At 34.2% G+C, this 72,089-nt stretch overlaps 3 long non-coding RNA genes across 3 annotated transcripts; 2 read left to right on the top strand and 1 right to left on the bottom strand.

Moving 5' to 3' along the window:
• Positions 1–26,532: 26,532 nt before the first annotated feature.
• Positions 26,533–27,251, bottom strand: LOC109120335 (uncharacterized). Its single transcript, XR_002027797.2, has 2 exons — positions 27,132–27,251; positions 26,533–27,051 (listed from the first exon to the last, which is right to left on the bottom strand). It is a non-coding gene; the product is annotated as an uncharacterized lncRNA (long non-coding RNA).
• Positions 27,252–44,388: 17,137 nt separating this feature from the next.
• LOC138348580 (uncharacterized) lies at positions 44,389–47,059 on the top strand. Its single transcript, XR_011221322.1, has 2 exons — positions 44,389–45,389; positions 45,471–47,059. It is a non-coding gene; the product is annotated as an uncharacterized lncRNA (long non-coding RNA).
• Positions 47,060–54,223: 7,164 nt separating this feature from the next.
• LOC138348421 (uncharacterized) lies at positions 54,224–63,684 on the top strand. The gene is made up of 3 exons (XR_011221026.1): positions 54,224–54,340; positions 62,438–62,501; positions 63,151–63,684. It is a non-coding gene; the product is annotated as an uncharacterized lncRNA (long non-coding RNA).
• Positions 63,685–72,089: the final 8,405 nt, after the last annotated feature.

Here is a 72,089-nt window from a genome sequence, read left to right as displayed (position 1 = left end):
CTGAACTTATTTTATTAATAATTTTCTGCCTCTTTTCGGCCTACGTGACACTATATTGTGGGTCCAACGCTTGTTGACTTTTTCAAGCTAGTGCCACGTATCCCTAAATGTAGTATAAAATTACTTATAAAATAAGTTCAGAGGGATAATAGAACCTTAGTCTAATATAAGTGTGTCTCTGGGATTTCGGGCATATGTTGAGGGGGTACTTGTGCATTTTCTCCAAAAAATATTTTTGAGAACAAATAAATTTACCACAAATGTTTAAGTATTTAGGGACAATTTTTCTTTTTATAGTTAAAATAATAATTTTAGCGACGAAGAACTAAATCGTCTTTGTATACTTTTAGAGAAACATTTAGTGACGACTGAGAGACGAATTAATTTGTCTCACAAAATTTTTTGTGACGAAATATGATTTATAAATAACGAAATAATTTTTCCCTGTCCTTTATAGTGATTTGTTTGTACCTATGTATGTCTCTTTTTATTTTTCTTTAATTCGTTTATGACGTATTTTAGGAGAATGGATAATACTTCTTAAATGGAGGGATCGTGAAGTATATACAATTCAAGAACGTTATTATGAGATTGAAAAAGAAAATTTAGTAGTTGGAAGAAACATTTACATGTTTCTTCTATTTTTAATCCTAACCAAGAATATGAAAGATGGAATATGTAGGTTTGTGCAACAAAAAAATTGTCATAGTTGTTCTACTACATCTTTAGTTTGACTTTTGTTTTTGCTGATTTTTGTCGTCGAATGTTGTCAAAAATAATTATGATTTTAACAAGTAGTCAGTATATTGATTTTTTATAAAATTATTGAAGTAACTATTGAGAAAATTGAAAAATATGTTCAACTACAAATAGATGAGAAGAAAATATACCGAAAGCAACAAAAATTTGTCAAAATGAGGACTTAATCAAACATAATCATTTAATGTTCAACTTATAATTTTTTATTAAATTCAATAAATTTTATTTATTCGTTTCTACAAAACAGATAGTTTCTAAAGGTATAGATTCGATGAATCGAAAACTCACTTTAAAACTTCTAAATTAATGCATGAAAATAAATGCATAAAGGATTTCAATAAAAATTTCAGCAACTAGGTTCATGTGAAAAATAAGCATGAACAAAATCTTAAGAATATCCATGCCAATAATACTGCAATTTCATAAGAATTTAGAATTCAGAAAAAAAAAACATAACGCATATCAAGAATTTAGAAAATTGAGGGTAGAACCCTAGGTTCAACTTGCTACTCACTATTGAGATGGAGGGCGTGAGGACGAACTAGTCCAACATAATGAATGACCTTACATACATTATAGTGTCAAGACCCGCGCCTAATCTTAGACGTGGCCGACACACCTCACCCATTTCTGATCCTTAAGCGAACCCTCATCATAGTTAACTACAACTGGAAGATTAACTTGAGCATCAAATTGAATAAAACATTTAAGAATAGTTTTCTCAATTTCAAAACTTTGTTGAATATACTAAGTATGAAACATAAGTTATTTAAAAAAAACATCTAAAAACTGAAACACGCTCCAAAATTGTCTATCTATGAAGCCTTTACTATATAAATATGAGTGTCGGGACAAGATCAAAGACTCCTCAAAAGAACTACAACTAACAATTCATAAAGTTAGAGTCCTCTAAAATCAATGAGGTCTTACTCAAAAGCTAGCAAGCAGACGAAGTGGTCTTAGTAAACTCTTATTGAGGATCATAAGAACCTTTATCTACATAATTAAAATATGCAGATCGAATGACATAAGTACATTAAATGTGCGAGTATATAATATAACTGATTGAAAATAACTAAAAGAAAGGACTAGAATAGATAAAAATGCAGTCAAGTTGAATGTAAAGAAATAAATGAGTTAAATCATTTAAAGTTTTACAAAATATTTTCTCATATCTGAGCTCAACATAATATGTAATATATTAAAATACACTTTAAATTTATTGGGAGTTTTTCTAAACGACAACCATCACTCTGAGCAATGAGATGATACAGTGTCTCGCTCATGCTCTCAGGACTGTCTTATAACTTTCCGAGGTATAGAACACCTCAATTAATTGTATTCACTAAGCTTTTCTTAAAAAGTAATAAGGAATCATCTAAAAAGTATGAACCATTACCCATGTTGGCGTATATGGTTTATGAAAACATTGAGTTGTCTGAACTCGTCTCCATATCGGATCTCAAAACTATTCCCAATAATATATACCCAACTTCATATGTTTAAATCATAACTCTTCCTCTGGTTTGAGATGATTCCTCAAACTACCCTCTTAAAAGGGGTAACTGCTCTTGATATATCTTTTGAGTACATAACTCATTTAGAAATATCCGTTTCTATTTTATCAACACAAAAGTTTATATCTATGGAAATACATAGTCCCCTTATACTCTTACTCAATTTATACTTGAAAACTCTTTCTTAGAAATATATCAAAATCATATTTTAATATGAATATTAGTGACTCCAGAAGTCATATTTAATAAATATTGATGGTATATATAGATATCATACTCATACATTAATGGCATACTCAATTGTCATAATAATCATGTCTTATAAACTTTTTTCTCAAAACTCATCTTTATTCAATCTCGAAATTTTATTCAAAATTAATGAATTTGACGCTAATGTAAAGATAAGTTTCAATTAATTTAAAATATATTTTCTATTATAAGACAGATTAATATAATTCAATTAATGGGAGATAATACTAATAAAAGAACAACGCATCAATATATCACAAGGAATAAAATATTTATCAAACTAAATGATAGGAGAGTTACAAATAAATATATTAAATACTCAACTCTTATTTAGTTAGAAACTGAAAATAATTTTTTCTAACATAAGGTATATCTGCTTTCTTTGAAATAATATGTTATTTCTACAAAAAAAAAAAGGGTTTAAATAGTACTAAGTGGGTGCGTAAAGTCTATTGGGAATATGAAACATAATGCATTTAATAGATCATAATATTTTGAACAATCCCAAATAATAAAATTCAGAGCTCATTTATATATATATATATATATATATATATATATATATATATATATATATATATATACACACACACACACACATGCATCTCGAATAGTCAATCAATAGGATTGAAAAACTACTCATACAATATACATGTACAATGACCGATTATTCACTTTGTAAACTTATGCAGACCTAACTGAGATGAAGAGTCTATTGTTAGTTTAAGTCAAGTGAAAATCCTCTAGTTACATTGATCCAATCTTATATTACTCAGTTTAGGAGAGTTTATATAAATTATCAAAACTAGACAATTAAATACATAGTGGCTTGTATCAATTTCATCCATTAGGAAAGAAAGTCAAAGCCAACACATAGAACTAGTATTTCACTACTAGCTAATCAAATTTGACCAAAAACTCATATAGCAACTAAAAAAATTAATTTCTTACTAGGTCGTTCTTATGAATATGTCAAATTTCTTATCAATCGGAGTTCTTTTTTTCAAAATCCAAAACTATGATCAATTTGATTAAATTTTATATGGTCAAAATAGAGTTTAATCTTTTTCCATTCGAAAATTCTTATCAACAACCAAGAACAAAATTCTACAAAACTCTTTATTTATCTGAATACTATTTTCCAAAAATCAACATGTTTATGAATACATTGAATACAAAGATTCAAAACACACCTCATAAATGTCAATGCATCTCGAATAATGAATTTTGATGATAAAATGACTACTCATGGAACATACATATGTGGTGTCAGATTGTCACTTCAACAAATTTAGAACAAAAGGTAACTCTAATAGAGATTATATGTTAATTTAAGTCAAGTGAATATCATTATCTGAAAATTCATTGATTCAATCAAATATTACTCTGTTTAGGAGAACCAATACAAATAAACAAAACTCGAGATTAAACTTTAATGACTTTCATTAATTTCATTCGATATGAAGGAATGTCTAAGACAACACATGAACTCAATACTTCACTAAAATTTAGTCATGAAGACCATAGAGAAGAAACTCTATCACCACTATGTCATAGTCCAGTAATTTTTCAATAAAATTAATTTTCAAGATACCAAAATTACCTAAAAACACCATTTAAACGACCTCAAATTACAAAAATATCACATAATAATGAGTATTTTAAATTTGATTGTTTCTAATGAACCTACCGAATTTCATATCAATCAGAGTCCAAAAATAATTTTTTTCTCCAAAGCTATGATTAAATGCAGATTCAATAGATTTCAGGAAAAATAATTAGATATATATCTTTATCATATATTAGTTCATGTTAACTCATCATGTGTAATCAAGTATCTCATTTAACATAAATAAAATCAATATAAAGGATGTCGTTCATATTAAATCACATTTTAATTCGAAAGAACAACTTTAAAAACATTTTAACAACCTCAACAAAATAAAAATCACATAACAATGATTACTTCATACTAGAGCGTTATCTTTGAACTTACCAATATCAGGTCAATTGGAGCCTATAGAGAATATTTATTTCAAACTTATGACCAAATTCAAATTAAAGCAATTTAAGCATCTTTAGGAATTAAAACAATATGATCTACATTCTTATCACATATAAGTTCATGTTAAATCACCATGTGAATTCAAGGTAAATATAACTGACATGAAGAATGACCTTATTATACCAAATCAAATTTTAATCTGCGAACTACCTAAAATCCATCAAAACGATTTTCAATGGAACTATCAGATTTAAAGTCAACTAAAGATCATAAAATTCATAACCACCTAAACTGTGGCCAAATTTGGAATAAATCGATTTAGACATAGTTAAAGATTAAAATAACTTGATTCACATTTTTATTTTTTTTAAATAATTATCTCATGAGCACAAAACAGACTTTGTGTCTTTTCTTTCGTCTAAGACACACAACTAACCTCTTTACAACATATTGTTCTTTCAATTAATACACTAGAGAGTTTAAGTTATTATGTTCCTCCCTTTAAATTGGTAAAAATCTTTAATATCTTTTCTCATGAATTAATTTAAGTGTTAGTAGTATCTAAAGGTAAATCTCCTTTTGAGTAAACAAAAACCTTTACTAGTATACATTTAAAGCAATTTATACATGATACATTGAAAATTTTCTAATAACTCAAATAAATAGATTATAATAATAATTCTATTTACTATCATAATTCTCAATTCATGTACAGGAATCTCACATGCACCTATAAATTAATCCTTAAGAACTTTTGGTGACTCCAAATAAATAAGCCATATGCAATGATTACTATATATTCATCACCAAATTCTTAATTTATTTATATATTATACCATTTATATGTGAGAAAAAAAGTACTGGTTATGTTATAAAATCAGTGCCCAAATAATTTAAAAAGGTTTTTGTTGAGAAAAAAAGTACTGGTTATGTTATAAAATCAGTGTTGGGTTTTATTTGCCCTGATTTCTTACCATAAATAGGTTTTCCTTTTAGGAAAAGTTTTTGAATTGACTAATCATTTTTGGTAGGAAAAGGTTTAGGACTCTATAAATAGAGGCATGTTTCTTCTAACTTAATCAGCATTCACAATGTAGTCTTAAAGGCTTTGAGAGTTTTGGTTAGAGGGAGAATCTGTGGGTCACAAGCTTGATATGTTATCACTTGTGTGAACCTCCCATGTATTCTGAGTGAATTGGTTGAGGTTGTTTCTCTCTGTATTTTGTACTCTCATATTTATAGTGAATTGCTCATCTCCTTTGTGGACGTAGGTCGATTGACCGAACCACGTTAAATCTTTGTGCCTTTTGATATATTTATCGTTGTCTTCTTACTCGTGGTCTTTCGAGGGTTGTATTGCTATCTTCCGCGTTTACACCTGCTTATTTTCGGTCCTAACAAAGTGGTATCAGAGCATTGGTTATTGTTGATTGTCGTTTTGAATGATGGAGGCAAATATGAGCAAAATGGTGTGTTTAAATGGTAGTAACTATCATATTTGGAAAGGCAAGATGAAAGATCTTCTATTTGTCAAGAAGATGAATTTACCTGTGTTTGCTTCTAATAAGCCTCAGTCTGTGAATGATGAAGAATGGGAATTTGAGCATTTGCAGGTTTGTGGCTATATTAGACATTGGGTTGAAGATAATGTTAGAAATCATATTGTGAATGAGACACATGCCAAAAGTTTGTGGGACAAGCTCGAGACACTTTATGCCTCGAAGACTGGCAACAACAAGTTGTTCCTATTGAAACAATTAATGAATATCAGGTATAAAGAAGGCACTCCTATTTCTGATCATATTAATGATTTTCAGGGTGTTCTTGACCAGCTGTCCGGAATGGGTGTAAAGTTTGGTGATGAGATACAGGGACTTTGACTTCTTAATACTCTGCCAGACTCTTGGGAAACTCTTTGAGTTTCTTTGACTAATTCTGCTCCCAGTGGTGTTGTAACCATGAAATATACTAAGAGTGGTGTCTTGAATGAAGAAATGAGAAGAAGATCTCAAGCCTCATCTTCTTCAGCTTCACACTCCGATGTTTTGGTTACTGAAGATAGGGGGAGAAACAAGTCCAGAGGTCAGAATGATAGAGGTAAAAGTAGAAGCAAGTCAAAGTCTAAATAAAAGAATATTACATGTGACTATTGTCACAAAAATGGGCATATCATGAAATATTGTTACAAGCACAAGAGAGATATGAGACAACAAAAGAGAGAAGGCGATAATGAAAATCGTGTTGCTGTTGTTGCTAATGATAATCTTCTTGTTTCTTGTGATGCAAATGCCATTAATCTTGTTCGTGATGAGTCTAGCTGGTTTGTGGATTCTGGTGCTACTTCTCATGTCACGCCAAAGAAGGAATTATTTTCTTCTTATACTCTAGGTAATTTTGGAACGTTCAAAATGGGCAATAATCATGAAGTTGAAGTTATTGGCATTGGGACAGTTTGTTTGGAAAGTAACAATGGTTCCAAACTAGTTCTCAATAATGTCAAGCATGCTTCAGATGTTCGCTTGAATTTGATTTCTGTGGGATATCTTGATGATGAGGGTTATGTTAATACACTTGGTGTTGGCCAGTGGAAGCTTACTAGAGGTTTGATGGTTGTGGCCCGTGGTGACAAGTTATCTAACTTGTATGTATTTCAGGGCTCCATCTCCAGAGACTCAGTAAATTTGGTGGAGAATGATACTTCATCAGAGTTATGGCATAGAAGGCTGAGTCATATGAGCGAGAAGGGGATTGATAGTTTGACTAAGAAAAATTTGCTTTCTGGAGTGAAACAAGCAAAGTTGAAGAAATGTGTTCATTGCTTAGCCGGTAAACAGAAAAGAGTTTCTTTTTCAGAGTCATCCACCTTCAAGAAAGCTTGATCTGCTGGAGTTGGTACATTATATTTTGTGTGGTCCTTTTAAGGTAAGATCTCATGGTGGTGCACTTTACTTTGTGACTTTTATTGATGATCATTCTCGCAAACTCTGGGTATTTCCTTTGAAGTCCAAGGATCAAGTACTTGATGTGTTCAAGAGTTTTCAGGCCTTGGTTGAAAGACAAACAGGGAAGACATTGAAATGCATCCGCTCAGATAATGGTTGTGAGTATATTGGTCCTTTTGATAGATATTCCAGAGAGCAGGGTATTAGGCATCAGAAAACTCCTCCAAAGACTCCTCAGTTAAGTGGTTTAGCAGAGCGGATGAACAGAACTCTAGTTGAGAGGGTTAGATGTATGCTTTCAGATGCTAAGCTGTCAGATTCTTTTTGGGCAGAAGCACTTAATACTGCTGCTTATGTTATCAATTTATCTCCTGCTGTTGCTTTAGATGGTGATGTCCCTGATAGAGTTTGGACTGGTAAGAATGTTTCTTATGATCATCTTAGAGTCTTTGGGTGTAAAGCCTTTGTACATGTTCCTAAGGATGAAAGGTCAAAGTTGAATGTTAAAACTAGGCAGTGTATCTTCATTGGTTATGGTCAAGATGAATTTGGCTATCGTTTCTATGATCCTGTTGAGAAGAAACTTGTAAGAAGTCGTGATGTTGTGTTTTTTGAAGACCAAACAATTGAAGATTTTGACAAAGCTGACAAGGCTGATTTTCAGAGTAGTGAGAGCTTAGTTGATGTTGATCCAGTTCCTTTGACTATTGCACCGGAAGAAAATCTTCATAATGATGAAAATCAAGTTGATAATGAAGATGGTGATCATGTTCAGAATGACCGGCATGATGTTGTTGATGCTCTAGTGCAAGATGATGTGGTTGTCCAACAACCAATTATAGATGCTCCAGAGAGTTCTCTCAGACGATCTAGTAGAGAGAGAATTCCTTCATCTCGTTATTCTCCCAATGAGTATGTACTCTTGACTGACGGGGGAGAACCTGGGAGTCTTGATGAGGCCATGGAAAGTGAAGAAAAAGAAAGGTGGTTTGATGCTATGGAAGATGAGATTAAATCCTTGCATGATAATCATACCTTTGATTTGGTTAAGTTACCTAAAGACAGAAAAGCTTTGAAAAACAGGTGGGTTTTTCGGGTGAAACATGAAGATGGTAATCCAGTTCCACGGTACAAAGCTAGATTAGTTGTCAAGGGATTTAATCAGAAAAAGGGAGTTGATTTTGATGAGATATTCTCTCCAGTTGTGAAGATGTCATCTATTCGTGTGGTTCTAGGCTTAGCTGCAAGTCTAGATCTAGAGATTGAGCAAATGGATGTTAAAACTTCTTTCCTCCATGGTGACTTAGATGAATAAATTTATATGGAGAAACCGGAAGGTTTTGAAGTCAAGGGTAAAGAGAATTATGTTTGCAAATTGAAGAAGAGCTTATATGGTTTGAAACAAGCTCCGAGGCAGTGGTACAAGAAGTTTGGTTCTTTTATGAGTCAGCAGGGCTTCAAGAAAACTTCTTCAGACCATTGTGTTTTTGTGCAAAAGTTCTCTGATGGTGACTTTATTATTGTGTTGCTTTATGTTGATGACATGCTTGTTGTTGGTCATAATACTTGCAGGATTCAGAAGTTGAAGCAAGAGTTGAGTAAGTCTTTTGCTATGAAAGATTTAGGACCAGCAAGGCAGATTCTTGGCATGCAGATTGTCCGTGATAGAAAGGCCAAGAAATTGGTATTATCACAAGAGAAGTACATTCAGAAAGTACTTCGCAGATTCAGCATGGACAAAGCTAAGGTTGTCAGTACACCTTTAGCTATGCACTTCAAATTGAGCACGAAACAGTGTCCTTCTAGTGATGATGAGAAGGAAAATATGAAGAAAGTTCCATATGCTTCAGCTGTTGGTAGTTTGATGTATGCGATGGTTTGTACAAGATCGGATATTGCTCACGCTGTTGGAGTTGTTAGCCGTTTTCTTTCTAATCCGGGAAGAGAACATTGGAATGTTGTGAAGTGAGTTATGAGATATCTCTGTGGCACTTCTAGTCTGAGTTTGTGTTTTGGTACAGGGAAGCCTATTCTTTGTGGTTATACTGATTCAGACATGGCTGGTGATGTTGATACTCGCAAGTCTACTTCAGGGTACTTGGTTACTTTTGCAGGGGGAGCTGTGTCTTGGCAATCTAGGTTGAAAAAATGTGTTGCTCTATCTACTACAGAAGCTGAGCTTATTGCTGTCGTTGAAGCTTGTAAAGAATTGCTTTGGATGAAGAGATTCTTGGGAGAACTTGGTTGTGCTCAAGTGAGGTATGTGCTTTATTGTGACAGTCAAAGTGCTATACATCTTGGCAAGAATTCTACGTTCCATGGTCGGTCTAAACTCATTGATGTGAGATACCATTGGATCCGAGATGTGTTGGATTCTAAGTTGCTTGATCTTGAAAAGATTCATACAAATGACAATGGTTCCGATATGATGACTAAAGCTTTGCCAAGAGGGAAGTTTGAAGATTGTTGCATGGTCGCCGGGATGGCGGTCTCATCCACATAGTCGTGAGGGGGAGAATTGTTGGGTTATGGGTCTTTTTCCCTTCCTATGTGGATAAATAAAAACCTTATTTGGACCAACCCATTTTTGCCCATAGGCCCATTCTTATGAGGCAAATATTAACTTATTTAGGGTTTTATTTTCAGACATACAATAGTGTTTTTTCAGCAGCCAAAATTCAGCCCTAACAGCTAACTTCAAATTGCGATTTCCGCTTCGTTTCTTGTCCGATTGAGCTGATTTTTGGACAGAATATTATCTTCATCTCAATCTTTGATTAGGAACTGACAGAGTTGGATTTGGTGGCCTGCAGCTTCAGTTTTGCTGTCGTGAATAGTAGCTGCGAAATTGGTGATTTTGCTCCTTTAATTCTCTAGATTTGGTGCAATCTTATTTTGTTGTTGCTCGTTGTTTGTCATGTTCCCTCTAACTTAATTAGCATTCACAATGTAGTTTCAAGGGCTTTGAGAGTTTTGGTTAGAGGGAGAATTTGTGAACCTCTCATGTATTCCGAGTGAATTGGTTGAGGTTGTTTCCCTCTGTATTTTGTACTCTCATGTTTATAGTGGATTGCTCATCTCCTTTGTGGACGTAGGTCAATTGACCGAACCACGTTAAATCTTTGTGTCTTTTGGTATATTTCTCGTTGTCTTCTTACTCGTGGTCTTTCGAGGTTTGCTTTGCTAGCTTCCGCGTTTACACCTGCTTATTTACGGTCCTAACAAGTGGCATCAGAGCCAGATTCAATGATGGAGTCAGGTTTAGTGGTTCGATAATCGATGATTGAACCAGGTTAGAAAGATGTGTTCATCTTTGCGGTGTAGTTCTAGCAGTAACCTTTTTGACAGTAATGAAGATTTTGTTGGAGAAATTGTTTCAGAGAGATTCTTTGTGTTGAGACATAAATTTTGCAGAGGAGATTATGGAGAGGAGAAGAAAGTTGTTGAGGATTAAGTGAAGAAGGTGGACAAATTTATTTTGTCAGAAATTCAGGCCAAGGGGGAGATTTGTTAGGTTTTATTTGCCCTGATTTCTTACCATAAATAGGTTTTCCTTTTAGGAAAAGTTTTTGAATTGACTAATCATTTTTTGTAGGAAAAGGTTTAGGACTCTATAAATAGAGGCATGTTCCTTCTAACTTAATCAGCATTCACAATGTAGTCTTAAAGGCTTTGAGAGTTTTGGTTAGAGGGAGAATCTGTGGGTCACAAGCTTGATATGTTATCACTTGTGTGAACCTCCCATGTATTCTGAGTAAATTGGTTGAGGTTGTTTCTCTCTGTATTTTGTACTCTCATATTTATAGTGGATTGCTCATCTCCTTTGTGGACGTAGGTCGATTGACCGAACCACGTTAAATCTTTGTGCCTTTTGATATATTTCTCGTTGTCTTCTTACTCGTGGTCTTTCGAGGTTTGTATTGCTAGCTTCCGCGTTTACACCTGCTTATTTTTGGTCCTAACAATCAGTGCCCAAATAATTTAAAAAGGTTTTTGTACTAAATAAACAATTAAAACTTCTCAACAAATTAAAAATAACCAATTTTGACATATGGTGAAATAAAACACACTTATTTAAAACACATATGCGCTTCTGCAAATATTTTGAATAACCAAAAACTATTGAAAACCAACTTTCTACTAAAAAAAATAAGAAAGCTGAACAACTTTATCACGAGTGAAATAGAGACAATAGTTGGCTGCAACCACTGTACTTATACCATCATAAAACTAAAATAGTTCTGATTTCATTCGACTACTTACACCATCATATTCTCTTAAAAACTAGAGAAAAATATCAAGTCAAAAATCATATTTTTAATTAGGTTATTTATTTAGATGTGAGCAAGACTTTTGATGTCAATTGTTAGAAAATATATCTGCACAACGAAAGTATATCAAGATCTTTACTGCTTACCTAAATAACATATAATCAAATATTTAATTTTATAACATATAATCATGCTAAAAACATAAATTTACTTAAATTTAATTCGATAAATACCTCTTAAAGCGTGTGAAGATACCTTTAAGTGAATCCTCAAGTTAGATAGAAATTCAAGCGAATCTACAAGATAGACATCAACTATGGTCTTTTACCGTGATACCAAGTTCACATATGAACTCTCTCGATTCTTGGGTGGGCAAGTATCATATAGAAAACCGTCGATCTCTTTCTCTAGGTCAGGAGAATTGCTACTTATAAACATTTATTTCCAATCCAAAAAGGAGAAGAAAATCCAGTTCTTCTTAAACACAAGAAAAACCACACGTTTGTTTTGTTTTTTCCAAACACTTACGCTTTCCTCCTTTTTCTTAGAAATAGAATTTTGAGTTCTAATTCAATATTTAATTACCAAGACTTCCTATTATGAAAATAATTCTAAATAATTAATTTGAATTATTTTTATCATAATAAATTATAAATCATTCCACTAAAAATTCGTAATTGCACTCTTCTATTTATATTTTGTAATTCCCCATTAAACTCTTATGTAATTTCCCAGGTTAAAATTTTGGTTATTAATAATAAATTAATTTACTGACAAATTTAACTTGATAATTAATTTTCTTTAAAGTACAACTTAACTTATTTCATGGGTCGAATTCATAAATCCACTTGTAAGGTTTGACACGATGAAAACATATAAGTTTCTCAAAAATGCATATCAATCAATTTTTATAATGAGACATTGATTCCATCAACTAACATATTATTTCACTAATATATATTATTATCATCCAACCTACCACACATATTGACGCATCTCAAAATCTCACCTTTTAATAAATTAAAACTATAATTAATATATACAAATCATAATTGTTATATCAGGATTAAGAATGTAAGTACATTTAATAGTTTAGACAATATATTTTTGTCAGTCAGTCTAAATCAATTATATCTACTCGTTCCGTTCAATACATACAAAATGTTGTAGCACAAGAAGTTGGAACTATATCGTTCCCATAATCAAACTAAATTGCTTTTAATCTTGTGCTACAATCGTACCTATGACATGTCCAATTTCTATCCTAGATTGTGAACAAAAAACTTTATACTCATAAAAACCGATAATTTAATGGTGTGTGTATAATCTAAAACTCTATACACTAAATCATCTACTATATAAGTAAACAGACACCATAAACGAATATATGATCTATTAAAACTTAGTAAAGTTTTATTCTATAATAAATATTAACACATGGTTACTAGAATATATCCCAAAAATCTCCCACTTAGAATTTCAACCATCACAATTATTATAATTTATTGTACCTAAATGCATGGTTAATAGTGTATATCCTAACAAGTGTCACTTATGTATTCAATCTTTAAAGTTGTTAAAACACATGATTAATAGTATATACCCTAAGAAAATCATGGTAGACAAGTTCTGATTATTGATTCTTCACCAATTTTCGGAACTGGTACATGTTCTCGTGATAGTGAAGTTATTCATGTTGGCATCTAGATACCTCCGAAAGTTATGTATCATGTTAGCATCGGGTATTCCTGAGACAAAGTGAAGTGTTTAGTTAGCTCAACTCATCTCCATTGTACAAGTTGAACATTCAAACTTACATAATTTATGTTACATTAGCATCAATAATCTTGTTTTAGAAGTCAGAAAATTTATAATTAAGCTGTGTGATCTTGCTTCTATAGTTACCGAGTAAGCATGAACGGGAAGTTTGAATGTTGATACAGTTAATACAGGCATCTATTTGGAAGATGCAATTGATAATAGTGGTATCTTGAAAGTTGAGTGTGTAACTGACTGGTTAAGCTCTGGATTTACAATACTATGCATATCAGCTGCATATGCTCTAGTGCGCGCTACTAAATGTACAATACTATGCCTACCCTATTCTTATCTTTTCTCACTTCGATGCAAACTCTTGTTTACATGTATGGATATAAATTATATAGGACGAGTAAGTGTATATATATTGTAGAATGTAATAGTTGCCAAGGTTCAAAAACAATCATAACTAGTTCTACTTCAAGGAGCTTCCATATACCACACATTATGACCTTTAACTTTCAATTTTAATCCCAGGAATCTTTCTGTATGTTTTAGAGAGAAAGAATTGTGCTACAATTATTGCAAAGACCATGAAATTCCACACAAGCTAATACTTGCTATTGGATTATAAGACGTTGAGTGCTCTCAAAATGGGGTTGAGGGTCTAAGTTGAAGCTATTGTTTGGTTTTGGCAAGGTGTGAATGAGAAATAAAAAGAGAAAAATGAAAAATGTGGGGGAACCAACTTTTGGAGGAAAATGAAAAGTCTTTGAAAATAAAAATTCATTTCTCTCATATTGATAGATGAAAAAAAAATTATTGTCTTTATATTGGGAAACACTTCCTTTAGTTCTTAAAGGGTTAAGAAGAAGGTACCCCCTTCCGTCGTCGCTCGCTCGCTCGACTTTGGATTTGGCAAATGATTGATTAATAATAGAGTTGTCAATATGGGCTAGCCCACCCCATCCGAGCTAAACCATACAACTTTGACATTTTACGGGCCAGGCCGGGCTAACCCATTTTTGGTGTGCGCCAGAAAATGGCCGGCCCAACCCACAAGCACGTGTGCTATAGGCTCTCCGGGCCAGCCCACTTTATTTAAAATTATATTATATTTAGAATTATTAAATGAAATTATAAATTAAAAATTAAAAATATTATCAGAAATATCGTCAAAACATTATTACATGATGTTAATGTTACTACTTTTTATTCAAATAAACAAATAAAATTATCTTTGTAATATTTATTAAGTTTTTTTTCAAGTAAAAGTATAAATATCTAAATAGAAATATTAACCTAATTGTTTTGAGTTTTTACTCTCTTTAATTTTAAATTTAATATTATATTATATTCCTTAATTAGTTTTTATTGACCCATAGGCCGGGCCTACCGATATTCCTCAAGTCTCACAAATCAACAGACTTATTCAGAACGGGCTAAAAATCCTTTTTCTCAAATGAGCTCCAAAAATCGTAGCCCAACACTATTAAATCCCAGGCTATGGCAGGCCGACCAAACATGCCTAGACCATAATAACGGCTCTAATTAATAATGTTTTTCTCATTAATTAATGTCATTTCTGTTATAGAGCTAATTAGAAATGGTAGTTAATTAACAAAATTAATTTCCCATAACAGGACTATTTAATATTTGTGCGTAGAAGTGAAGTCGTTTTGAAGGGACTTGTTCCTTCTGAAAAGACGTTACCAAAAGATGCAACATTGTGAAAAGACATAGTTGAATAGATGCATTCACACCATTGTCCGAATAGACGCATTCCTTGTTGCAACTAACTATAAATAAAGAGTCTTTTTTCTATTCTTCAACACTAAAATATTTTTCTCTCTGCATACATTTTCTCACAAAAAAAAATTGGCGATTGACTGAGTCTGTGTGTGCTCTCGTATTGTTCTTGCGTTCGTTGAAATTAGTAAAATTAAAGATACCGCTACTTCTCTAATAGTTAATCTGTTTTATCTTTGGAGGAATTAATGTGTAACCTTGGGTACTTGAGGGGATTAAATTTTCTTAAGAAAGCACAGTGGGTTCTGTTGACTTGAATTATTATTTTGTATTTGTTTCATCTCTTTTCTATTTATGTTTTTACTAACCTGAATACATGAGATAACAACCTTAAGAAATTTAATTTGGTTTATGTATTTGAGATTTCTGGAGATTATAACCTTTATGGTTTTCTAATTTGTTTGAATTTTTTTGATTAAAGGTTAAAGACCATAAAAGCTTTATTGTTAAATCAGAAACATTTTTTGTAAGGATTATTCTTTACTGTTAGTATTTCACATATTAAAATTCTTTACCATTTCTGATAGAAGAATGAATCAAGTTTATTCTGGAGCACTAAGTGATACAACTGCTGTCCTTGCACCAGTTGAGAGGCGTACAAAGTCTTTTGGAGTCGATTTTGAGAGATGGCAGCAAAATATGTTCTTCTATTTGACTACGTTGAGTCTGCAAAGGTTCATTAGTGAGAACGTTCCTATTTCGTCAGATGAAACTCCGGATGCAGAAGCATTCAAATTGATTGTGTAAAAAATATATTCTGTGTTGTTTGCAAGATGATCTGTACAATGCGTACAGTAGTGTCAAGACCTCAAAATAACTCTGGGATGCTTTCGAAAATAAATACAAAATAGAGGATGACAGATTGAAGAAGTTCATTGTGACACATCCAACAAGCTAAGGTTTTATTCTTACACGTGGGTTCTCTTCTTAATCAAATTTTATGGATTAATTATGATTAGTTAGGTTTTATTATGTGTATAACAATGAGTAATTTTTGTTGTTCACTTTCTATCCCTTAGACCCATGTTCTTCCCCAATTTCCGAAATCTTGGATTTGATTTTGTGAATTGGTTGAAGATGATAAATATACCAAATGTTTATGTTAATGGTAAATCTGTTACTACTTCATGAATTACCCTATATAATATGTTGATTACGCATTGTTGGTTTGATTGAAGTATAAAGTCCCTTGAAGGGAAAAAAGGTATGAAGGTTGGTGCTCCTTGGAACTTAGAACTTATCTATGAAAGGTGAATTGCTTAGAAAGTAATGATGTAATGTCTCTTGTGTTGTTGTGGTATTCATGGCAAGGTTTCCTCATCCTAAACTCTATACACTTGAATTCTCTATGAAGTATGTATGCATGCTATGGTAATATTGTTATATGATTGAAATGTAGTTCTCATGATTATAATGTACTGATAAAGTGAAAGGTTTACTCACTTACTAGCGTTTCTATGGTGAAAGGATTCACTCACTTATGGACACATGTGGGCTATTTTGATAAGATGTCGACATGAGTGTATAGTAAATACTAATGAGAACTTATGTAATGACTAAAGTTGTCTTTAAAAGGGATAAATGCGTAGAATCAAGAGGACATGAAAATGAGACGGGAGCTTTTACGTTTTGCAAGTACGGCTCCCCACATGAGTTTCTTCTAAGTTAGCAATTTTGGGTTCCCAAAGATATGTGTTGTATCATAAGATGGAAGCCTTCTACATTAGTAAGTTTGGGTTTCTAGTAGTAATTTCCTTATCTTTTGACTATGTGCCCACATAGGATGATGGCTTACTGGATCCACTTAGATAACTAGTATGCTTAGGCAAGTGGATACTATCTCTTTTCGGTGTGGGAGTAGAACACCGGATTCCATGTAACTCACATGGTCTATGTCAGTTATTGCAAATTTTCGCTAAATATAAAAAGTAAAGGTATGAAAGAATGAACAAAAGGTTATGACTTCCCACTAGGACTTCGTTGAGGAGTTCTAAGTAGTGGAAGAGAGAGTATGAGACTTCTCTTGCACATTTCACATGTAAGATTCTAAAAGGTGGTTGTAGTAGGGTTCTCCTATGATTATGACGATTATGGATTATGTATTGTAAGCTATATATGAATATCATGAAAATGATTTGTTTCATTTTGTGGCATGCTTATTAATGATTATGATGTTATGACATATGAATGAAGTAGGTGGCTTATAGTTGACACTGAGCTTTTGATGGGGTAATGGGATCCTATCCATGGAATTGTACTAGTGAGGCCTGAGTTAATTATATGTTGATTTAACTTATCTTCCTTATTTTGTATGCATATTATGTTTTACTTGATAAAGAGCATGTTTTCAACTAAATGATTTTTTGTGCATATTTCAAATGTTTTATGTGCATGGCACTTTATTTAGTACGTGTGTTGTACTAACGCATGTCGTTTCCCTTTTTCCCCTCATGTAGGTTTACGTCGTTGCGGTTATTCGAGGTTATTTCTCAAGATACATGGATTTTCGTTCTCCAAGTTGGTGAGTCCTCAAGTCCAAGGAAACTACACCTATGATTCTGTCTTTAGTTATTCTTTCTATTGAGAGACTATGTTGTATTTCCTATTCTAGACTGTCTATTTGATTTAAGGGCTAAGTCCTAAACTTTGATATTCCAATGTCTACATGGTATGTTGAGACAAAGGTGTTTCTATTTTGATATATTTAAGAAGTTGACTTCTAAATTGTAAGACTTGTAATAATTCCATATTTTTATGAGTAAATGCGATGATGAATGCTAAGGTCTTGTAGGAGACCTCTTCGAGGACAACGACGTCGGTTACGATCAAGGGGCGCTCTCAGGTTGTGATAAACTTTGTATCAGAGCATAAGGTTGAGAAAAATGCAGGATTTATGTGTCACCTACCACATCAAGTAGAGTCTTGTTTATGGGTGTGAAGCGTGTCACATTTATGAATGAGAGGCTATAAGATGCTTAGGAACTTTCACTCTTTTATCATTCATGAGTCGTTCCTAAGAATATTAACTTTACATAGTCCTTTGTTCTAACCCTTTCTTGTGCTTATAGTCAATGAATATAAGGACTAATGCAAGGAGGGACGAAGAGGAGAATGTGCATAAGGTGGTTCCTTTTTAAGCTCCTCAAAACCCTCAAGTACTTTTTGAATAAGGGGCTATCTCTAATGTCGAGATAAGAGCAACTATCCATAGTTTAACTCTAGTGTTGGAAACACAAGTGTCTAGGTACACTAGGGTGCAAGTGAACCCCAATGCTAGCACAACTGCTTCTCGGATTAATGATTTTACAAGGATGAATCCCCATACCTCCTTTGGCTCTAAAGTGGAGGAGGATCCACAAGGGTTCATTAGTAAAGTTTTTGAGGTGCTAGATTTGTGGGTGTCTCTTATCAAGAAAAGGAAGAACTAGCCGCCTATCAACTCAAAGATCTGGCTCAAGTTTGGTATGATCAATGGAAGGAAGAGAGACATATTAGAGAGGGTCCGATTAATTGGGCATCATTTAAGGCGACTTTCCTTGATAGGTTTTTCCCATCGGAATTAAGGGAGAGGAATATTCAAGAGTTTATCAATCTTCATCAAGGGGGTATGAGCGAGAATGAGTATAGCCTTAAGTTCAGTCAACTATCAAAACAGGCTCTTACTATGGTGGCGGACACTGGGGCTAATATGAACAAACTTGTTATGGGGATAATCGATCTTGTGGTAAATGAATGTAAGTCGGCTATGTTGATTCGTAGTCTCATGGTTCATGCCAAACAAATTGAGGAGCAAAAACTTACGCAAGTTGGTAAGGAGTTAAAGAGGTTAACGGACAATGATGGAAATTCTTCTAAGGTTAGATTTGGAGTTCAACATATGCCAAAGTTCAAACGAGGTTCTCCAACCAAGGTCCTTCTAGCACTCCAAAGGCTAACAAAGGTGGGGTGTCTAATCCCAAACCATAAGGAAATAAGAGTGGTGGTTCTTATGTTGAAAAGCCAAATTGTGCAAAGTGTGGTAAGAAGCATGAAGGCAAGTGCCTAGTTGGCACGGATAATTGCTATGGTTGTAGTAAGAGTGGACAAGTGAAAAGAGATTGTCCTATGATGAAGGTGAAAAGAAGGGAAAATGCTCAGCATAAGCAGGTAGTCCTAACCCCGGTGCTCCTAAGAAGAATAGTTTCTATGCACTTCAATCGCAAGGGGATCAAGAGAGCTCTTCGGATGTTGTTACCGGTATGTTGCAAGTATTTTCAGTAAGTGTTTATGCATTATTGCATCCAGGTGACACTTTGTCTTTTGTAACTCCTTCAATATCTATGAAAATTAATGTGATTCTCGATGTCTTATATGAACCCTTTTCGGTTTCTACCTGGTGGGGGATTTCCTAGTAGCTATAAGAGTTTATAAGGGATGTCACATTTTATTGCCCAGTAGAGTCACCTGGTTGTATTTGGTAGAACTTGATAAGTTGGAATTTAGTATCATATTGGGAATGGATTGTATACATGTTAGATTTGCATCAATTAGTTGTAGAACCCAAGTAGTCAAGTTTCAATTTCCTAATGAACCCGTTTTTGAATGGAAGGGGGAAACTCAATGCTAAGAGGTCAAACTATGTCATATCTTAAAGCTTGTAAGTTTATTTCTGAGGGATGTCTCTATCAAATTGTGAGATTCAAGGATCTTGAGTCCGAGACTATTCCATTAGAGTTGGTCCTCGTAGTGAAGGATTTTTCGGAAGTCTTTCCCGATGACTTGCTCAGAATCCCTCCCGAACGACAAATAGATTTCGACATTGATTTATTGCTGGATATGAAACCCATACGAATCCCTCCTTATCGAGTGTCCCCAGCCAAATTGAATTAATTAAAAGCTAAACTTAAGGACTTTCTAATAAGGGTTTTATACAACCAAGCATATCCCCATTGGGTGCACCAGCATTGTTTTTGGAAAAAAAGATAGTTCACTCAGGATGTGTATTGATTATCGACAATTAGAAGAGGTCACTATAAAAAATAAGTATCCACTCCCTAGGATTGTTGATTTGTTTGACCAACTCCAAGGTGAGAGTTGGTTTTCAAAGATTAATTTGAGGTCGGGTTATCACCAACATAGAGTGAGAGAGGTGTGATGTTCCAAAATGGCCTTCCGAACAAGATTTGGTCACTATGAGTTCTTAGTCATGTACTTCATGTTAACTAATGCCCCGAAGACTTTCATGTACATTATGAATAAAGTCTTTAGAAATTATCCTTATTCGTTATAATTGTCTTTACTGGTGACATTTTGATATATTTGAGGAGTGAGAGTGACCATATGAGCTACTTGAGGATAGTTTTGCAAGTCCTCAAGGATAACCATTGTTCGCTAAATTCAATAAGTGTGAGTTTTGGCTAAGGTCGGTGTCTTTTCTTGGTCACATTTTTTCAAGTGAAGGTATAGAGGTCGCTTCAAAGAAGACGAAAGTGGTTAGGAATTGGACTGGACCCCTAAGTCCTATCGGCATTGCGAAGTTTTTTGGGTTTAGCCGTGCATTATAGGAGGTTTGTAGATGGATTTTGATCTATTGCTTGTCCTTTTACTACCCTAATACAAAATAAGGGTTAGTTTTGAGTAGGGGGAATCTTGTGTAAGGGTCCTCCAAGAATTGAAAGATAAGATTACCTCGACTCCAATGTTTACTTTACCGGAGGGTACCGAAGGTTTGTTGTGTATTTTGACCATTCTTGAGTAGGTTTGGATTTTTTCCTCATGCAACATGGTAAGGTCGTAACATATGCCTCTAGGCAACTCAAGGTATATAAGAAGAACTATCCGACCCATGACCTTGAACTAGTGGTCATAGTGTCTGCTTTGAAAATAGGAAGAGACTACCTATATGGAGTGCATGTAGATGTGTTCACCAATCTCAAGAGTCTTCAATATGTGTTAATCAAAAGAGAGTTAAACCTCTGTAAACGAAGATGGTTAGAGATTTTGAAAGACTATGATATGAGTGTCCTTTAATATCTCGAAAAGTCCAATATGCTTGCAGAGTCTTTAAGTCGGATGTCTATTGGTAGGGTAACCCATGTCGTTAATGGTAAGAAGGAGTTAGCAAAAGAAGTGCATAGATTGTCCTGGTTGGGTGATCAACTTCAAGATACTCCAAAGGGGGCTTCATGGTTCATCATAACTCCAAGTTGTCTTTAGAGGTTGAGGTTAAATCTAAGCAACATATTCATCCTCTATTGATGGAGTTGAAGGAATCAATTCTTAATAAATATAATGAGTCCTTCTCCCAAGAGAGAATGAGATACTTAGGTACCGAGGTAAATTTTGTGTGCCAGATATAGATGGCTTAAGATAGCAAACTTTAGAAGGGGAACATGGTTCCCGATATTCCATTCATCCGGGTGCCACCAAAATGTATCGTGACCTACAAGATATCTATTGGTGGAATGGTTTGAAAAAGGATATACCAGATTTTGTGTCTGAATATCCTAATCGTCAACAAGTCAAAGCCAAGCACAAAAAGTCGAGTGGTTTGTCTCAAAATATAGTCATCCCCACTTTGAAGATGTCAATATGGATTTCATTGAGGGTTTGCCTCATACGCAAAGGCAACATGGTTTGATTTGGGATATTTTTAATATGATGACCAAATTAGCCCATTTTATTCCCGTCAAGGCTACTTATTTGGCGGAAGATTATTCTAAGTTGTATCTTAATGAAATTCTGATAATGCATGAAGTTTCCTTGTCTATCATTTCAAACAGGGTACCCAATTTACTTTTCATTTTTGGAAAAAATTCCAAAGTGGACTTGGTACCAAGGTGAAACTTAGTACCACATTTCATCCGCAAACAGATGGTTTGGCGTAACAGACCATTCGAATTGTAGAAGATATGTTGAGGGCACATGTTATTGACTTCAAGGGTGATTGGGATGATCATCTACCGTTGATTAAATTTGCCTAATAATAATATCTATCACTTAAATATCTCCATGGCTCCATTTGAAGCTCTTTATGAGAGAAGATATTGATCTATGATTGGGTGGTTTAAGGTAGGAGAGTGTGCTGTAACAAGCTCGAATTAGTTTATGAGGCCATGGAGAAAGTCCGACTCATAAGAGATAGATTGAAGACAATCCAAAGTCAGAAAAAATATTTTGCCGACAATAGAAAGAGGGACCTTGAGTTTATGGTAGAAGACTTGGTCTATTTGAAGATATCACCCATGAAAGGGGCGATGAGGTTTGGTAAATAGGGGAAACTTAGCCCCCCCCCCCCCCCCCCCCCGTGTATGGGGCCATATGAGATTTAAAACCCAATGGAAGTATTGCCTATGAGTTGAAATCACCAATTGAATTAGCTCTGGTACATCCGGGAACTTGATAGGCGATCAGATGTCTATCCTTCCTCTAGAAAGCTTAGGAGTTTATGATAGCCTTTTCCATGAGGGTGTTCCCTTTGAGATCTTAGATTGTCAAGTTAAGAAATTGAGGAATAAAGAGGTTGCCTCCGTAAAAGCCCTATAGACAAAACCACCTAGTTTAGGATGCAACATGGGAGGACAAGGCCAACATAAAGTCCCAATATCCTCATCTTTTTCCTCTTACTCCTAGACAAAGTCGATGTTAGTAGTTTGACTTAAATAAGAGTTATGAAAATGTTGAACTTATCATGGTTTTCTAATATGTACATATTCATGTGGAAATTCATGCTTAAAATGTTTTTTTAGTTTTCATGAATTATGTTTCTCATGGTTTACTTGCACTTCTATGTATTGTGTTATATTGTCTTCATGAGTGTTTTAATGAGCATTCTTGATGTTATCTTATTGAAAAAATGTCATGTTGGTTGCTTAACGTACATATTGATGCTCATTGAATATGGAAGGTAGTTCCTCCTATACATATGTGAAGTACTGAGTTTTTAGAATAATGATGTTGTGGATTTAGTTCCTATGTAATATGATGACATTATGTTGTATTGATGTTTTTTGTTGTTGAGATTCTAGTCTTGAGTCCTTGTCTTCCTAGAAAAAGGTCAAAGTGTCATTCGGAGACGAATGTTCCCCGGGGGGGGGGGGGGGGGTATTAAAACACCCAGAAATCCAATGACCTAAGCTAGAGCCTCATATTATAAAAAATGACTTAAAATTGGTAAAACAATGTTTCTATACCTAAAAAATTTGATTAACTTAGTTTGGAAGTGTTAGTACCTAAACGTCAAGAAATGACCATGACGTCTAGAAAATAGTAGAATTGAACTAGTAGGTGTTCTAGGGTCTTGTGAAGGTTTAAGAGTTTCATACGATGGATAAATAATGCAAAATACTTTAAATAAGTAAATCACTATGTTTAGGATCAAAAAGTACAGGTATGACCCCCCAAGGACAACCCTAGGGGTCCTTGAAGAGGACCCAAACTTTGGGGAAGAAAGCTGGAATTTGCAGCAGTCATTCACGAGGCCAATTGATAAGCCGTCAATGGGTTAATGGGGCATGGGTGTCTTCTTGATTTTAGACTTAATATCCTCACCAAATCCTTCCCCAAATCCACTCTTTGTACCAAACGACGACCATGCATGACAGACCGTCAATTGGTTGATGGGGCGTCAATGGTGGCCATCAATGTTACGTGGTGGTCGACCTTTAGTTTTTATGTTAGGGGTCCAAGTTCGAGTTTTTTTTATTTAATTTGGGGTTAAGGGTGTTTGTTAGTGAGTTAACTAACTAACTAAACCTAACTGTAAGACCAAGCCCCATCACCCCAAGTCATTCTAACTCAAACACATTAAACCAAAACATAAACTCTCTCCAAACTATCTCAACTCAAGACTCTATTGAAGAGGAAGAAAAAACTTTCACTAGGGATTAAAAAACTGAACTTTATTCCATAATTTTTTTAAATATTGACAAGGTATGGTTGGTTTTAACTCTTGGGAATCCTTCCCCTAAGAGGTCCCCTCAAATTAAGCTTTCAAAAGTTCCCAAAAAGCTAGAGTTTTATTCTTACACATTGGTTTCTTTCTTAAACGAATTTTATGGATTAATTATGATATATAATGATTAGTTATAATTTATTATGTGTATAATGATAAGTAATTTTCATTCATTTGATATTCCTTTATACCCATGTTCTTCCCTAATTTCTTAAATCTTGGATTTGATATTGTGGATTGGTTGGAGATGATGAATATACCAATTGTTTATGTTGATGATAGTTATGTTATTACTTCATGAATTACCCTATATCATGTGTTGATTATGAATTTTTGGGTTTATTGAGGTATCAAGTCCCATGAAGGGCAAAAAAGTATAAAGGTTGGTTCTCCATGGAACTTATGTATGAAAGGTGAATTGCTTAGAAAGTAAAGATGCTATGTCTATTGTGTTGTTGTGGTATTGATGACAAGGTTTTCTCATCCTATGGACTAAACACTTAAAATAGCTATGAAGTATGAATGCACGCTATGGTAAGATTGTTATATAATTGAAAGGTAGTTCTCATGGTTATAATGTAATGATAAAGTGAAAGGTTTACTCACTTACTAGTGTTTCTATATTGAAAGGATCATCCTCACTTATGGACACATCTGAGCAATTATGATTCGATGACGAAATGAGTGTCAAGTAAAGGCGAATGTGAACTTATGTAATGACTAAAGATGAATTCTAATGGGAATAAATGCGTAGCACCATGAGGACATGAAAATGAGATGGGAGATTCTATGTTTAGCAAGTCCGGCTCCCTACATCGGTTCCTTCTACATAAGTAAGTCCAAGTTCCCAAATATGTTTTGTCCGATCATATGGAAGCCTCCTACATTAGTAAGTCCAAGTTTCCTTGTCCCTTAACTATGTGCCCACATAGGATGATGACTTGGTGGATCCAGTTAGATAGCTAGTATAAAAGGTTTTCACCTTATTAGGCAAGTGGAAACCCTCTCTTTTCGGTATGGTAGTAGAACACTGGATTCCATGTAGCTCACATGGTTAATGTTGGTTATTGCAATTTTCCCTTAAATGTAAAAAGTAAACGCATGAAAGAATGAACGAAAGGAGGTGAACTTCCACTAGGACTTACTTGAGGAGTTCTAACGCATGAAAGAATGAACGAAAGGAGGTGAACTTCCACTAGGACTTACTTGAGGAGTTCTACATAGTAGAAGGGAGGGTATGAGACTTCTCTTTCACATTGCACATGTAGGATTCTACGAGGTGGTTGTAGTAGGGTTCTCTTGTGATTATGATGATTATGGATTATTTACTGCAAGCTATATATGAATATCATGAAAATGATTGGTTTCATCTTATGGTATGCTTATAATGATTATGATGGAAATATATATCAACGTACTAGATGTCTTATAATTGACACTTGGATTTTGATGGGGTTATGGGATCCTATCCATGGAATTGAACTAGTGTGGCTTAGATTGCTTATATGTTGAGTTACTATTATGTTGATTTAACTTATGTTACTTATATTGTATTCATATTGGTTTTTAATTGATAAAGAGCATGTTTTCAACTAAAATGTCCTTTTGTGCAAATTTCAAATGTTTTATGCACATGGAACCATGCTTAGTACATGTGTTGTACTAACCCATATTGTTTACCTTTCCCCCCCTCCTGTAGGTTCGTGTCGTTGAGGTGATTCTAGGAAATTTCTCAAGATACTTGGATTTACTTTCTCCAAGTTGGTGAGTCCTTATTTTTGAGGATGCTAAACCTATGATTCTAGGTTTAGTTCTTTTTCCTATTGAGAGACTATGTTGTATTTCCTATTCTAGACATTCTATTTTATGTAATGGCTAAGTCATAAACTTTGATATTCCTATGTCTAGATGGAATGTTAGAGACAAAGTTTCTATTTTCATATATAGAAGAAGTTGACTTCTAAATTGTAAAAGTTATAATAATTCCATATTTTATATGCCTATATGCAACCATGAATGCTAAGGTCTTGGCTAAGAGACCTAGTGGGTGCTCTTGGGTCGTGACAATCAACTAAGTAAATTTCATGTTAAGTTATTGGAAAAATGAATTCACAATTAATATAAAACAAGATGAACTCGGTCCTTAAACTTTTATCAAAATTAGAACTCATTTATTTGGACCACATTTTTGAGATGCAATATTTTTAAGAGTGGCGAAGGGATCCGGCTGAGGAAAAAACAAACGCACAAGCTATCTAGCACAATGCTTTTGATGGGAAGATATAGAGAATGAGGGAGAAAGTAAAGCTTTTGGATGCTTTATTTATTTATAGTGGGGTCGGTGTTAAATTTAACTGAGGGATCTATTATGTTTAGGGAAAAGAATTATGAGTACTTTCTATGATACATTAAGTACCATATGGTCATGTGAAATATTTTAAGGAAAATATAAAGCAATTCTTATATATTAACGATCATTTGGATCATTTTATCGAAACTTTTAACATGTCCAACAACATGGTTCATGATAAAACAGCCATCCACTTGTGATTCCTCGAATGGAATGATGAATGAGTAACATTCTAAGATTTCACCCCCACAAAAGCAACTTGAAATATTGTAGAGCTTCAATACATCATGAATCCAATTAGGCTAAGTTCTTGATATAACAGCCACAAAAAAGCTTAATGTACTTGTATTAAAACATAGAAATTGTCATCGTTTACGTTCTTGTCTCCACTTGTAAATAGGTTTTGGTTGTTGTTTTAACAAGCTCTTCTTCATGAAGTTTGTGTTTTCTTCCAGCTTTCTGGTTAACATAGAAGGAATGATGCTAAGATCACCATTTTACAATCTTTGGATACAAAAAAGATATCACCTTAAATATACCTGTAATTCTTTCTCCATTTCCATATCCATGTATATTTTCTGTAAAACAAATATAATAAATGATTAATGCAATTCCTATAACTAAAGTGGATCTCACACTTTTGGACATACCGTTGAACAGTGATGGACCCAAGATTTTTTTCAGGGGATTCAATATATAAATTAAAGAAGAAGTCCAAGTAGTAATACAAGTGTGTGGTGAGCGTAGTAGCCCCTCAGCATTCTCTTTCTACAAGAACCATAGATATTTCATTGGTTCATAAAAGTAAAGACTAAACTAATCAGTGATACTGGAGACAAAGATACATTGATAAGAATTTTAGCGGATCGAGTGTATTACATAATTTAATTCCTAAAACTAGTGAAAATTAAATGATGAAAAAAGGAGCAAGACGGGGAAAATGATTTTTACTTTATAATGATAAATTTAACTTACTTTATCATACCATATTAAACAATTCTTTGTACTTTTGTCTTACTCCATCGAGCATTCTTAAAATTTCTTGTGTTTTCATACTTTTATTTAGTAATGTTTCTCTTTAGTTTTCACTTTTTAAATATTTTAAATTTGTATCCATTCAATCACATATTACTATGAAAATCATCAAAAATCTCTAAAAGTGTGTAAGTATAGAGTTACTAATATTATAAATTTATAATGAATATTCAGAAGATAAATAAATAGCATCGTGAATTTTCTTAGTTCACACAGTTCAATTTACTAGGTTAGTCATAATCTGTAAAAAAAAAAAGAAAAATAACCAACTAATCAAATAAGTTTAGTTTTCATCTCTCTAAAATATAATAAGAAACAAAAAAGATATTTCATGAATTCTATAAATTAATATTTTTAACCTGATGTTAACGATATTTAATCTTGTTCATTCAATTAAATCTAATTTACCTCTTTTTTAAAATGTAAATTATATTTCCATCTCAGTTTCAAGTTAAATATAATTCATCTTTTTTTAAAAGAGTTGTTCAAGTTAGTATATAAAAAAGAGTTACGTTGAAGCAACATGAATAATAGATATAAAATAGTAATAATAATAATAAAACAATGTAACTAATAAATTTAAACAGAAACAATTTGAAAACAAGAAATGGAACAAAAGGAAAAAATAAGGTAAAATTATAGAAATACACACCTTATGTTTCACATATTTCCATTATCCTCTTTTATTTTTAAAATCTCCAAAATCCCTTATTTCTCTCCTAAGTCTAAACTCCCGGATACATTAATTTCTACTCTAAAAATTAGAGTTTATCACTTACTTATTCCTCTCCTTAATCTTTTCCACGTAATCTAGACAATTAATTTCTCATCAGTTTTCAAAATCAAGTCTCTCTATGTCAAACATAGTATTGTTAATTTTTGTAGTTTCTCTTCTCTTGAAATCTTTTTTTTGATTTTATTGTTCATTTGTTTGTTTTTCTCTAACCATTGAATCTCATGGATAATGCACCACCAACTAACACTAAATGGATTTATGACTACGAAGATATTGGTTGGGTAGAGAATAAAATCAAAAGACTCCACGATCCATTGCTAATGGCGAATGTAAAAGTTGGAAAGATCTGGTGCTTCTTCTTTTAAAATCCACGTTCCTAAAACCCACAAAAAGAGGGGTCAAAAATTTTCTCCAGCAATTTCTCAACCTTCATTACCTTAGGTTAGGTTTTTGTTCTACTTAATTCGATTGTTGTAATAATATTTGATTGTTAATCAATGGATGATACAAAAATGAACAAATTCAAATCTCGTATTTGTGGGTATCGTGGTCACCATGAATACTAATCGTTTCAATCATGCTTTTTCTGATAATGATCTCGTTGCTAATATATTTTAATGTATCGTATTATGTGTAATCAATTGATACACTAACCCAAAGTAAGTCAAGTTATAATATCTTTTGTTTCTAGCAGTATAATATTAATAGTTATGCATATTTCAGTAGATCGTAGTCAATGATGTATCATCTAAGTTTTGTTTATCCGTCTGTGTATCTAATATTTATAGTTTCATAGTAAATGTTGTATAAGTTACATATGATATACATTATTTTTTTCGATTGTTACATTGTTTTTATTTTAATTGTTATAATATTTTTTGTTAGTTAATCAATTGATGATACAAAAATAAATATTCAGATCTCGTATTTGTGTGTATCCTAGTCACCATGCATTACAATGTACTAATCATTTTAATCATCCTTTTTTTTATAATGATCTTCATTGCTAATATATTTTAATGTATCATTATTATCTGTAATCTATTGATACAATAACTCTTAGTAAGTCAAGTTATAATATATTTTGTTTCAAGTATTATAGTGTTAGTAGTTATGCATCTTTCTGTAGACATCAATTAATAATGTATTATCCAAGTTTATTTATCCACCTTTGTATCTGGCATTTATAATTTCATAGTAAATTTTATATAAGTTACATATGAGATACATTAGTTTTTGCATAATATTTTGTTATTTTTTGTATCATTACAGTCTATGAAGTATGTTATCAAACAAATGTTAACCCACTATTTTAAGATTGGCCCAACATACAACAATAATTTTGTAGAAGATTTGTAAAAGTACATAAATGTTGAGGCTTTTGAGTTATTTACAAATTCTCTTTTGGGCCATATCTCGACATTCATAACTAAAACTATAAAGAGACAAACATCAAAATGCATGTTGCTTCTTGATATTGAGCAGGATAACAGTAATGAGCTCCATATGCGGCATGCAAATGAAAACGTTTTGCGCTTCACTATAAAGGAGTTTGTAATAATAACCGGATTTAAATGCACCAAATCTCAATGACTTTCAATATCCAAATTCCTCTAAGAGTAGGATCGTGTAAAGATACTTCCCCGATTTAGTAAAGTCTAATAGTGTGACCAAGGGTCGACTTGTTCAACGTTTTCTTCAAGGTAATGGGACAGCAACTAAGGATGCTTTCCAAATGGGAATTCTATACTTGATCAACTCATTTACTTTCTCACAACTTCCTGATGCACCTATCAATGGTAACGAATTCGTGATGGTCGAATATCGTACAGATGAACATTTTCCTTGGGGACAACATGCATTTTTCAAGTTAATTTTTCTCATAGAGGAAAGAGAGAACCAAAGTAAAGCAGTTGAATGTTATAGGTGACATGACCTATACTCTAAATATGTGGGTGTATGAATGTGCATCAGTTATTAATGAGGAAACTACTGTCAAGGAGGGAGATTATATACCAAGGATACTAAATTGGCGAGTTGTTGGTGTCAAGCCTAAATTTGAAAATATGTTTAGTATTTTTACTAAGGTAATGATCATTTTTATTTCTTTCAAGTTGCAATTATTTTTGGCATGCTGAGTTTAAAAAGTTGTTTTAGAATGCATGTACAAATATACAACATACTCGTGAAGAATTGATTTTACTTTATTTTCCGGACAATCTGGTTGTTCTCATTTTGAACATTCTATGTCTGCTGATAAATCTAAACAAGCTATATTAGATGACATTCCTGGGTTTGGGAACTAATCCTCTAAACCATCGGATCAGATTGTAAGGAGTAGTAGACATGTATCTGCTATATCACATACAACCCCCCTCCCCTCTACCCCCGGAAGAGAAGAAAGAAAGCGGTTTTGACCAAACAAAAAAGCATTGCAATGGAACAATCAGAGTAGTCCCTCGTGATATGAGTCATCTATTCCAGATTCAGCGGGTCTTTCATCTGATCCTAAAGAAAAGAAAGATCTTTTAGAAATTGAAGGAGTCAAGCAATATGTGAAGGAATATGTAAGTGATTCTCATAATTATTATTGAATGTTCTCAATTATTCACCGTAAATCATTATTAACTCGCTTACGTATTTTTAAAGGTTGAAAAAAGTTTGAATGAACTTAAAGTTTTAATAAAAAAAATAATCACAAAGTTCTGATAAGAGCAATTCGAAAGCTAAATATTTACTAAATATTTAGTATTCGCAAAGATATTATTCTAATTATGTTGTACTTTGGCTTGAAGAAAATTGTTTTCATATTGATGTCAATCTCAGATGAAGAGGTAGTCGAAGAAGACAACGTGATTCAACCCCAAACTAATAATCAATTTGTTGAACCAGGGGCTCCAATTGATATGGAGTTTGTCAACAACATCCTCATTGATAACCCTAATGTAGAGGCTGAAGAACAAACACACATACAAGAACATGAGGTCGTAGATGTAAGAATCAGATATATTCATCAAATTATCTAATATTCATTAAAGTATCTACCTCATGTTGATACATTATTGTAATGATATAATTAGAGACAGAAATTTTTGATACATTTATAAGTGTACTAGCTACATTATGTTTAAAATTCAAATGTAAGATTAGCTTCAATTGTTGAACAATTATTATTTGGTTGATATTCTAATCAACATAGGATGATGATACATTAAAGGAGAAAAGATCAAGGAGGATGTATTAGAACCACCATTTACGGTACATGTACTAAGAAAGTTTTTGTAAGTATAAGTTTATGTATATGACATAGTTTAAACATTAAATGTATCATTCATTAATGATATAGTATAAGTTACTACTTTGATACATTATTATTTGAATTATTTACTATTTTTGATAGTTTATTGATACATTAAAAGACCCACAAATTGGTGAGAATGAATCCAATGAAGATGTAAGTACACGTTTATGTAAAAATATATTAGTTTATTTACTTAATGTATCAGATTATTTAGTATCTATTCCAATTTTGATACTTTAGTTTTTTACTCAAGTAATAGTGTTCATATTTTGTTGATACATTTAAGGATAAAAGAGCTAGCGAGAATATATCCAAGGTAGTTAAGTAAGTATAAGTCTATGTATAAATCTTTTTATCATTTATTAAACTGATGTAACAAAAATTTTGTTATAACTGATTAGGTTGATGTAGTAGAGTTTTCACCAAATGAACTGACCAACCAAATGTGGTTCAAGATGTTGTTGATAGATCACAACATAACATTCCACTCCCAAAACAAGTTTTAGTAAACATTGATACATATGTAAATATTCAGTAGAGAACTTATTCACATATAAATCTTAGCTTAGTCACCATTTTCTAAAAAAAATTCTATTGAAAGGATATACCCAATAAATCTATATTATCCCGTAGTGCATTCACATCCAAAGAATTCCTCCTCTCATTGCATAGACTTTTCGTCAATTTTACTATTTTAAGTTTACTTGTGACAAACCCCACACCCCCTTTGATACTTAACACTTTCGTGTCACCCCACTAATTTATAATGTTTTTACTCGTTAATTTCTTTAGCTAGGACTAATTAGAATGAATTTCTAATTAGCTAAAAAATTTCACTACCACTACCTTGGAACGATCCCAACCCTCAGTTGGGTTACTATATTATTGATGATCGTAGACACTTGAATTGGAAGTAGTGTCCTTGTTCACGATAAATATCAAAATGGCATCGATGCCGAGGAATGGTGTCACATGAAAATGTAGTTAACTAGAGTTCCAATTCTTTCTTAGTCTTAGCTTTACTAACTTAACATTTGGTTTTATTTCGTTTGTTTGGGAAACCATTTAAGGAAGCATGAGCGTAAACACTAGCAATGTTATCTAGTTGGTCCACTAAGACAACATTTGAAATCTCAACGATGTCCAAGAGCCGAACATCAATGACCATCATCTGATGGGAGGTGTTGGAGCCATCCGTTTACCCTAGCTGAGGGAAATGTAGTCTTTCACATAACAAGCACCATGCTACAACTCTAACAATTATTGGGACTTTTCAGTGGACTGACTCATCAGGATCCTCATGAGCGTCTTCAAAACTGCGTAGATGTGTGCGAACACTTCTCTTTAAAAAATACTCTCAGGAGACCGTCCGGTTGAGGCTATTCCCTTTCTCATTAAATGGAGAAGCATGAAAATGGCTAGCAGAGCTTCCACGAGAATCCATCACTTTTTCGGAAGAATTGGTAACCACATTCAAGTCAATCTTTCTAGTCAATTTTTCCCTCCTTTGAAGATGATATCACTCCGGGATAATATTCAAAGCTTGAAGCGTTTGAATGGGGAGCCTTAACATGAAACTTGGCTAAGGTTAAAAATGATGGTGCTCAAATGCCTGACCTATGCTCTTCCTTGATAACGTCCTCCTTCAATATTTTTACCATAGCCTAGACTCGGTAAACGAAGGTGTAGCTGACCAACTCTCACCCGGAGGATTAATGCAACAACCATACGCAGTAGCAGCACAACTTCTTGAAGGAATGACGACTATCAAAAGAGCATGGTACACTTGTGAAGACCGTCTCTTCTTACACCTTTACGCTATCTAAGAAACAAATTGAAAAGGACAATGAGATTGAGCAAAACATGGAAAAATTGTGAGAAAACTTGCCATTTTATTCAAAAATGTCATGGGGCTGGTGCCTGAGGTGTCAATGTCGTGGGGTTGGGTGTTAAAATTCTGATGAGGTGAAGTTCGAAGCCTTATATAATGAAGAGGTAAGCTTTCTAACAAACAAAAATAGTGGATACCATTCAAACTACCTAAGGTAGGATAGAATCAAGGTTGGGGTAGAGATGAAGGCTGGAAAGATAGATATTGTGAATGGAGGGACCATAATCGGAACTGGAAAAATGGGGAGAAAAATCAATATTTGCTTCCTCATGAGCATCAGCAGCCCAAGGATTCAGAAGGTGGATGGTATGAGGATATTCTCTAGCATATCCTTAATAAAGTTGAAGGGTCGGACAAGATGTTGAAAGACATGAAATAAGATGTGTCCACCCTTAATTAAATTGTTACCTCCCATTTTGTCTTGATCAAACAATTAGAAACCCAGATGGGTCATATCTAGCCTCACCTTAATCCAAGATATAAAGGGTTTGCCTAGTGATACTATGGCTAACCCTAAGAATGAGGTTTGAAAATGGGTTTGCATCATGCCACGATGTTAACTAAGACATTGTTTGGGAGACAACCGAAAACCCTTTAATTACTCTTTGTGTTTTGATGAAATAATGGTATGTTGTTTGTACAGGTTAAATCTAGGGGAATTCTTGAAAAGGAGTATAAAGGCGAGCAAATAGTCTAGTTGGAGAGCCGCCGATATGTTCGGTAAACCCAATTTCTTTCACCATCTAATTCAAGATATCTTTAGATTGGATAGTGTAAACTCGGCGGTCTATAGAAATTATTGGCGCATTTCTACTCATGTTGGTGATGTCTATGAAGACTGTCATTGGGATTGTCACATGAATTGAAGATCCTATTGAAATTGGAGAAAAAACTAAACATTCTGCGTTTCACCGAGTGATTACGCGAACTTGACTATTATTGTTGAATGGTCACAAACTGGATGATCTTTTGTGAGCAAAAGGGTTAAAATTTCCATTTTCATTTACTCTCCTATGTTTTTCCTCTTCATAAACTCACACCAGCTTTATATTTCTTGCATTTTTAGTATTTTTGTTGTTGAATTGTCCTTGAAATTAAATTGCATTGTTACCTAGCATCTCAGTAGCGTTTTTAATCAGCATCAAAGGTTGCTAGTTCGAACCCTGTACTTATTTATTTGAAATTGTACTCATTTGCATAATGTGAATCTTGTTGAATCTTTACTGGATCTCTCTTGATTCAATTGATCGCATGTCTTATCAATTGATATTTGAAAGTTTTTGTTCAATTGGGGGTATCCCGCTCGAGTATTATTTGAGTTAAATTTTTTTTTCTATGGGAATGTGCAATTGTTATCGGTATTCGTTCAATTGGTACAGTAGAAGCATAAATTGCATTATCAGGGGTTGCAGAGTTGAATTAGGAAGACGACTATACATAGGCGTGTTGAGCCATTTGGCAAGATGGGTCAAGCTTGCTAAACCAGTCGTAGGTTCATACGTCAAATTTGTATTTTAAGTTTATGCTAAATGTGTTGATTGTTTCGTAACATTTAGCGGGGACACTTGACATCGCCAAACTCTCTCGGAGATTTGCCGAACAACTTCTTGGTTCTCCCTTTGTATACACCCTTGTACCCTCTATGTACTATGTTTGGCGAATCGGCTAAGTGGACATCACTTCACCTATTGGTTTGGTGAAATGTTTCTACACTCGAAGTCCCTCTGTTCCTGTTTAGATATTTTTTAGCTATTTCTTGAAGTCTTCATAGAACTGTCTAAACCCAAAGTTGCAGGGAGAGCACAAAGTTTAAAAGAGACGAAAAGATAGCAGAACTAGCTGAAGAAAGAAAAGAAAAGAAGAAATCAAGTACCACCAAGAGGGTTCCCATTGACCCCACAATTCTATTATGGAAAAGAGGGTTCATTAAAAAAAGGCCTTTAAAGCAGCTCAAGATGTAGATAAGTTGGTGGAAGCAAATCTAGATGTTGAAGCCGCAACCGAAGAAGTAAAATCCAGTGAGACCCAAAAGCAGGAGGGCGTAACTCCAAGCACTATCACCCAGATCCAAATTGATGCACAGGGCATTGATGCCCCGACAGATGGATTGATTGTTTAGACAAATTACCTCTTTACATCCCTTTCTGTTTTTCTTCATTTTCACTACAAGATAATCATCAGTTGCATTTGAGGATAAATGTTTTTATTTGTGGATGTTTGAGGCCCACCATTGGGTGTTGTTTTGACAGATGTTTTGATCTTATGTTTGGTTTTCTGTTTAAAATTGTGTTTACACTGCTTGTGCAATGTTTTAACTTATGGTTTCTTGTTGATTATAATTTGTAAAATGAGTTCGAAACCCCTCCGAAATAATTTTATTTTTCGAAAATAATTGTCACCTCTTGTGTTGAAAGTGGTTGTTCTCTTGAAAATTCAAGTATCAATTTCGATCAATATTGATGACTTGAATAATGCTCTCAATCGAACATATATGAATGTGCTACTACGATGAGACCAGATGAAGTTGCATAAAAAATATGTAAACTCTTTACATCTCGTTGTGACTAGACATGTCGAACTAATTCTCATGTTATAACCATTATACACTAGCAAAAGTGTAAAGTCTTGTTTGATGTAAGTATCAATGCCTTGTGTTATAAGCTTACCTTGAACCATAAAATTTTTTATTTTCTATGAGAAAATCATATGAGGCATTATTTAATTAAAAAATGGGATGGAGCCATCTGCCAAGTGACAATTGACATCTATTAAATCCTTTTGGCATTTTTTTTTTCACTTATTTCATTATGTTTTTGTTTTTATTTCTTGAAAGTATTTTTTAACCAATCTAAATGCCTTATGTTTTTTATTTTTTTATTTTTTGTTTTACACTTATTTCAACATATTTTTGTTTTTATTTTTAACAAGTTTTTTCTGTCCATCGAGGGTCTTCGTTCCATAATACTTTAACTTCTTGGAGTTTGGGTACTGTGACTAATCTATGATCATTACGATGAACCAGCAGGATGGACTCGTGGCTATGACAGTCCGTCATGGACTTATGTAATCCCACACTAGGTCAGACTTCCCCATATTCCTTCAGCAGATTCTATGTTCACTACGATGCCACCTACGGACCGTTACAAGATCGACGGACCATCATAAGCCTCGTAGGTGGTCTCTTCTGCATTTCTAACTCAAAAACTTCCGCATAATCTTTGGACATATTTCCTTCAAATAAGAAGAAACTTACATAAATATTAACATAAAAAGGCTTTTGGACACACACTAAACTTAAGGAAAAAGCATTAAAAATACCATGAAACCACGCTACATCAACACCCTCAACTTGAATTCGTTGTTTGTCCTCAAGCGACGCACTATGACTCACTACAAAATCTTTATACAATAGTATCTATATTTTAGCTTTCGCAATCATTTGGCTATCAATCCCGATAACTCTCATCATGGTTAAGCATGTTATCACTAGTAGACTCGAATTATGTGGAACTTGACCATGACATAGACTCACCACGCACTCACACCTATCCTCTTCAATTTATCACTGAGGTGCTCATATTTCTGGTATTGTAACTAGTGTCCTCATTTTAAAACAACATTCTCATTTTTCGCACAATGATTTCAGTTTGAGTATAAGGATTACTTTTAAACACTCACTCTCAGAACAAATTCACAACTCATTCATATATATTGCCATACGCTTGTCCTTATTTTCACTGCTTTAAGTTCGACATACAACTCTTAGGATCACGATAGGACTTTCTTATCTTGTAACATAGGCTCAGGGTCAGGTAGGGTATATTTAGGTATACTTTAGTGAATTGTTGCCCTCTTTGACAGATCGGTTAAGCATTTGACCTTTTCATCATTTTATCCCGCCCTTTTTCATGAATTCTTTCACCTTGCTATTTTCCCTTCTTTCTTCATTTGTGTAATTGACTCTTTTCTTTTCCTGCTTGTGTTTTTTATATTTTTTATTTTACTTTTCTTTCAACTGGTTCTTGAGTCATTTTACTTTTGTTCTTTCTCTCTCTTTGTTCTTTCAACCCTACTTTCCAGAGAATTCCTCATGATAGCCACCCTCAACTCATGGCTTTGCCATGAGTCAAAGTACACAAACCCCAAAGTTGAGTCAGGCCCACGAAAAGGTCGTTTACGGCATTAGACACCCTCAACTTATGCTTTTGGCATAAGTTGAGGTGCACATGTCCAAGGAGGGACCAGGGCCAACACATTATTTCGAGAAAAGATCAGTTGGGTGAAAAAGAAAGGTCTATTTTAAGCTCAAATCATTTGGATCAAAAGATATTAATTTCATTCGGTATTTTTATTTATTTAGGCTAAAAATTGGCTATATTGAACAAGGGCCTATGATCCTTTACTAATTGTATATTATAGCTTACTTTTAGCAGGACTAACCAGGCAAGTTCTATCTCAGTACAAATAGTGGACTATTCAAACTTTCCTCACACTCACCTAACATCTCATTAATATGCCAGATTATCAGACACCCAGTTCAAGTCTTAGACTTAGGGTCATGCAGTGGTGTATATATATGTCATGATTAGAGCCACACATTTATCAATTACTATGCCTAGCCATGCATCATTTTTATTACATCAGGATATCATTTTTGTTATAGACATCATGCTTTAGAGTTATACTATATACACAACATATAGTAATGCCCGTTCAATAATAAAAATAATCATTCTCTTGGGGAAAAAGAACACAGGAAAAAAAACCCCAAAAGAAAAACGTGAATTGGGCTACTCAGACTTCACCCTAGCACTCACTTTCCATTTACCCCACCCCAACAAAAAGATATGCAATTATCCCCGATGCATAAAAAAATTGGAACACGAGAGTGGTAGGTGAAGCAAACCTGGGGCGCAAAGCGCCGGCGATCAGCAAGCTGGTGGGTCTGGTTCCCCGAAACCCACTACCTATGTAGTCTAGAAATCCTTCGTAGTTCCCTCATCAGAAACAACACTATCAGTAGTGCCTCTTGTTGTCTCTACATCTCTCGAGCTAGATGCCCCAGCAACTGCTCTACAACCCTAATCTGACGCACCTCCTCATCCGCAATCGAGTCTCTCCTCGCAACCTTCATCTCACGGTGCTCCTTCTTCCTTTCCCTAGCCTCATCCTCCTCTCGACCCCTGCAACTCTTGGCATGCTGTCGAGGGGGAGGTGGTGGAATCTCAGAAGTGGCGAATAAAGTAGACAACATTGTCTGTTCACCAGGCTCTGCAGAAGGGGACTCAGACTCAGGCACCCTAGCCTCTAGGATCATATAAATATCTATTCTCAGACTCTCAACCGTAGCCTAAAGGGTCGACACATCCACCGGAAAGGCTGGCCGGGCTAGCATCCGCAACTCAAAAGCGTCTAAGCGCTGATGAACCTCAGAGATCTTTTGCTCTGTATGATGTGCCATCTTACACTCCATGTGCTCCTCTGCCTCAGCAATCGACCTCTGCATCTAAGGCTGGATGTGACGCAGAAGTGTGGCCATCTGAGCCTCGTACCAATTGACACTAGCCTATTAGATAGTGTACACTAAATCTACGTTGATAATTCTTTTCCTATTATCTACCTCCTTGGTCCGGCAAGAAGCATTAAGGCGAGTTCTAACGTTGGCCATCCGTTTAAAGACTTTTAAACGAAAGAATTATGAATACATGCTAGACACTATTCTAGAATTGCTATTTTAGTTAGATTTTACCTCATTATTCACCCATGGTTCCCATAACCGTAGTTATGGAGTTTAGTTACCTATGGTCATAATCACACTATTCATATATTTAATATAAGAATTCATGCACTTAATTTAATGAGAAAGAATGAAATCTAGAAATTCACTTGATTAATCAACAAAAGCACCAACAATCAATTCCAGAAAAAGTGTAACAATTGCTGAAATTAATCCTTCAATACTTGAACAAAAGAACTAAAGATTATCCAAAAGTCTAACTATCAAAAAGTCTAACATCAAAAAGTCTAACCCCAAAAATGAGGTTTTTCAAACTATTTATAACAAAAATAAAAACCTATTAATAGAAGAATTCTCATTACTGAATATCTATCAAAACGCGTCTGGATCGACGGAACTCATGACGGACCGTCGTGGTCACGACGGGTCGTCATGGCCTCCGTCGTACCATACTTCACAAATTCTTCTACTGCTTTTTTCATAATTCTCAACGAACAGGTATGACGGACCGTTCCAAGCACGACGGTCCATCGAGGGTCTGCGTTCCATAATACTTTAACTTCTTGAAATTTGGGTACTGGACTACTCTTTGATCACTACGACGAACCAGCAGGACGGACCATCATGGCTATGACGGTTCGTCATGGCCCACACTAGGTCAGACTTCCCCATCTTCCTTAAGCAGCTTCTCTCCTCACTACGTTGTCACCTACGGACCGTCACAAGCTCGATGGACGATCATAAGCTCCGTAGGTGGTCTCTTCTGCATTTCTCGCTCAAAAACTTCCGCGTTCATATTTGGACAGATTTCCTACAAATAAGGAGAAACTTACATAAAAATCAATACAAAAAGACTTTTGGAAACACAATAAACTTAAGAAAAAAGCATTAAAAATACTGTGAAATCACGGTACATCAATGGGAGGTCGCTTCACAACTCACTCAAGTGAACCTTAGAATCACCTTTGGTAAGAGGATCTCATGTTTATGTGGTTGGTGTATTGTGAGTTTATATATCTCATTATAGGTGGTCTTAAGGATCATTTAGGTGTGCCTAGAGAGGGTGTACTCTCTTTTTCGTACTTAAGTGAGTCTTAGGATAGCTTTTAGTGAGACAATTACATGCTAGAAAGTGTTTAATGTGAAGTTGATAGGCTTCGCTATAACATAGAAAATAGCTCAATGTAATGTTAATGAGTTCACTGTAATGACCTTACAAATGTGATAAATTGATTAAGTGACTTCTTATGTATTTTTGATGTGTTAAATAATGTTCTTATGGTTATATTATGATATTTAAATCAAAAGATGCATATTTCCAATAAATGTCCGCTTTCATGACTTTTATGCATTATGGCATATGCATATTTCCAATAAATGTCTGTTTTCATGAATTTTATTCATTATGCCATACTTAGTACATGTGTTTATACTAATTTCATGCTTTTATCTATCTCTAAAGTGATTCATAGATGAAAGTTCTTTTTGGAGCTAAGCTTGGATTAGAAGATCTTTCAAGCAATTTGAAGTATGTCCTCAATTGACTCGAGGGCATAAATGTCTTTCATTCTCTTATCGAAGTATTGTAATAGACTACGTATTTATATATTCGTATTGTATGGGACGTGTCCCAAGTATTCTTGCGTCTAAGATTTGATGAAATGAGACTTAGTATTTCCTATGAGTTTTATATATAGATATTTTAAAAGACTTATAGAATGTCTTGAAAAGTTTTAATTCCAAATTATTTTTCATATGGTTATATGCGATGAACGATACGGAAGGTCTTGAACAAGACCTCCAAGAGGTCAAGTACGCCGGTTCCACTCCGAGAGTGTCATATCTTCTAGGGTGTGGTCTCAGAATGTGACAAATTGAAAATAGGATTTCATGGTTTTTGCTGATCTTTGAAAAGACTTTTGATTGGATCCTTGAATGACAGAAGAATCAAGGATGAAATCACCATACCTTAATGGTAGAAAGCCAATGAAATTTGGGTTAAAAACTTGGAGAATTTGTCCTTCTTCCTTGGAGCTTCAAAGCTTCAACAATGGAGGTTTGGGAGAGAAGGAATGAAAAGCTTTTGATTTCACTTCAGGGTTTTGTTTTGATTGGTGAATTTTGGGTAAAATTGACTCAAAAACCGTTTATAATAAACACCCAAAGTACCCAAAACACCCCTACACTAATTTGACCTTTAAACCAAGTCCAGTTTTACTTTAAAACACAAGACAAAATCTGGGACATGGTTGTGCGTAGTGGGGACACTTCAAATTCTTGGTTTTGAAATTTAATTTGAGATAGAATGATTTTTGTTGATCCTGCATCACAGGGAAACATTTTTTCCCTTTATGTGTAGGCTGCGGGACGCGCAGACAACTTCTAAAAGGCTGCCTTGGCAGCCTTCTTGCCATAACTTGGGTCCTCCTCAAGGACCCTTTCGTTGGTCCTTGGAAAGTCATACCCTCTAAACATGTCCCTTTAGGTTTTAGGGTCATCCCTAATGATTTTAGACTCCAAACAACACCTTAAAACATGCACAACACACAAGGACACACTAGCACACCAAAAGACTAGTTTTCGAACGTCTTGATCGTTCTTCGACCTTTGACTTCCAAACTAATCAAAGTGAATTATCAAGTTATTATTCATCATTCTAACATCTTCTTAAATAATAAAACTCATGATAGGATCTAGTTTATCCTATTTTATTTCGATGGTTTGTAGTAAGTTGAAGTTTCTTTAGCAAGTGCTAAAATTTTTCCAGCAATTGTTGAAGTTATTGTAGTAACTGTTAGAAACTTTTTAAGCAACTTTTCAAGTTACTGCAACAATTAGAATAATTTATGTAGCAAGTGAGGCAAAAAAGAGGGTGGTAGTGTGACAAATGAGATTTTGGTGATAAAAACGAATGTGGAGGTTATGGTTGTTGTGGAGGCAGAGGCAGAGAAGAAGGAGTCGCAAGGATGGTGGTAAAAAAAGAAGAAAAAGACAGTGGTGGCAATGGAGGAAGAACGGATGGTTTTGGCAGAGGAGGAAGTGGTGACAACAAAGGTTATACTGTCAGAAGGGGGGGTGGCTAACAGCGGCAGAAGGGTGGAGATAAGAGAGGATGTGAAATGGAGAAAATCTAAATAATAAAACTTGAGGGTTTTAAAACTAGTGTCATTATCACAAATCATAAAATTGTCAGCTCTATTCAATAATTATAATTAGTGTCACTTTTTCGTCATTTTGAAACTTTTTTGTCACCCTTAATTCATTAGCTCGTGTTAAGCGGTGTTTTCTATTGATTTTTTTCTCCCCAGTGTATTTGATATATTTAGTAATATCTATTGCTTTATTCTCTTTGAGTTCATATATGGCTTTAGTTATCTTTCTACCGTTATTGTTATTTTTTATTATTTATTACTTTTAATTAATTGTTATGGTTAATGCATAATGTCTGTTATAGCTTAGATGTTTTGTTTTTGTTGTTTTGACTTTTTTGTTGTTAGTTAATTTGGTTTTTATTATTTTATTAGCACTTCTGCTTGGTTCTGTCCATTGGTTATTTTGCTATTGTTATTATGATCAAATTAACTAGCTAGCTATCATATTTAGTAAACCTTAATTTTATGTTGCTTTGTCATAACCGATTGGAGTCGCTAAATTTCAAATTATTTGTTAACTAGAGAAACATAATTATAGATTGAATGAATTCTCTACCAAAAATTCAACATCAACGAATGAAAGGACAATAGAGAAAACTTAACGGACACAATATTGATTCAAAATGAAGAAACTCTACAAAACCCTAAGAAAGAACACAGAAAAAAATTCAAATAGATGAAAGAGTGAAATCACAAAAGAGGAGCAATACAAATTTTAGCGCAAAAATCTTAAAAAATAATAATTAAAAATAACATAACAATTGACATTCAGAAAAAATTTGATCGATCCATAGCAAATTCAGGTGGTTAGTTGAAGAAAATTTTTGAAGGAGCGAAAAACTTATTAAAAATGACATATTCAATAAATATACTTAAAACTTAAAAAAAAAAACAAAATATATCACCTAAATTTAGGCAAAAGAGAAATCCATATAGACATCTCTTGGATGATGGTGTAGAATGATTTAAGAAATGGAAAACGGTCAAAATTGCCCCTGAACTATACGAAATAGACCACTTATACCCTCCATTACATTTTGGGATCAAAAATACCACCGTCGTTATCCTAGGATACCACAAATACCTCAAGAATTAACACTCCAATTTTTTAGTGATGTGATCACATTGAACTAATCCATCCACCTAAGTGTTGCTAACTAAGATTCACTACAAAAGAACTTGAATATTAGTGGCGACAAAGTTGCCAAAATCTCAAAATATTGTCACTAAAGGTTATGAGTGATTTTTAGTGACGACTAACGCTGCAACAACCATTTGCTAGTAAAACCTATTTTTTCAACAAAAAAAATGATAATTAATTTTCGATTGCAAACTAATTTTCTAAAACAAATAACTTGCAATATCAATATTAAAAACACACAATATTATCATGAAAAAATTATACAAATTACTTCTCCATTCACATCTCCTAATATATAATGCATCATAGTACATTTTATACGTTTACATATAACATAAAAATAAAACATACATTGTCTTCAAATTCCTACTTAATCGATATCATTTTTGTTTTTTTAAAAAACAATGAAGAAAAAAACACAAAATTAGAATTTAATGTTAAAAACTTTTAGTGACGATTTTATGCGCTTTTGTGGCGACTATTGTTGCCATTTAAGGTCTAGTTCTTCTGTAGTGAATCCTAGTTGACAATGCTTAGGTGGAAGGATTAGTCTCACGTGGATTGCTAAGGCAATAAAAATATGGAGTGTTAACTCTTGAGGGTATAAGTGATCTCTTAGGATAACAACATGGACGTTTTTTATTTTAAAATGTAACGAAGAGTATAACTGATCTATTTCAAATAGTTCAGGGACATTTTTGAGTCTTTCCTATTTAAAGAACCCTTTACCATTGCCAACGAAAAACAAGATATATATATATATATATATATATATATAAGGGTAGTAAATGCATAACGTGCAGCAAAAACTTGAGCTTTCGATAGAAACAACAAAGCAATGATCAAATTTTGTGCAAACTCTTTTTGTTTAATTATACTTCAAAAGTAAAAAGCTTTCTATCAAATTTTTGCGAACCAAAATGAAATCTGAAACTTGTCATTGAAGCGCAAAACGGAGGAGACTGAGAAAGCGTACTGAAATTTCAAGCAAAAATTCAATGGGGTGTTTGCCAGAAGAACTTATCATAGCAATTCTTGAAAGCGTTCCTGTTTAATACATCTTATATTTCAAATGTGTTTCAAAAAATTAGTTTACTTTAATTTCAACTCGTCAATTTGTGAAAACACATCTTAGTTTTTCTGCTAAGGATTACACCCGCCAAATATCTCAGTTACAATTTGGTGATGATATTAAATGTTGTTCTGTTAGCTCTTTATCTCATAACTCTATTAATGAGGTACATGATTTGGAATGTCCCATGAAAAATCCACCTCTACGTTTTCATACTAAAGGTTCGGTTAATGGTTAGGTTTGTCTTGCCTAATGGTCCACTTGTCGTTTTGGATATGATGAGGTTCGTGACGATTATAAGGTAGTGGGTATTTTAAGTAGCATGATTAAGCGCTATTTCGAGGCCGCCATATATAGTTTAAAGTGTGATTCTTGGAGAACAGTTGAAGATTTTAAACCTGGGGTGAGTTATTATAGTGAGGCTAAATTTGTGAATCATAAAATTCATTTGATTACTTCTCCTAGACGTGGATGTGGTTGGCGGATCACGTCTATTGATATGGTTAATGATAAATGGGGAAAGCTGGAGCTGCCCAGCTACAACAAAGGAGGACATTTGAAGCTTGGAGTGTTGGGAAGTGATCTTCCGGTCCTCTGTAATAATGATGAGAGAACTTACTCTGATGTGTGGGTAATGAAGGAGTGTGGAGTTAAAGCGTCTTTGACAAATTGTATACCATCAGGTATCCTGAGAATTATGAGCTTTCTCCGCCCCTTCCACGTATAATAAAGGTTAAATTTTGTTCACATTTAAATCAACATTAGAGATATATGATCCAAAGAATGACTCAATCACATCTCCAAAGGTTACAGGTGTGCACAACAGAATTAAGGCAGAAATCTGCATCGAATGCCTGGTTTGTCCGGATTTACCAAACGAAGATTGAAAGTTGTCAGAACTCAGGTGAATGCCTGTTGTAATAGTTAACATCTTGTAAGTATTCTTTCGCTACATTTTTCATGTGTTTCAAAATTCTACTTATTTTGTCAAATATTGAACAAGATGTTGCCTATTCAACGACCACTTTTATACCATATCTACTTAGATATCTTGGTTGTCCTTTTCTTTTGTCAATAGCTACGTTTTGCAAGAACAGTTTTGTATCTAGTGTTTGGTAGCTTCTGTGCTTCTAAGTAAGTGAGACTGGACCTTCTTTTAGTCCTTTAAGCAGTGTTTTAGGGGTACATGTCGTTTCATAACTCACAAGTTAAAGTATGAGTAAAAAGCACTTAGGAAGAATTCATGCCAATAATTATTGACATGATTAATGATCGTTTTTAGTAACACTTATTGAGGAGATAGATGAATTACTGAGATCATTCAATAATAGTCAATTAGCTTCTGGTAATATAAAATTTGGATGATTTTCCTTGCTGCTAATTACAGCTTCCTATAAGTTTTGTATAGTTAATCAAAACGTGGAATCTTCTTTCACTTTAGTGACACCATTGACTTGCGAAAAGTGAGTTGAAGGAAAGAACAATTTCAGGAAGTGTTTAACTTCCTATAATCTTGAGTGTATTAGAGTCTTATTCACTAGTTAAATTTTAATGTCCCATTTAAATTTTAATGGCCCATATTGCTTAACAAAACAACTAGCGTGGTAGTTGAGAAGGTAGTACAGATGGCAATGGGGCAGGGCTGTTGCAGTATGGGTTTAGTCTAAACATCAAAAAGGATTCAACCTGCCCCACATAGCATTTTTTTCTTTGTTCAATCCACTTGCATAGCAAAAAAAACTTACTTTTTAAAATTGTTTTATTTTTAAAGCTTAAACTAACAAGATTAACATTTCATTTTTTCTGAAAACGGAGAGTTTAACACTTATTTCTTACTTAACTAGTTTAATTTGTTCTTTTCTCTTTTTTTTTTATTCTTTTTAACCTTAGAAGAAAATATTGACTCTAAACAACAACATTGTATAAAACAACAATGTTTCTGATGTATAACAATTAATTACATTGTACAAAACCACATGATCATTTATTGTGACACTTGTTGAGAAGAGACATGAATTACATAGATCTTTGAATAACAGCTAATTCACTTCTGATATCTAAAGTTTGTTTGATTTTCTTTGCTCCTAATAGTTTCCTTTTATTTCTTTACTCAATGAAAAGGCGGAATCTTTTTTCAGTTTTGTGATACCACTGAGTTGGTAAAAGTGAGTTGAAAGTGATGTGACTTTTTAAAAAAAGTGACCATAAGGCTTCAAAATAAATGGGGGGGTGACATAAGTGATTAATAATTAAGTATTGTGGAGTTGTCCTCAAGTTTATAAGTCGACAGATTGGTCCATTGAATTAAATAAAAGGTAAAAGAGTAAATTGACTAAAACCTAATTTAACCATTTTTTGTGGGAATTAAAATTGGGAGAAGCCACCAGCAAGCTGTACCAAAAGGGAAAATAAAATATCCCCCCCCCCCCCCCCCCCACCTCTCATCGTATTCTTCTTCTTCCTCCTCTTCTTCTTCTTCGTTCTTGCTTGTCTTCCCATTCTCTATATCTTTTTCTTCTTCTTTTCTTAAATTATTGGTCTTGGCTGCTAGTCCTTGAGCTTTCTTCTTTTCTTCTTCTTAAATAATATTTAACTTATTTAATCAGTGGCCTAGATTTTGTTTGCTATCAATTGAAGTTACTTCATACATGATTAGGGTCACACACCATTGTTTTGATATGTAAAATTAATAGTTCTTTGATTTCATTCATCATCATCTTGGTACTTGCAATTTTTTCAATAATTTAAATTCGCATTTCCAACAGATTGATATATGTTGCAAAATTGACTATTGGAACAAATTATAGCAATATGTAGAAACGTAAAGGTTATTTAAATAGAAATAGAATAGACATATGTTGCAGCATATAACTTACTCAAGCTGCAACATAGGCTACACATGTATAGACATATGACTTACATATCGCAACTGACATAATAGTTATATAATACCCTTGTAAATCATTGTTGCAAGTGTTATATGATATTTTTATTACTTAATTATGGTTCAAAGTACTAAAATTTTGTCCAATTTTACAGTTTTTCATTCCTAAATCGCTCAATTTATCGATTAAGTCATCCTTGAAATGACATATGTGGCAACATATGCACGTTCTGTTGGGAAAAATACTACAAAAATGTCATACATGACAACATATGTATATCATGAAATGATCTTTGGGGGGTTAATTCAAATAATTTGTCAGATAATTCAACATGTAACACTAATGTATAATCCTACAACATATCTAGGTACAAAATTATGGTCTAATACATCAACCTTCATCAATTCTATCAATTATTTCTACAAATACTATCATACCACTAGTTCATCATACAATGAACGGCTAACTACATATGATAGATATATAACACCCTTATAAATCATTGCTTCAAATGTTGTAACATATTTTTATTGCATAATTATTGTTCAAAGTACTAAAATTTGGTCCAATTCGACATTTTTCCATTCTAAATTGCTCAATTTATTGATTAAGCCATCATTGAAATGATATCTGTAACAACATATGCACGTTCTGTTGGAAAAATTGCAAAATAAATGTCATATGTGGCAACATATGTATATCATAAAATGGTCTTTGAGGGGTTAATTCAATTAAATTGTCACATAATTCAACATGTAACACTAATATATAGTCGTACAACATGTCCACGTACAAAATTATAGTTTAATGTAACGACCTTCCTCGATTCTATCAATTATTTTTACAAAGATTATCATATCACTAGTTTATCTTACAGTGACCAAGTAACTTCATATGATAATTATATTACACCACTGTAAATTATTGTTCCAAGTGTTATAACATATTTTTATTGCTTAATTATGTCCAATTTACTAAAATTATGTCCAATTTGACATTTTTCCATTGCTAAATCTTTTAATTTATCGATTAACCGATTTTTGAAATAACATATGTGGCAACATTAGCACGTCCTGTTGGAAAAATTCCAACAAACATGTCATTGTGACAACATATGTATATCATCAAATGGTGTTTTGGGGGTTAATGCAATTAAATTGTCATTCAACATGTAACACTAATATATAGTCATACAACATGTCTAAGCATAAAAATATGGTCTAATACAAACACTTTCATCAATTTTATCAATTATATTTACAAAGACTATCATATCACTAGTTCATCATACAATGTCTAAGTAACTTCATATGATAGTTATATAACACCTTCCAAGTGTTATAGAATATTGTTATTGCTTAATTATGGTCTAGTGTACTAAAATTTGGTCCAATTTGACATTTTTCCATTCCTAAATTGTTCAATTTATCGATTAACGCATTCTTAAAGTGACATATGTGGAAACATATGCACATCCTATTGGAAAAATTGCAACAGACATGTCATATGTGGCAGCAAATACATGTTCTACTGGAAAAATTGCAATAAACATGTCATATGTGGCAACATGTACATCCTAAAATGTATTTTCTTTAATCAGATAATATTTCAAAAAGAATAACAACCCAACCATCCTACAAATAAATAAATGATTAAAGTCACAAAAGAAGTCCTGATTTTATTCTAATAACTATTAAATTTTATCTTAGAAGATATAAACGATAAACAAGAACCGATGAGGGCAACGACGCTTTGTTGTAGAATAAAATTGCAACATATTACCACTGATGTTGTAGAAAACATAGCAACAATATAAACAGTAAAGAAATAATGGAACGAGAGAAAGGAAACAGAGAAAAGAAAATTAAAATTAGTAAAAATAAATTAAATTTGAAATATTAAATGAAACGACCTTTTATAGATAAGAGGAGAGAGGGAAAATGAAGGGATGATTGTTTTAGACATTTTCATTTTACTTTTTTTAAATTTTTTTGAAAATTCATAGTGTGACATCTGTTGCCACATATATACTTTTTGTTGGGGTACATGCAGATAATTCTATAATCTTTTTACAACTAAGGTTATATATGTTGCCACAGACACCACATTGATAACAATGAAATGTTGCCACATAGCTCTTTTCCGTGACATATGTTACCACATATCTCCTTTCTGTAACATATATTACCACATATCTTCTTTATGTGACCTATGTTGCCACATATCTTATTTCTATGACATATGTTGCCACATATATCCTTTCTGTTGGGGCACAAGTAGATAACTCTGTAGTGTTTTTTTTCAACATAGGTTATATATGTTGCCACATATATCTCATTTCATTTATTTGGGCGAGAGGGAGGCTGTGAGTCACCTGGGCTACGTATTTTCCCGTTGGTTGATTCTCGAAATTGAAAAACAAAAGTCCCAAAATATTGATCATAGAAACTAGACAGTATCAAAAAGAAAAAGTAATATCACGATATAAAGAAGTACTAGTATAGCACAAAATGCCAAGTGCTCACCCTGTATACTGGCCATACTATTGCAATCTTAATGTTTACCATGATACCTGTTGCTCGGACCTGCATCACAAAAACAATTGCAGAGTGTAGACTGAGTACAGAAACAACAGGTACTCAGTACGTCGTCTGAGAAAGAAAAGAAAAAGTAATGTGAATGTGAATTTCTAAAACACAACTAGAAGCAAGAATCAGAGTGTACTAGCATATAAATAAAAGTAGAATAACTAAATAAATTCGACAGGGCTCCCATAAACCCGACGGGCACACTTATGTGCAAGAAGAAAGTAAAACCTGATTGGACTCCTATAATCCTGACATGTACAAGGAAGAGTTTAGAATGGAATAAGTGGATGTGACAAAGTTTCAATGATTTGCAAGACTTTCCGTGGACTCGAACTGAACCTATCGATAATGCTAAAGCTCATCAAAAACTCATAGGGGGTAAGAACAACTGAATTGAATAGGGAGGATCAAGGACTGGAACTGAGATTTGGAGTACCAGACGACATGAACAAAGGCTTAGGATAATGGTGGACTTCAACCATATATAAATATGATCAAGCACTTGAACCGAGGTAAGAGTAGTTATGGACTTAAACCAAGTTGTCAGGACAGGTTGATTTGAAGCATGGTTGCAAATGGCGGTGGACTTGCACCATGACCGCAGAAAATCAACACTTGAACCAAGGGTAAAATACAAAGGCTTGGACTACAACCACCCCTGGTAGAGTGAATTAGGGGAATTGAACAAAAAATAAAGGAGAATCGTCTACAAAAGGATCAACGGCCAATCGAGCACCAAAGGAGTACCCCGAATCTAAGTGCCCTTAATAAATCACACCAGCCCTAACCATATCCAACCAGAATCGATGTGTATCTTCCACACCACGAATCAGAGAGAAAAACTAACAAATATGGGGGATTTATTTACATATGGTTCCAAGAGTGTTGCTACTTCCTATTTAAGGCCCAATCTATCAAACTAAGGTTTTTTACATCATCTACAAGGAGTTAAGTCATCCAGAGCGACATCGGGGAGATCACAAAGCCCAACCACTCCAAAAAGTTTCAAGTCTATGGAAATCACTACACTTAGCCTAGACAAGGGTCAAACATGCTCCAACGGTATTCATAAATCATAATTAAATCATACAACAAAGTGATGATGATAAAAAAAACACACTATACATGCTTCAACCACTCGTACTAGACGAAAAGTAAAGTAAGGCGTGGTTCAAGAAATTTGACATGAATAACCACCAATCCAACTCCATAAAAATAAACATAATATTATTTAATCATGATTATTCTAAGGAGAGGGAAGTTGTATCCTACCGATAGGCCGACTGCACACACTCCAATTCACATCACTAAAGATTTACCCTTTCGTAAGTCCTAGAAGTTCTGCCACACTATCAAAATAGAATCACAACATCAAAACTGATGTTTTGATACCAAAATCACTATTTTCAAAGACAAACCCAAAATCGAGTCTAAAACAAGATTGTGGGGTCCGCACTAGAAATTTTAAAACTGACTTCGTCAAAAGTTTCATTTTTCCCCAAACAGTTCTCCAGAAATGGAACACATTTTAGGGCTTAGAATATCCTAGAATTAGCCAATTCATTTAAATCACCATTAAAACTAGGGAAAAGTACCAAACATGCCATCAAACTTTCAGAAAAGGCTCATTTATGTCATCCATCAAAGTGTGGCTCATCTATGTCATTGTTGTTTATGAAGAGTTTCATTTATTATTTTGTAGCAGTGATTTTGCAAAACTATTTTTTACAGAAGGCCAATTATTATTGGTTCATGTCACTATTTTTTAAATAAAAAATTGAAATTTTTATTTAAAATTGAATCAAAATTGAATGAAAATAATCCACCTAAATAAATTTTTTTTAGAATTTGGGTGGCTCTTTGTTTGGTTGGGTTATTCTAATTCATGTTTTATTTAAAATTTTGATTTTGTTTTATTAGAAAATAATAATGACGTTGTTGAATTATAATTGTCCATGTGTAAAATTGTTTTGTAAAATCACTATTAAAATTAATGGCATGAATGAGCCTTTCCTTAAACGGTAATGGCATAGATGAACCAAACTTTTAACGGATGTCAAAGACGAACCTTTTTTGAAAGGTTGATGGCATATTTGAGTCTTTTCCCTTAAAAGTTAAGGAGGAGAGAGGAAAACAACAAAAATTTTAAAATTACCTCAAAAGGAGGTCCCCTGGTAGTCCCTTGAGACACCAATGCAAAGCCATGCCAATTACGAGCAACCCAACTTTTGAATCACCTAAAATGGAAATAAAACGAGAGAGTAATTGTGTTTAGAAAATTAAGGTTGAATCTTGATTTTTGAATCTAAATAATGGATGTTCTTGTTGATAAAATGATGTCTGGTCGGTCAAAAGATACTTCTTAGTCACTAAAAGTCTACATTTTAAAAATTCTCTGGCGGACCCTCTGGACTCGTTTGGGACCCGATAAAATTAAACTAGATATGCTACCCCACTATATTCGACATTTTGGCCTCATGAAATTTTTGCATTACAATAAAAAAATTTTTATGACAGGAATACCCCCTCGAGACATGTTAGGCCTAAATCTCAACTTTTTACCGGAACAACCAATTAAATCAAAAAGAATACCTCAAGGCCGAAATTAAATTTCCTACTAAAAAAATCGACATTCTTGAGCTAATAGTGTTTATGGAATATTCATACGACAATTAATTCTCTTAATGTTGATCAAAGTCAACACTAGGCCTTTAAGCTTTCACATTAGAATAAACATAAAATATTACTTAATTATGAATGAATTTTTTTAGAGGGGTCAATTTTATTTTATTTTTTGTTTAAAAATAAGAAAAATTATAATTAAATTTTATTTGGAAATTTTTTTAAAAAAACATCACCCGAAATTAATTGCAGGTAATCTAACAAGTGATGAACTTAGATTGAGACTTTATTATGTCTACTATTTTGCTTCGAAAAGTCAATTTTATTTTTTCATTTTCAAGCAATTTATTTGTACAATGTAATTACTAAAATAATTCAAATGTCATGTAAAACAATTACTACACTAAATGTATCTCCCTAAGAAATGACTATATAAATCAGTCTCCATCTTTATTTTTCACTCACATAGACTTTCTTATATAAAAACTATTTCTTCAATATTTTCGGATGACAGAGAGAGAAAATGGTGTTACAAATATGGTGACAAATTTGATAACCCCCATTGAGGTTCAATAAATTTGTCTAAGGAAAGAGGCAAAAGTGGAAGTACCGGGCTCATATTACAACCTTATCAAAAGGTACGTACTTGGCTTGGGACCTTTAATACAAAAGAAGAAGCAAAATTTCATATAGTAAAGTGGCAAGGACGTATCTTAGCCCTAAAACTAAACTTCATGTCATGAAATCAAATGAAGATAACCTTGAATGTAACGACCAATTCCTATTATTATTGAAAAGCAGACGGGGAAAAATTTTGGGCCAAAAAACTTTTTTGCAGTAACTTTGAATTTCCTTACCCAGTCCAAATTTGAAAAAAATCGGAGTCAGTGAGGTATAGGGTAACCTGGTAACAAATGGTAGATCTAATTATGATTTTGATTATATAAGTAGATCGCTAAGAGATTCAAAAACTTGTATGACTTTACGAAGTTGAATTCCCGTGAGTAGAACACCCGAAACTGATATTAGCGTGAATGGGTATATTCTGAGTGTCATTAAATGAAGGTGTATTGTTGAGTGGAGGTATAAAATTCTTAAATTTACTCATTATTTTATGTGAAAGTAGCGAAAGCGGGATTGTTCCACCAGGGCGGGGCCTTTGTAGCGGGGTGAGGATCGTTATAGCGGGACAAACGTGGCCTAAGTCAAAAATAAGCCCCAAAAATGTTTTAGTTTTTGACCTTGATAGATAAGGAATGGCCTAGGTTTTTTGGATAGTTTTACGGCATTTTAGAGGCTAAAAATAAGGTTTTCGATCCCTAAATCTATTTTTCAATCTGCAGAACTTTGTTTCTTGGGTAATAATCATCGGGGAGGGTTTTGATACGACATTTATGGTGGAATCCCCTATTATTTGCATTGGGATCATTGGTTTGATCCAGTGTCGATAGTGTTGATTTTAATCTTGGCAGTTAGGCATCGTTTAAGGATATTTCTATTATATTTATTGTTTGTAGAACAAGAACAAGCTGAAAGAATCTGGAAAGGGAAGAATAATGTTTCTTAGGAAATTAAAGCTTTCTTTGAGGTATGTGATGGTTTTGATTTCATGTTCGTGTGATATGCATTTGCAATTACTTCATTATAATGCATGTAAGTAATCAAATGTTTCATTATTGATAGCACTATTCTATATAAGGATGCTTGAATAATTGTATGACATGAATCATGCCTGGATTGTATAATTATGAGAGAGTACATCGTGATTGTGATTATAATTGTGATTGTGGCTTGGTTAATGTCACGACCGGGAAGCACCCCCTAGTAGTAACATGGCATACTTGACCTCTCGGAGGTGTTATACAAGCCCATAGTTATCATTCATCGCATTGGCATAGTAAAATTGGCGGAAAATTTAAAACTTTTCATAGCACATCATATGCTAGAAACTTTACTTCATATACATATAAAATATAAGTCATAATACATATATAGAATCTAAGTCTCTTTGCCATTTAAACTCAATAACTTTGAAGTATATTAGTAACAAGGCCCTTATGACATAATACAAAACTATACATTACTAAATAGACTTAACAATAAGTACACATAAGGACATCCATGGTCTTAAGGATTTCTTTCCTTGATCTTAGGAAATCACCTATCAAGCTCCTCAAGTATAGACCTCCTTTAAGCATTCAATTACCTAAATTTTGTGTAAAAAGTAGAGAAGAATGGTATTAACACAAGAGAGTACTAAGTATGGAAACCATGCAAAAACATGCATTTAAAAAGGGGACATTTTCTTTGAAATCGTACTTCATGCCATTTTTAGTAAATACCATAAAACCTTTATCGATAGCATATATATATACATACATATATATATATATATATATATATATATATATATATATATATATATATATATATATATATATTGTTTTCATACTTCATAGAAACACAATCAAAGGCCAAACTTCATAGAAAAACACATATCATTATACATGTATAATATCACATAGACATAGTTAAATCAAGACCTTCATCATATAGTCAACAACGTCAACATCATGCATAAAGACTCATATCATGCACATCTTCATAATAAGTAGACAAGTACTACAATGTCATACATAAAGAACATATACATCGTGGCTTGCATTAGAACACAATCCTAGAACTTCCTAAGGAGCTACTTGCGCAATGTCTAGATGGGTTCATTACTTCCACCTATACTAAGTAACCTCCCTTAAGTCATTCTATTTAGTGTCCTATTCATTAACTTCCATTGTCCATTTTACTTTGGGAAAACTATACCTTAACCTACATAGATCATGTGATGCTAAACATGGATTTGGGTGTCATAGAACCCCACACCGATAAAGGGTGGTCTACCTCCAAAAGTTGAACGAAATGTGACATAGCTTTCCTGGTGGAATCCACTATCTAGTATCCTATGGTGGAAACATAGTTATGAAACTTTGAGGTACATGTGAAAACCCTCTTTATGCCAAGATTAGGCATTGTAGTTGTTCACTTAGGGAAACCCAATTTTTGCCCATTGAGGCATTGTGGTTATCCACCTCATGAGATTTATGGTGACCTACCTTCCTACCATGGGAAGGGACACACACTCATATTAAAGTTCATTCGGTGCTAAGCTAAGTTACCTTCATTGAAAACCTTTATTACATTTTTACTTTATAAATCATAGTTTTAGGAGAGTCATCCCATCATATGCTTAAATAATAGGTCATAGAATAGGGCATACCCAATATTACTCCGGCATTCCACCATTGAATGATTTCCTTTTTCACGACCTCTTGAATAGGTGGATTTAAGCATATCTAGTGCTCAATACTAGGCTTATGATCGGGCATGGGCTAGATTCTATGAGAAAAAAATACCAGGAGGGATCCCAATAATGTCCACAATAGTCCACCCAATAGCTCTTTTGAAACTTTTTAGCACTTTTACCAAACTCTCAACTTATTGTTCATTCAGATCTGATGTAATGGTTACCGGAAAAGTGGCACCTTTTCCTAAGAATTCATACTTGAGATGAGGTGGGAGAGCTTTTAGTGCTATTTTTGGAGCCCTCTCTAGAGATGATTTTCACAAAGGCGTGGCCTTGTGGTAAAGGGGGCAAGACAAGTGGCCCATCAGATTCTGCAATATTATCATAACATGTGTAGTATTCTTGAGGAAGTGGAACAGGATTTCGTTCCCTTTGTTGATTTTCACCCGGATCATCGGGTAATAACTGATCATGAACATCAACTAGAGTTGGGATGTTATGGTTTGGATCATTAGCGTTAATACCCATGTGTTGTTTCATATTGCATGGTGTACGCTCGAATTTGTTATCGTAGGGAACCAAGGGTTCTCTTCCTCTCCGTGTATTTGGCATACAAGGAAGATAGTTCTGCTAGAATCAAAAACAATAAAAAATAGTAAAACTAAGAAAATATTGACTAAACTTTTTAATAACTTTAAGTTAATCTAAAAGCTACTTTCCCCCGCAGCAACCAAAAATTTGATACGGTCAAACTTACTTCTCAAAAAAGAAGTAAAGCGGTGGTATCAAGTAAATAACCCTACTAATGAGGTTGGGATTGTTCCCACGTGGAAAATAGTTCATACTTAACTTTAATCTATTATTACTATTATTTAGTAAATCATTTATTTAGAATACAAAAGACAAAAATAGGGGGTTTTTATTTCTAAATTAATGAAAATAACTAACTTAATTAAAGTAACCAACTAACAGAATCAAATCTTGGAGTTTAATCAATTAATAAAAGTAACTACGATTTGTGTGTTCCCCACAGGTTCCTCACTTGATAATTCTAACTATAACATTTCTTGCCTAGTATCTTGCATTAAAAGTGATAAATTATGTATTTCCAAATCCTTTGTCTGGCATCTAGAAAATTTCACTCCGCACCTTGGTCCGGCTACATGTGTTGCTATACTAACCCTTAACTTTACCTCATATTAAGAATTGTATTCGATATTTGACTAAGTTATTACCTGTACAAATTAACAGAAGCCTATTAGATAGTGTACACTAAATTTATGTTGATAATTCTTTTAATATTATCTACCTTCTTGGTCCGGCAAGTAGCATTATGACAAGTTTTAACGTTGGTCATCTGTTAAAAAGATTTCTAAAAGAAAGAATTATCAATACATGCAAGACACTATTCTGGAATTGTGATTTTAGTTAGATTTTTCCTCATTATTCACCCATGGTTCCCACAACCCTAGTTGTGGAGTTTAGTTACCTATAGTCATATTCACAATATTCTTATATTTCATATAAGAATTCATGACCTTTCACATAATTTATGATGAGTAAAGGTGATTTATCTTGTTATTATGTTCAATGATGGTAGATATACTTTAAGGTGTGAATTTGAGGAAATGTTGAGAGAATGTGAGATTTTGTGGGAGTTCAGGGCAACCCTCTTGTGTGACTAATGTTCCATAGTTTTTCTTGTTATTTGGTGGATGTTGTTGTGTAGGCTTACACTTAGAGGAAGTTTTGTTCCATTAAATTGAGTTAAGTGATGCCTAATAGTTAAATGAAGTGATGTTTAAGGGAGTTTCTTTAGTCTTCAATACAAAACGGGAAGTGTTATGCTTAACTTGTAAAGTTAATGTTTAATTCTGATGTTCATAAGTTGAGGGTAGTGTGAGTTCCTACCTTATGAGAGGCATAATGGTTCTTTGAAGTATGATTCCTTGAGGATGGCTTTCACATGAGTGGGGGGGGGGGGGGGGGGAGTGATTTAAGTAAAATGACATTTAATGTATTTAGTCCAAGAGAATCCTCAAGGTTCACTAAGTGGGAGTGGTAGTTTGGGATGCTACTCTCACATTGCACTTAGTGAAAATTGTCAAGTGTCTTTGGAGTAAGTTCGTAAAGTCTTGTCTCTCATATTGTAATGTCATCTTGATGAATTGGTCAAAGAATGGAGTTTTGAAATTTCGACCATGTTTGGCAGTGACATAGTTAATATTCACTATAATTATTTTGAATTTTGAGAAAAATTTGTTTTTTCTTCATCAAAGTTTCAATGTGTGCAAAAGTGTTGTATATGAGCATTTTAAATGTTGGAGAAGGTACTTTCTCCATAAAGGAATGTTAAGAATAAGTTTTGAAATTTATGAAGTTGTGCTAAAAGTGTTTGCGTTTAAAGTGTTTTAAAGTGTGAAATGGTTGTCCTTGCTATTTGATGATTTAATTTTGAGTGTTTTTACCATCATTGAAATGTGTTATGTGATTCTAAGTGATTCCTTGTTGTTCTTAAAGTTTAAGTGTCATTCAAGGACGAATCTTGTTCCAAGTGGGGGAGAATGTAATGCCCCAAAACAAACAAAGGTGAACTAGAGCCTCTGGAGTGCTTCTTGAGTTATTTTGAATTTAAAATAAGTTAATTAATTGTTCTTAGGCTGTGTGTTATGTTTAGTTATGTTTGGAGGTCAAACGTCCAAGAACGTCCATGACATTCAGCAGGTATGCCATAGATAGCGCTTGGGTGTCTTGAGGTGTTTGAGTGAGTTTTATTGTGTTTGTTTTGCTTGAAAGTTTCATGAGATGGTCCTAAGACCTAAATGACTTAGTTTATAGGTATAACATTCGGGCATGAGCCCAGCTAAAACCCATAAGGTGCCATAGATGAAGGGCCCAAGAATTGGACAAGACTTCTAAGAACACTGCCCAAACGACGAAGCAATCTACTGGGCTCAGGCCCATCGACGCCCCGTCGAATGAGCGTCGGTGTCCCATACATGGTGGGAAACTCATCCATCCCTTTAACCAGTCTTTGATACAATCGACGCCCAGTAGCTTTGGTAGTTGATTTGCACATTCTAAGGTTGTTGCACGTTGCTGCCCACTTGGGGTGTTCTGTGTAAATTCACCCCAAGTCTTTTAGGACCCTAGGATGATATTTTTATTGCTTTTAAATTATATTAAGTTAGTTTTAAACCATAGACCTTGACTAGAAACCTCACTTGAAATATTCAAGGAGTATGGTATCCATCCTTGAACTCTCTTTCATTCAAGGAGTCCTTTTAAATGAAAATTCAAAATGGGGTTTTCAACCCTAGTTTCTACTATCTTCAACTCTAAATAAGGATCTTGAATTAAAACGTTTCCAATGAATTAATAATGGTATTCCTAATGTTGGTTGATGATTTTGAGGTTAAAACTTCAAGGAAATCATGTTAAGCTTTTCGTAAAACTTTGGCTTAAGAATTGGGTTAGATGAGCTTGAATTGGTAGTCTTTGAGCTTTGATTTCTTATAGTTGTTATTGTTGTCTGGATACTTCCCAAAGGGATAATTTATGATTAATTAGTTAATAAAATGTTATAGGTGATGAAATAATGGATTGAAGGGTAAGTGGGTTATGTTTTTTAGTTTCAATTTTGAAATGCTCTTGAGTGGTATAGTTCACCTTCTTTGTGGCGGTGTTTATTTGAATTGTATGAATGTAAAGTTTATAGTTTATAATGAATGAGCATATTAAGTCTTGTTACGAGAATTAAGATGATAAATATGCTATTCTTATTAAATGTGCCTTATGAATTGATTAAGTGAAGTAGACTAGCATGTATGCTTAAACAAATTTATTCTTGTTATGTGTTTCATGAAGCTTGTTATGAGAAGTATGTTACAGATTATGTCTAAAGTATATATATAATTGTATGAAGCGTGTAGGATGTGTGATATGATAAATGAAGTTCTAAGCATGTATGGGATTTGAATGTTAATGATATGAAGCTTGTGTGCAAGGTGTGCTAACATGTACACACACACTCACACTTGAATGAATAAATAAATCTAAGTTAAGTCCCTAAGGGGAATTTTGGGGTGAACACTCTTCGTGTGTTCTGATGAAGTGTTTATTAGCAACCCAACTACATCCCATGAGCTTTGTTTGATATGTTAGACAATAAATGCTCGTGAGTTGAGATTTGTTGTTCACTAGTCATCCTGAAATTATAGTTTTAAAGTTTTTAGAATTTGTGGGGGTTATGTCTAGCACCGAGAGGATATGAAGAAGAGGTTGTTACACTTCGTGAGTTGAGAATATTATTCCGAAGTACCTCTTGAATGATTACTCCTCGTGAGTAGAGAATGAGTTGCTTAGTAGCAATCTTTTTGTCTCTTTACTATGCGCCCGCATACGTGTAGCTATTGGTAAAGCAATGAAAAGCTTAAAAGAATGCCCTCTCTCTTGGAAAGTGAGGATCCCTCATCTGATAAGGATCAATATTGGGATACAATGTCTGTCTCTCATGGTGTATGTCGGTTAAGCTAACCCTCCACAAAAGAATTGATTTAGATAAGTCTTTTAAAAGAATGTATTACTCAAGGTAGGTTGTGGTATGGGACGCTATCTACTCATTGCACTAGGTAGGACCTTCCAAAAGGGATGACTTTGTTCCAACCCTTCTAAAATATTGTACTACTTAGGGTAGGTGGTGGTATGGGACTCTATCTACACATTGCACTAAGTAGTTATTCTTAAAGTAAAGACTTTTGTGGTTTGTTGGGTGTCTTTTAATGTCTTGCCATTGATTGAGGGTCTTGTTTCTCCCGAGTTGAATAACTCGAAGGGGTATTATTCAGGATTGCTTAGGTATATTTTGAAAGAGGCATATGCATACTTTCTTCATGTCTTAATTTAATTATCGTTACGATAATCCTGAGGTAGGGAAACTCATACGGAAAATGAGCTCTCTTTCTCTTTTGCTTGGCCTTGGAAGATCACTAATTTGGAATATGATAGTTCATTTTAATTGCTTAATTCATTGTAAATGCTTTAAATGATTCATTGTGATGATTCATAATAGTTCATTTTAATGACATTTTTAATTCACTATATATTTTTGGAAGTTATTGTAAATGCCTGTCTTTGGTTAAAATTATGTGAGTTCGTCTTTAAGTGTTAAATATTGGTTCTCATGTAAATATGCATCTAAATTCATGAATGTTTTACTTAATTGGCATGAAGTAGTATTTTACTAAAATGTGCCTTTTTGCTTGTTTCTGCATATGCCATACTTAGTACATTACTTATACTAACCCATACTTTTTTATTACTATCTAAGTTTACGATTTAACCAAGGTTGATGTCAAGAAGGCAAAGCTTGGGAAAATTCCTCTCAAGACATAGTGTGTCCTCATATATTTATGGGCAGAATTTCAATCTTTTTTTTGCCTTATGTTAATAGTTATGATGTATTTCTTTTCAATTAAAATGTCTGTGTCCCTAAGATATTATATATCGTGTATTATGTTTTCCTTTAACGAGAAATTTGTTAAGTTTTATGAAAGATTTCATTTTTATTAATTTATTCGTGAAATGTTTTAATTCTGCCCAACTTTGCATTGTTTATGTAATGAATTCTAGTTGTACGTCTTGTACAAGACCCCAAAGGTTCAGGTACGCCCGGTCATGAAACTAGGGTTCTCCCTAATTTCTAGGGTGTGCTTTCAGGACTTGACACTTAGTCTAGGTAAGGGTAGGGGAATGTACCTACACATTGCACTATTTAGCTTTGAGGGAAGTCTTAAAAGAATGTTTTTATCTGCTATGTACTTATAAATGTCAATGACAAGCATATGATGACCTTATATGTTAATGACACTATGTGATATTTGATTCACTTATGAACATGTGATTGGTCTCTATTTCTAAAGTATGATGACATTTACTCTTATCGATATTGTATGTGATAATGGGAATTGCTTATGGTTCTTATTGGGTTTACTTGATTGAGTGAGGCTATATGGCCTTACTTAGTGATTGCACTAGTGGAATTAATGGGGGTTCATGAGTAATGGTCTTGCTTTTGATATGATGTTATGAACCCTCATGCATGTTTGTTGATATTATAACTTGATAATAGAGTTTTCTTGATTATGTGCTCAATTATGTTGATATACATGTTAAATTTACTAGAATTAATATTGTTTGTTTTGTGATGTATATGGTCTTGACTTGTATTGGTTCTTGAATGTTCATAAGCCTTTTGAAAGTGACTTTGCATGCTTTAATGAAATTTGTTTTTTATCATGATTTCTATGTGTTATGTGAAAACGATCTCATACTTCTTACAAGTGATGTGGTAACACAATTTCTTCCATTTTCCCAACATTTTAGGTTACGGTTGTTGAACGGTTAGTGAAAACATTTGAAGGAAGTCTCGGAATCATTCTCCAAGTGGGTATGTCCTCATGTTAACTCTACCTATGTTACATTGTTATCGTATATAAACAATATTTTCATTCGTGTTGTTTCAAGATATTGTTGTAATCCCTAAGTTGGATTTCTACATTGTGTAAGCGCTTATGCTCATGTTGATTTGATTCCGTTTAAATTGTTTAATATGAGACATCCCTTTAGACTATGTTACACATCCTTTATATATATGCGCTATAAAAGTAGAAGACTATGTTATGAAATTCTATGCATACTCGATATAAATATATTAGGTGTAAGCGAGAGGTGTATGTAAACCTCATGAAGTAGTGTAGATGAAAAGTTTTAAATTTTCTACATTTTTAACCTAGGAATGTAATTATGAATGCCAAGAGGCTAGCCCTAGTTCTCTCTAAAACGATTACATAGTTACTTCTAGGGAGTACTTCACAAACTTGACAAACGTGATTTTAGAGCATGAGGGTGAATATCCGAAGAAACGATGTTTCATTAAATCATATTTATGAAGATTTGTATTCACAACTATCAAGTCCCCCGCACTTATGAATGACAGAATATATGATGCTTAGAAACTTTCATCTTCTTGTATTTCTATATCGTACCTCTAAGGTATTATTATGTTCTTTCATCTAAACCTTGTGTCGTGGTTATAGGTATGAGTACTTGAAGATCAACTACTAGAAGAGCAGAAGAAAAATAGCTTATGTCGGAGCTAATAATAATCAAGTGCCTCCACAAAGCAACCAAGTGCCTCTACTTGAGGAAGTTTTTATGGGTGATCAAGTTGAAAGATAATGCCATTATTTTTCAATTTTAAGTTATGACGACTCAAGTGAATATGTAGGTGGGACCTCCGGTTGATAGACATACTAACACTATGGGATCTCATTTGAGAGAATTTACTAGAATGAGTCCACCTATGATCTTTTGGTCAGGGGACAATGAAAACCCTCAAAATTCAAAGATGAGGTTTATAAGATTCATTAATTTATCGGTGTTAATTCAATTTAAAATGCCAAGTTAGTAGCTAATAAACTCAAAGATGTGGCTCAAACTTTGTATGTGCAACGGAGGGATAATAGGGTAATAATGGTTTGTCATGTGACTTTGGAAATCTTGAAGAATGATTTCCTTGATCATTTCTTTTCTAGTCAGTTGAGGGACGCTAAGGTTGAAGAATTCATCATCCTTCGTCAATGATTTATGAGTGCACTTTACTATTCCTTGAAATTCACTAAATTGTCAAAGTATGCTCCATTCTTGATATCATATCGAAGGGATGGGATGATTCATTTTCTGATGGTGGTGTCCAAAGACTTTTCTGAATAATGTCTCTCGACTATACTTTATAATAATATGAATATGTCTCATCTCATGGTTCTTTCCTAACAAGTTGAAGAGAGTACGCTAAGGTGAAAGAGTATATAGGCCAAGGAGGCCAACTCTAATGAAGGTGCTTCTTCTAAAGGTAGGCTTGACTTTCAAGATAAGCTTAGGTTTAAGAAGAGGATTTCGAATTAATTTCCAAATAAATTATACCAAGGCTTGTCATGATAGGGCGTCTAACCCAAAGTATGAAAAGGGAAAAGGTAGTAGCTCACCATGTATAAAGCCAACTTGTGGAAGGTGTGGAAAGAAGAATTATGGTTATTTTCTTGTTGGGACGGACAATTTCCTTTAGTGTGGAAAGAGTGGTCACAAGGTTAGGGATTTTTCTTATTTGAAGAGGCAACAAAAAGGTAGCGGGAAAGCTCAAGCTAGTGGTTCTTATGTGGATCCTAAAAAAAATACCGCTTTTATGCAATTCGCTCTAGGGGTAAAGAAGAAAGTTATCCCGATCTGGTGAACAGTTTTTTACAAGTCTTCTCTATTGATTTATAAGCTTTACTTAATCTACGTGATAAATTTTTTTTTACTCCCTTTATAGCGAGAAAGTTTTATATTTCTTCCGATATTCTAACTCAACTTTTCATGGTAACTACCCCGAAATTATCAAATAATATTGCCCAATAGATTTACATATGTTGAATTATTAGAACTTCTTATGGTCGATTTTAATATCATTTTGGGGATGATTTAGGTGCATGATTTTTTTGCTTCCATTGATAGTAGAACAAGAATTGCCAAGTTTAATTTTGCAAATGAACCTGTCTATGAGTGGAAGGGAAGAAATTCTATCCGTAGAGGTCGTAGTATCGATTATCTTAAGGATTGTAAAATGATATCAAAAGAGTGTCTATACCATACTATAAGAGACAAAATTTAGACTCCAAATAATCGTCCATTAAGTTAGTGCTTCTATAAGGGAATTTCCAGAGGTCTTTCCTAATGATCTTCCAGGAATCCCTCGCGAATGAGAAATTGATTTTTGAATTGATTTGCTACGTAATGTCAATACCATTTCAATTCCTCATTATCTGATGGCTTAGGACAAATTGAAATAGTTGAAGGCCCAACATAAGAAACTACTAGACAAAGGCTTAATTGGACCTAGTATTTCACCATGGGGTGCTCCAATATTATTTGCGAAGAAGAAGGATGGGTCCGTTAGAATATGTAGTTACGATCGCCAGCTCAATAAAGTCACTATTAAGAACAAGTATCCTCTCCCTTGGATTGATGACTTTTTTGATCAACTCCAAGGGGCAAGCTACTTTACTAAGATTGACTTGAGATCGGGTATCACCAACATAGGTTGAGAGCTGAGGATATACCAAAAATGACATTTTGAGCAAGATATGGTCAATATGAAACATAGTAATGTCCTTTGGTCTAACTTATGCATCACTGACATTTTTGGACCGCTTGAATAGGGTGTTTCATTTAGGAATACTTTGTATATTCGAAAAATGAATGTAAATACATGGTTGATCTAAGGGTGGTGTTACAAATTTTTAAGGAGAACCAACACTTTCCCAAGTATAGCAAATGTAAGTTGTGGTAAAGGGAGGTTGATCTAAGGAAAATTTTGAGGCGGTCAAAAATAGGTATAGGCCATTGACTCTAACAAAAATTAAGAGTTTCTGGATTCAAGCTGGTTATTATTGGAAGTTTTTGACCGTCCATTTCTTCTATCTTATTTACCTTGACCCAAAAGAGTATGAAGTTTGAGTGTTCGGATACATGTGAAAGAAGAATCCAAATCTTGAAAGATGACTTACTTCCGCTACGGTGATGACATTACTTGATGATACCAAGGTCTTCGTTTTATATTGTGATGCATCATGAGTTTGTTGGGGTTGTGCTTATTTAACATAAGAAAGTAGTAGACTATGCTTCTAGACAACTTAAGGTGCATGAGAAGAATCATCCAATTGATGACCTTGAGTTAGCGACCGTGGTATTTAACTTGAAAATATGGAGGTATTCTCTGTATTGTGTCCATGTTGATATGTATAATGACTACAAGAGTCTTCAATATGTGTTTACTCAAAAAGAGTTGAATCACTGACAAAGAAGGTGGTTGGAATTGTTTAATGATTACAACATGAGTGTTCTCTAACCCCCCCAGCAAGGCCAATTTGGTTGTGGATGCTCTTATTATTATGACCATGGGTAGTGTGTCCCTAGTAGAATAAGACATGAAAGACTTACTAAAATATTTTCCGAGATAGGAATGTCAGATTCGAAGATTATCGAAATGGTGGGTGATCAACAATGGATTGAGTTTAATAAGTCGGTTATTTGTAAGCTTAATGAGTTATTCTCGTTGGAGGGATGATGTGTTGACATATCAAAGAAGGTTTTCTGTGCTCTATGTTGATGACTTGAGAAATTGGATCATTGAAGAAGCTGATGGTTCTCATTATTCCACTCATCTGGGTTGCACAAAGATATATCATGACATTAGAGAAGTGTTACTGTGGGAAGGCTTAAAAGGGGACATAGAGGAATTCATCACTAAATGTCAAAATTGCCAACAAGTGAAAATCGAGCACCAAAAGTTGGGTTGTTTACTTCATGAAATTCAGGTTCCCACATGGAAGTGGGAAGAAATTCATATGGATTTTGTGGTAGGTTTGGCTCGTTTAGAAAATCAACATGACTCCATATGGGCGGTTGTAGATATGTTGAAAAAATCCTTATTTTATTCCTATCAAGTCCATATACTCAGCGGACGATTATGCAAGGATCTTCATATATGATATTGTGTGTCGCCATGGTATTCTGTTATCCATCCTATCAGATAGGGGTGCACAAATTACATGCAGGTTCTGGAGGTCGTTCCAAAAAGGATTGGGTACAAAGGTGAAGCTAATCACTGCTTTTCATACCTAAATGAATTGTCAAGCGCAATGTACTATTCAAACGCTTAAGGATATGCTTAGATCTTGTATAAATGACCTCACTGGAATTTTGGATTAACACTTGCCTTTGTTTGAGTATTATTACAACATTAATTACCATACATGTATATCTATGACTCTTTCTGAGGCCTTGTATGGTAGGAGATGTAAGTCTCTAATAGGATGGTTTTAAGTGAGTGAGTCTTCACTTTTGGGTCCAGAATTTATTTATAACACTTTGGAGAAAGTACATATAATAAGGAACCACTTCAAAACAACTTGTAGTTGGCAAATGTATTTTATGTCGACCATAGAAGAAGAGACTTCGATTTTTAAGAAGGTGATAATATGCATTGATAAGCTTAAACTTACTTCTCAAATAAGAAGTAAAGCAGTCGTATCACGTAAAGAACCCAACTAATTACTTTCGGATCCTTCCCACGAGAAAAATAGTTTAGACTGAACTTTATTCTATTATTACTGTCATTTAGTCTATTATTTCCCTAGAACTAAAAAAAATAAAGGTGTTTTTTTATATCCAAATTAATGAAAATAATTAACTAAATTAAAGTAAACAACTAACTGATTAAAATCTTGGATCTTAATTAATTAGTAAAAGTAACTATTGCTTAAGTGTTCCCCACAGGTTCGTTCTTGATAATTCTAACTATAAAACTTCTTCCCTAGTATCTTGCATGTAAAGTGATAAGTGATGTATCTCTAAATCCTTGGTCCGGCATCCATAAAATTTTTACTCAGCACCTTGGTCCGGCTACATGTGTTTTTATACTAACCCTTACCTTTAGAACATATTAAGCGTTGTGTCGATATTTGCCTAAGTTATTACCTAGTACCAAATGACACTAGCCTATTAGATAGAGTATACTAAATCTTTTTCCTATTATCTACCTCCTTGATCCGACAAGTAGCATTAAGGCGAGTTCTAACGTTGGCAATCAGTTAATAAGACTTCTAAATGAAAGAATTATCAATACATGCTAGACACTATTCTAGAATTGCTATTTTAGTTAGATTTTACCTCATTATTCTCCCATGGTTACCACAACCTTAGTTATGGATTTTGGTTACCCATAGTCATAATCAAACTATTCATATGATTAATATAAGAATTCACGCACTTGCTTTAATGAGAAAGAATAAAATCACGAAATGCACTTGATTAATCAACCAAAGCACCAACAATCAATTCCAGAAAAAGTGTATCAATTACTGAAATTAATCCTTCAATACTTGAATAAGAGAACTAGAGATTTTAAAAAGTCCAACTCTCCAAAAGTCTAACAATCAAAAAGTCTTAATCCCAAAAACGAGGCTTTCCAACAATTTATATAAAAAACAATAACCTTATAAAAGTAGGATTCTAATTACTAAAAATATGTCAAAACGTGTCTGGGTTGACGAACCTTGTGTCGGACCGTCGTGGTAACTATGGGCCGTTATGTCCTCCGTCGTCTAATACTTCACAAATACTTCTGCTGCTTTCTTCATTACCCTCAACCAACAGGTATGACGGCCCGTTCCAAGAACGACGGTCCATCGAGGGTCTTCGTCCATAATACATGAACTTCTTGGAATTTGGGTACTTGGACTACTCTCTAATCATTATGACAAACCAGCAGGTTTGACCATCGTGGCTATGACGGTCCGTCGTGGACATCCGTAATCCCATACTAGGTCAGACTTCCCCATCTTCCTTCAACAGCTTTTATCCTCACTATGATGCCACCTACGGACCATCACAGGTTTGGCGGACAGTCATAAGCTCCGTAGGTGGTCTCTTCTGCATTTCTCGCTCAAAAACATCCGCGTTCATCTTTGGACAGATTTCCTACAAATAAGGAGAAACATATATAAAAATCAATGCAAAAAGGCTTTTGGACATACACTAAACTTAAGGAAAAAGAATAAAAAATACCGTGAAACCACAGTACATCGACACCCTCAACTTAAATTCGTTGTTTGTCCTGAAGCGACGCACTATGACTCACTACAAAATCTTTGTACAAGAGTATCCATATTTTAGCTTTTTCAATAATTCTGCTATCAATCCCGACCATTCTCATCATGTTTATGCATGTTATCACTATTAGGCTTGAACCAAACCATGACACTAACTCACCACACACTTACACCTAACCTCTTCAATTTCTAACCAAGGTGCTACTATTTCCGGTATTGCAACTAGTGTTCTCACTTAAAAACAACATCCTCATTTTTGATACAATGATTTAAGTTTGAGTATAACGATTACATTTCAACACTCACTCTCAAAACAAATTCACAAATCATTCATACATATTGCAATAAGCATGCTCTTATTTTCACTGCTTTAAGTTCGCCACACATCTCTTAGGATTACAATAGGAAATTCTTAGCTTGTAACATAGGTTCATGGTCAGGTAGGGTTTATTTAGGTATACTTTAGTGTTTTTTTCCCTCCTTGACATATCGGCTAAATGTACCACTTTTTATCATTTTATTTCGCCCAATTTCTCTTGTTTCACCTTGCTATTTTCCCTTTTTTTCTTCATTTGTGTAAGTGACTTTTATTTTCTTCCATGTATTCATTATCTTTTTTTATTTTACTTTTCTTTCAACTGGTTCGTGAGTCAGTTTACTTTTGTTCATTCTTTCTCTTTGTTCATTCAACCCCACTATCAACAGCGTTCCTCATAATAGCCACCCTCAACTCATGGCTTTGACATAAGTCAAAGAAAACAATACCCAAAATTAGGTCAGGACCATGAAAATGTTGTTTACTGCATTAGCCACCCTCAACTTATGCTTTTGGCATAAGCTGAGGTGCACATGTCCAAGGACAGATCAGGGCCAACACGTTATTCCTAGAAAAGATTAGTTGGGTTGAAAAAGAATGGTCTATTTTAAGTTCAAATAATTTGGATCAAAGACATATTTTTTTTCATTCTTTTTTATTTATTTAGGCTAAAAATTAGCTTCATTGAACAAGGTTCTATGATTCTTTCCTAATTGTCTATTATAGCTTACATTTAGCAGGACTAACCAGGTAAGTTCTAGCTCAGTACAAATAGTAGACTATTAAAACTTTCCTCACTTACTTGACATCTCATTACTCTACAAGATTATTAGAAACCTAGTTTGAGTCTTAGACATAGGGTCATGCTGTGGTGTATCTCTATGTAATGCTTAGAGCCACCCATTTATCAATTACTATGCCTAGCCATGCATCATTAATTACATCAGGATAGAATTTTTGTTTTAGCCATCATGCTTCAGAGTTATACTATATACACAAGATATAGACATGCTGGTTCAACAATTAAAATAATCAGTTTATTGGGGGAAAAGAACACATGCAAGAAAACTCCAAAAGAGGATCATGTGCTACTCAAACTTCACCCTAGCACTCACTTTCCATTTACCCCATCCCAACAAAAATATATGCAATTGTCCGCAATGCATAAAAAAATATAGGATATGAGAGTGGTAGGTGAAGCAAACTTAGGGCTCAAAGCGCCGGCGATCTGGAAGCTGGCAGGTCTGGTTCCCCAGAACCCACTACCTATGTAGTTTGGACACCCTCAGTAGTGTCCTCATCAGCAACAACACTATAAGTAGTGCCTCCCGATGTGACCACATCTCTGCAGCTAGATGCCCTAGAAGGTAACTCAATTGCTCTGATCTAACGCGCCTCCTCATCAGCAATCAAGGCTCTCCTAAATCCTTTATCTCACGATGCTCCTTCTTCCTTTCTCTAGCCTCATCCTCCTCTCGACCCTTACGCCTATTGGCAAGCTCTCGAGGGAGAGGTGGTGAAATATCATAAGTGGCACATAAAGCCACCAACATTGTGTCATCAGTAGGATATGCAAAAGGGCCCTTAAACTTAGGCACCCTAGCCTCTAAGATCATATCAATATCTGCTCACAGAATCTCAATTGTTGCCTGAATAGTCGACACTTCCACCGGAGGGGCTGGCCGGTCCAGAACACGCAACCCAAAAGAGTCTAAGCGCTGATGAACCTTAGTGGTCATCCGCTCTGTGTGCTATTCCATTTTACGCTCCATGTTGTTATCCTCTTCAGTAATAGAACTCTACATTCAAGGTTGGATATGATGAAGAAGGGTGGCAATCTAAGCCTCTAGTTTCTGAACCCTAGCTAGCGAGACCGAAGTTGGGAAAGGGTCTGAGCGAGAGGAGCTAGGGCCAGTGCTACTACCCAGGATTGACTCGACAGGGGTAGTGTCAGTTGTTGTGAAAGTAGCCTGCGTAGATGTTCGATCATGCGCTATAGCATAAACTAGATTCTCACCACGTGGAGGCACCTCTAGATAGGGCCCTGTGCATGGAACAAACTCATTGGCCTTATCCCTGATGAGGCCGATATTAACACTGCCCTACGGAGTCTTGAGCTTATCAATATGCCATATAGGCACACCTGCGCACCTGCATAATAAAAATTTTATGGATGGAAATGGGAAAGTAGAGGTGACCTTGAAAGTCCACTCGTGCATCACCTCTTTAAGAAGACAAGTGAAGTCAACCTCAATCCCGACTATCATTGCTTCCATCAGAACTGTGCGGTCCCATGTAACTTTATTATCTGCATCTATGGGGGAGAGGCAGAGGTGGACAATCAATCATAAAAACATAGCCGGGAAGTTCAAGTAAGCCTTCCTAATGGCTCTCTTCTGTTCGATTACCCAGTCGGAATCCTCTCCATCAATAGATAATCTTTAACAATTTTCCACTGTTAGTCGAGCTCATCGGTGAGAGGAGTCCTGGTGGTATCAACATCCTCGCCATACAGATACCGGTGGATGGGTGGAAAGGAGATAACGACCTGTATGCCGCGTACTTTGACATGCTCAAGTGGGTCCTGTTTGGCGGGGGCAGCCCGCCTATTGATATGTGATCAGAGAGTATCCATATAAGAGGCGTATAACTCTCGGACCAACTCCTCATTGTAGTGGCCCAAAGAACGAGTTTTCCACTCTATCCGGTGTCTGGTGAAGAGAGTGTGGATATCTACCATGGTGAGGAGACTTCCCGTAAGGACCCACCTCTCCAGTGTAAGGGTCCGTGTCATGACGCCTTTATTATTGAGAAACTTGGCGTCTGCATACACTTGGTATTGACTGTCGACACACCACCAGTATGGCTTGTCGGCAACCAGGGCGAGAACACCACTCGTTGAGCCTTGAGTGTAATCAGGACTGTCAATATCATCAGATGAGGCAAACTGTGCAGCCGTTGTGGGTGCAGAGACTTCTGCGAACCCGGACGCTTCCTCCGACTATAAAAC

Source organism: Solanum lycopersicum, chromosome 5, assembly GCF_036512215.1.
Source record: "Solanum lycopersicum chromosome 5, SLM_r2.1".
In the NCBI taxonomy this organism is placed as follows: Eukaryota; Viridiplantae; Streptophyta; class Magnoliopsida; order Solanales; family Solanaceae; genus Solanum; species Solanum lycopersicum.
The sequence above is the reverse complement of the archived record's forward strand: the minus strand, read 5'-3'. Positions and strand labels throughout refer to the sequence as shown.